This window comes from Zea mays, chromosome 3 (genome assembly GCF_902167145.1).
Source record: "Zea mays cultivar B73 chromosome 3, Zm-B73-REFERENCE-NAM-5.0, whole genome shotgun sequence".
In the NCBI taxonomy this organism is placed as follows: Eukaryota; Viridiplantae; Streptophyta; class Magnoliopsida; order Poales; family Poaceae; genus Zea; species Zea mays.
This window is the reverse complement of record NC_050098.1, coordinates 211,311,585-211,382,458: the sequence shown is the minus strand read 5'-3', so window position 1 is coordinate 211,382,458 and position 70,874 is coordinate 211,311,585. Positions and strand designations below refer to the sequence as shown.

At 45.6% G+C, this 70,874-nt stretch overlaps 4 protein-coding genes and 1 long non-coding RNA gene across 13 annotated transcripts; 2 read left to right on the top strand and 3 right to left on the bottom strand.

The window, feature by feature from the left end:
• The first annotated feature begins 26,857 nt into the window (after positions 1–26,857).
• On the top strand, positions 26,858–36,980 carry LOC103651302 (ABC transporter B family member 5). Of its 2 annotated transcripts, XM_020550507.2 has the most exons (13): positions 26,858–27,508; positions 30,812–30,866; positions 31,399–31,574; positions 31,895–32,116; positions 32,207–32,445; positions 32,683–33,208; positions 33,288–33,561; positions 33,694–34,104; positions 34,186–34,327; positions 34,422–34,650; positions 34,881–35,147; positions 35,224–35,487; positions 36,148–36,980. In XM_020550507.2, the coding sequence occupies exons 1-13, from the start codon at positions 27,206–27,208 to the stop codon at positions 36,787–36,789; spliced, it is 3,750 nt and encodes a 1,249-aa protein (XP_020406096.1). In that variant the 5' UTR covers positions 26,858–27,205; the 3' UTR covers positions 36,790–36,980. The 2 variants fall into 2 exon arrangements, with proteins under 2 accessions (XP_020406096.1, XP_008675143.1); XM_008676921.3 differs by having other exon boundaries at positions 26,859–27,508; positions 33,694–34,327.
• LOC100278956 (uncharacterized) lies at positions 31,600–37,430 on the bottom strand. The gene is made up of 2 exons (NR_157212.1): positions 37,231–37,430; positions 31,600–32,045 (listed from the first exon to the last, which is right to left on the bottom strand). It is a non-coding gene; the product is annotated as an uncharacterized lncRNA (long non-coding RNA).
• Positions 37,431–37,637: 207 nt separating this feature from the next.
• Positions 37,638–61,194, top strand: LOC100274395 (uncharacterized). 8 transcript variants are annotated; one of them, XM_035965761.1, is made up of 6 exons: positions 37,638–38,026; positions 56,397–56,596; positions 57,270–57,742; positions 57,864–57,974; positions 60,601–60,703; positions 60,780–61,194. In XM_035965761.1, exons 1-4 carry the CDS (start codon positions 37,819–37,821, stop codon positions 57,913–57,915), a joined length of 933 nt encoding a protein of 310 aa, XP_035821654.1. In that variant the 5' UTR covers positions 37,638–37,818; the 3' UTR covers positions 57,916–57,974; positions 60,601–60,703; positions 60,780–61,194. The 8 variants fall into 8 exon arrangements, with proteins under 8 accessions (XP_035821654.1, XP_008672533.1, XP_008672534.1 ...); XM_008674311.4 differs by having other exon boundaries at positions 60,597–60,703; XM_035965763.1 differs by adding an exon at positions 45,369–47,918 and having other exon boundaries at positions 37,695–38,026; positions 60,597–61,194.
• On the bottom strand, positions 57,981–60,590 carry LOC103651301 (two-pore potassium channel 2). The gene is made up of 2 exons (XM_008676920.2): positions 59,138–60,590; positions 57,981–58,449 (listed from the first exon to the last, which is right to left on the bottom strand). The coding sequence occupies exons 1-2, from the start codon at positions 60,214–60,216 to the stop codon at positions 58,305–58,307; spliced, it is 1,224 nt and encodes a 407-aa protein (XP_008675142.1). The 5' UTR covers positions 60,217–60,590; the 3' UTR covers positions 57,981–58,304.
• Positions 61,195–62,407: 1,213 nt separating the features above from the next.
• LOC109945205 (osteocalcin 2-like) lies at positions 62,408–70,307 on the bottom strand. Its single transcript, XM_035966597.1, has 3 exons — positions 70,191–70,307; positions 62,699–62,909; positions 62,408–62,610 (listed from the first exon to the last, which is right to left on the bottom strand). The coding sequence occupies exons 1-3, from the start codon at positions 70,305–70,307 to the stop codon at positions 62,408–62,410; spliced, it is 531 nt and encodes a 176-aa protein (XP_035822490.1).
• Between the last annotated feature and the right edge of the window lie 567 nt (positions 70,308–70,874).

Genomic DNA, 70,874 nt, shown 5'->3' with positions numbered 1-70,874 from the left:
CGCTGGCAAGTGAAATTCTTTGATGCCAATGGCTGGGTGGCGGAGGTATCACTCGATCGGGCCCCTTTGTCTTGTTTCCTTTAGAGAGACACACGGAAAAGGACAGCCTTACGGGTTCATTAATAAGTGTTCATCTATTAGACTAGAAATGTACCATTACGATGATGTATATCCACGGAACGGCCGGTAAATTTATTAGAGGCCCTGGACTAAAATTCAAAAGAGATCATACTTTATAGAAAAAATATAATCAAAATTACATTGTAATAGAATTTATATATTCTAAATTGCAAAAGGTTTACTAGATGTGTTTGAAGAGTAGTAAGCTAGCTGCTAACTGAGTTCAGCTTAGATGGTTGCATATTGTTTAGGCTTACTACTGAGCTAAGAAGTTTTTTAGGCCCCTCAGATTTTTGGGTCATGTGCAATCGCACTTGTTACACATGCATGAGGCCTGACTTTGTGTATATCCATAAAAAGGGATCTATGAGTCCTAAATAAATACAATATGGATTCGAGTCTACCTTATAGATCAGAACAACTATCTAATTATAACTTCTCATCCTATATAGTATTTCTTAATAACCTTCTTCAACCTCAACCTTCTTCAGGTTTTGATTATGCTTAAAAAATCTCTAATAATCTTATAGATAAAACTTTAGTAAATCAGTCAGCCGCCTGATATTTTGAAGAATCAAAAATCAATCTGAAGCATTTTTTTTTTCTAAGAACTGTTTCTCGAATAAAATGATATTCTACTTCTATACACTTTGTTCTAGCATAACACAAGATTAGACTTCTTAATTTTTAGTTCTAAACTAGTGGTCTACTTGATATATCTCAATATCCTCTTGACTGTTGTCCAATGGATAGCAGTATGAGCATGTAGAAACTGGTATAGCTTATTTTCTGAGAACACAATATCTGGTCTAGTCAAAGTTAAGAATTGTAAAGCTCCTACTACACTTCTATAACTTGTGATATCATTTGATCCTAGACCTAGAGGAGATCCTTCATAAAGTGATAACTTCTCACTTATTGAAAGTAGCGTGACAACAAGTTTGCAATTTGCTATCCCAACTCGTTTAAGAAGATCAAACCCATACTTTTCTTGAGTAAGTTCGATCCTATTTGAAGTTCTTGTTACTTCTATACCATGAAAATATTGAAGACCTCCTAAATCCTTAAGAGCAAATTCTTTTCGTAAGTCATGTAATAAAATAGTGGTGGCCTTCTCTGATGAACTAGCAACAACAATGCCATCCGCATATACAAACATAAAAATTATTATATTCTCTTTGATATAAAAGAATAAAAATATATTTGTCTTTGATGCATGAAACCAAGAGAGATTAGTTTATTACTTAGCCGATAGTACCAGGATCTAGGGGCTTGTTCTAATTCATATATTGTTTTATCAAGTTTGCAAATATACCTAGGTTTTGTCATATCTTCATAACCAAGAGGTTGCTTCATATAGACCTCTTCTTGTAGATAGATATGACATTGGTTGTGATGACACGTTCAACCCAGTTGTTAAAATGGCTACTATTCATATTGTTAGATATTGAAGCTTGTGTCAACTTGATGTACATAATGCATTAGTTCCAACCTCTAGAGACAATAATATATAAATTAATATGAATAGTTGCTATTTTAATAACCAAACTAAATATGTCATCATAATCAATTTCATATCTTTTTTAAAACATTTCGCCACTAGTTTAACTTTATATCAACGCAGCCTGTCATCTTGCTTCAATTTAGTTTTATAAACCCACTTGCATCATACAACATTACAACCATTCATAACAGGGATTAAATATCATGTCTTATTTTTAACAAGAGCATAAAATCCATTGCAGTTAAAAACTACTTTTAGAATTATATCATATGGTGCCACATTTATAGATCCTAGGTTACATAATACCACATTGAGCCCTTGTGATAGGAGGCTATGCATCATGAACTCTAATTTCCGCACTGGATGGTACAAAATTTGAAGCCATAGAAGATCCACTACGTTTTGGTGTACGTGATTCTTTAATTTGTGGTGTGGCTGGATTTGCAGTAGTCATGCTAAAATTCATAGTAGATGGCATCGCAGAAGATACTGCCCTCGTCACGTGCAAAACAACAAAGGAAGGCGACACACACATGCATCGTTTGCGCCTAGCATAAGTCCCAAAGATGATGCAGAGGCAACCTACACATGGAATGATGGGATTCTTCGGCGTCAATATGAGGTGCAAGAACTAAAGTTGCTACATGCATCAATCTCGATGCTATTAGCACTAGATGTTGTACCAAATCCTTCTTAGGTTCCATTCAATTTCTACTTTGGATAAGTGCTCCTTCGTGAATTGTTGTATCTCTATTTTGCACATGAAGTTCTTTCTAATTTACATGCTCACAAACGACATTAGTAATTTCATGTGAATAATAAGTACACCAAACTACTCTAGAATCTTCTCCATAACCTATACACGAATTTACCATAGTAGGATAAAGGACTTGAATTTTTGAGCGAAAGCGAGCGCCTACATTGCGACTTAATTTGCAAAAGGGAAAATATCTTTGTCAAAGATAACATCACGAGATATATAAACATGTCTAGTATAAATATCAATACACTTGTAGCATTTATGATGATAGATATAACCCAAGAAAACATATGGTTTTGATCTAAATTGAAGTTTTTGAGCATTGTAAGAGTGAATATTGGGTCAACATGCACACCCAAAGGTGCATAATGAGGAGTAATCTAGGTTTTGACTATGTAGTAGACGGTCCAAGGAAGTAGAATTTGGACAACTTTGCTCGAAAGATAATTAATCAAATATTCAATAGCAAGAAAGGTTTCATCTCAGTACTTAAGAGGCATAAATGCATGGGAGAGACCAACTTCAACTATGTGATGATATTTGTGTTCCATGATATTCTTTTTGTTGAGTACCCAGGGACAGGGTACCCTAAATAAGCTCGCAACCTCGTTATCAGTCCAAGTCCCCGTCAAGCAAAACTGCGAGGCAGAGTGGTTAACTAAGTCCCCGCCGAGCAAGACTGCGAAGTAGAGTGGCTGACCAAGTCCCCACCGAGCAAGCTAACGAGGTGGAGTGGCTGACCAAGTCCCTGTCGAGCAAGGATGCGAGACAAAGCGGCCGACCAAGCCCTCACCGAGCAAGCTAGAGAGGCGAAGTGGCCGACTAAGCCCCCGCTGAGCAGGCCTACGAGGCAGAGCGGTCGACCAAGTCCCCACTGAGCAAGTCAGCACGCTAGAGCTACCGACCAAGTACCTGCACCCATGAGGTGGAGATCTGAACCCGGTGGTGCGAACTCGCACCCATCACGATAAGACGCATCATCGCCACGCCATGCCTGAACGCGTGCACACTGCACAAGACGAACCTCGAGGGTCATCCTCAGCACGCTTGTACGCCCCTGCAAATAGTTCAGACATGCCCTAGATTACCCCATAAGGACGGACAACCTTAGTCGGAGGAGATCTCAGCATAGGAGTCTCAACGGTGGCCCACACATCAGAAAAGATAGGACAATACACCATACCGAGCGTATGTATCACGTACAGTGGGAGGTCACGCAGGGTGTGTAGCAGATGGGGCCACATTGTGTATGACCGCACCCTAGGACAGACTTGTAGAACCCACCACACACTGCCACTAGGACGTCATCAACAGACTCTCTATAGAAACCAACATGATGGCTAGCGTCATATCAGGGGTAGGATCACGCACGGGAAAGGAGATCCAGTTCGTTGACCTAGGAAGACTCTCTCTCCGTCGAGGAAAAAATTCCACTGTAAGGCTTCTCTATTGAGATATAAAAGGGAGAAGCCTCCTTCCAACTAGACACAAGCACACCAATTGTAACACGCTCTAGAGCAATACTATAATCAGCACTACTCTAGACTAGGGCACAAGCCTGAACCAATATAAACCCTCTGTCTCAACTGCCATGCTCGAGTCCCAGCAATTCATCATTCGGAGTGAGTCTGCGCTAGCACCCCCACCAAACACAAATCTTATCGTCCCCTGGTTTCCGAAACCATGATAGTTTTGTTGACGTGCATTAGGATATGACACATGATAAAATATGCCAAGCTCAGTAAACAATGAGTTAAGCTTTTGATATTCACCCCTCTAGTCAGATTGTAAGACAAGAATCCTATGATTAAACTATCACTCTATAAGAGTCTACAACCATTAAATTTTCTAAAGAAACTTCTAACTTAAACTTTATGAGATGTATTGAAGTAAACTTACTATAATTATCAACAAAACTTACATAATATGTTTTGACCTATTGATTTGGGTGTTGAGCCTTACACATCAGTATGCACAAGCACCAAAAGAAATTTAGACAAACTACTAGACTTGGGTTATGGCAACTCATGACTCTTAGATTGTTGGCAAACATTACAAACTGACTCACTCATAGAGTCTAGTGAACATAGCAAATTGTTTATTACTAATAACTTGCTTGATGATACTACTAAGACACATGTTTATTGATGACCTTCTAGCACTACAAACTTCTATTATTGAGGTTAGAAGCGGATATAGCCCTCCTATGCATCTCCTTGTAAGCATAACTTTCTTGGTTTTCTAATCCTTAACGAGAAAGAAAGTAAAATGTAGTTTAATAAAGATTGAATTATTAGATGTAAGTCGATGAATAGAGACAAATCCTTTTATTGGATTTGTGAATGTATAGAACATCATTTAGTATGAAAATACAACTAGGAGTAGTTAATGAAGTATGATCAGTGTAACCAATATTCATACCTGATCCAATAACAATGCGGTTTCAATATCCTACTTGATACTTGTTTCTGATAGCAAGTTTTTCTAGCTCTCCAGTGACGTTGTCGGTAGTGACATAATCCATATATCAACTTGGATCACTATAATAAAAACCTGTGGTAGAGGCAACAAGTTTTTTTTATCTAGGACAAACATCAAATTTGTGCTAGCACTCAATAGTTGTATGATTTTTTTGAAACAAACTTGACAGTTGAGTTGCTCCTCTGATCTACCACTATTTTGGTTATAGATGCTAGGGCCAGTTCCCCTGTTGCAACCTCGTCCACTTAGGCATTCACGGATGCCACCTCATTCTTGAGTAGCATCATGTCCTTGACTCTTAGCGTCGATAGATATGCTATCAGAGATAAAGCCAATATAGAAGTTGATAGAACAACTCAATGACTATGATCGACTCCTTTTTGGCACAAATAATAGGGACTAGTGGGAGGCAGTTGTCATCGGGGCCTATGAGAATGTATTCCAATAATTCTTCATCTTCTAGAGGTCAGCCAAGTGTTTTCATCTCATTGTCTATGGATTTCATCTTTCTTAAGTATTAAGAAACAAATAGATTATCTTTTTTTGGTATTTCCTAGGGTCAACCGTATATTAACGGTTCTTGTTGTTGTTTGTGAGGCAAAGACATCTTGGATATCTGTCTAGGCTTTAGTTGTGGTTTTGATCGAAGAAACTTGAATCAAAATGTCTTTTGATAGTGATGAGTGCATAGTGAAATGGAAATAGGCCTAAAACCCATTTCCACACTTGTTTTGGTAATTGACGACCATCACAATCAATCGAGCTAACTAGTTTGCTAAGTTATAAATTCAGGCACTCCAAAAAAATACTTCAAGGAAGATTAATTCCTAAAACGGCATATCCCGGACCGTCCAAGGCTCTAGTACGGACTGTCAAGAATAACGTTGATTATCCCAGGCAGGAACTTTTTGAAATTACCACATGTACTTCGGACCGTCCAAGCCCTCTTGACGAACCGTCCGCGAAACCTCAATGGACTTTGGATAGGAACTATGCCAAATGCACATTCCTACTATGGACCGTCTGAAAGATAAGTGAATATTGTCTGGCACCAAATGCGGATCGTCTGTCCTCATGTGTGGACCGTCCACCCATTGAAGGTCAATCCAACCCGAAGGTGTCGGGTTCAGTAAAATGAATTATAATCTCCACGCAGATAGTCCGAAGGCACGACCGAACCATCCACGTTAAGCTTTATTTGACATCTGACGACACATTTAATGCGGTTATAGTCGTTGATATAGCCGTTGTAACTGACCGTTGCGATTCAGCCATTGATCTTATAGGGGTGGACCATCCGAACTAGGTCCATGGACTATCTGCGTGTGGCAGAAAGGTGGCAACGACCAGGTGATGGTTGAGGGCTATAAATATCACCCCAACCACCTCTTCAATGACATCCAAGCTTCCATAACTCTCAATCATTGCAAAAGAGCAAGACTTCACTTCAATCCACACACTCAAAAGCCTCAAAACTCCTCCAAGTGCCATAATTGTGATTTTTGATCTTTAGTGATTAGAGCCTTGGAGAGACTCTAGAGAGTGTGATCTTTTGTGTTTCTTATTGCTCTTGTTGCTTGGTTTTCTTGATTGTGCTTTCTTCCTCCCTCGTCTAATTCTCATTGACTTGTAAAGCTAGCAAGAGACATTCAAGTGTGTGGTGATCCTTTCGGGGTCTAAGTGGCCCTCGTTATTAAGAAGAAGCACCCAATCGGTCTAAGTGACCGTTTGAGAGAGAGACGAAAGGGTTGTGTTAACGCCTTTTTGGAGGCGCCAATTACTCAAGAGAACCAGCGGCGGTGCTCTCTGCACAGGGGCGGACGGTCCGCGCGCGGGGGCCGGACGGTCCGCGGCCTGGTGCGAGGCGGCGGTGCTTTCTGGTCAGGCGCGGACGGTCCGCGGCACAGGGCCGGACGGTCCGCGACCTGGTGCAGGAGCCCGAGTTCCCTGCCTGACGGCCGGACGGTCCGTGCCCTAGGGCCGGACGGTCCGCGCGTGCGCAGGGGCGGCGGAAGACCGCCGACGGCGCCTGGATTTCGCTCCCGGGAGGGACCCCGTCGGGGAGGAGAGATCCTAGATGGTGTCTAGGCTCGGGCCGGCCGACCTAGACTCCTCTAATCGACGTAGAGTCGAAGAGAGACGAAGAATTGGGGATTAGAAGGCTAAAGCTAAACTAGACTAGAACTACTCCTAGGACAAAATGCGAAATAGAAGTTGTATTGATTCGATTGTTGATGATAAATTGCCCGTAGACCTCTCTTTTTATAGAGGAGGGGGGCTGGACCCTTTACACGACTGGATTCCGAGCTAATTCCGCAAATCTAGCCAACAAACACAGCACAAAACTCGGAACCCTAAACTGCTCTGCGCATGCGCGGACCGTCCGGCCCACAGGCGCGGACTGTCCGGACCGCGGACCATCCGGCCTCAGGGCCGGACCGTCCGCCTGCTCAATTTGGGGTTCAACATATGCCCCCCTGCCTTTTGGTGGAGCTGAGCAAACCAAAAGCAACTAACTCGATGTGATTACATCGGTTCTCTTAGGCATCTTGCCACATACTAGGATGGTACTGTTTGAGGAAACGCCCATTCAAAGCCTTAGGCAAGTCCTTGCCTTGTAATGTTTGTAGTAAATAGGCGTTGCCAGACATCACCTGTTTTACTTTATAAGGACCTTCCCAGCTTGGTGACCATTTCCCGAACTTCCGGTCTTTATTCCTTAGAGGCAGAATGGTCTTCCACACCAGGTCCCCTACTTGAAATGATTTTGCTTTGACCTTCTTGTTGTAGGCTCTGGCTACCATGATCTTGTCCTTTTCTATTGCTCCCAAAGCTATCATCCTCTTGTCGGTCACCTCATCAATATTATCAATCATTGAATCATAATAATCAGTAGCAGTTAGATCATTTTGTCTGGCGAACCTGACAGCATTCAAACTTATTTCCACAGGCAACACTGCTTCCTGCCCATAGACAAGCTCAAAAGGAGATACTTTAGTAGCCCTATGTTTAGATATCCTATGAGCCCATAAAGCTTCAGACAAAATCTTATGCCAATGTTTAGGATTATCATATATCTTCTTTTTTATCAAATTAATCAACGTCCTATTACTAGACTCGGCCTGTCCATTGGCCTGAGCATAATATGGAGATGAATTAAGCAGCTTAATTCTGTATAATTCAGCAAATTCACGTACCTCCTTTGACATGAAAGAAGTACCTTGATCTGTAGTTAAGGTCTGGGGAATGCCGAATCTATGAATAATATGCTCAGTTATAAACTCAATTACCTCCTTGTGTGTCATGTTCTTTAGAGCAACGGCTTCAGTCCATTTGGTGAAGTAGTCAGTGGCAACTAACACAAACCGATGCCCCTTTGATGATGAAGGATGAATTTCTCCAATAAAGTCTAATCCCCATCCTCTGAACGGCCAAGGCTTGATGATAGGATGTAATTCGGCTGCAGGGACTAACTGTAGGTCGCCGAATTTTTGACACACTTGGCAACCCTTGTAGTACTTGAAACAATCAGCTATCATACTAGGCCAATAAAAACCAGACCTTCGCAACAACCACTTCATCTTTGGAGCTGATTGATGAGTACCACAAATTCCTTCATGTACTTCGGCCATGGCTAATATAGCATCATCTGGGCCCAAGCACTTAAGCAGGATATCATTGACTGTTCGGCGGTAAAGTTCATCACTCATCAAAACATACTTGAAAGTTGTTCGCTGAATGTTCTTATCTGTCCTTATATTGGGATTTCGTAGATAATTAAGTATAGGTGTCCTCCAATCACTTGCATCGGCCTCATTGTCGGCCGAATTGATCAAAAGAACATTTCTGGTAACCCCGGACGGTCCGACGTCATCATGCGGACGGTCCGCGACCTGGGAATTTGGCTTTGCACCGGTTATCAGATTTTCAGTTTTGTGAAACTTTCCTCTCTTTATCCGATAACCTGATGCATCTTGTGCCAAATCGTTATCTCTATGATTCTCAACTCTAGAGATATGCCGAATACTGAATTCGTCAAAAGAATGAATTATGCTCCAACATTTCTCAAGGTAACTATTTAGAGTACCATCGAAACATTGATATTCTTCTAACACTTGTTGGACAATCAGCTGAGAATCACCAAATACCTTCACATGTTTTACTCCCATACCATTTAAAAGTTCTAAGCCGAATAGGAGGGCCTCATATTCAGCTTGATTATTAGTGCAATAAGTTTTCAATCGCTAGAGAAGTCAAAGGAGACATTACTTGGTGAAACAAGCACAATGCCAATTCCTTGCCCTTCATTGCAAACCGATCCATCAAAATATAAAGTCCAAGGAGTAATAGTGAGGTATGACATGTCTAGTTCATGAATATCATTAACCCGATGTTCTACAATGAAATCCGCTATGACTTGGCCCTTCATAGATTTCAATGGTTCATAGGCCAAGTCATATTCTACGAGTGCATAAGCCCACTTACCAATTCTACCACTCATAATTGGGTTATGCAACATGTATTTGATCACATCGGCTTGACCAGAAACAGTGCAATGACTAGACAATAAATAACATCTACATTTGGTGCATGCAAAAAACAAGCATAAGCATAACTTTTCAATAAAAGTGTACCTTGTTTCAGCATCCACCAACCTTCGGCTTATATATGTCACCACATGCTCCTTCCCCTCGGTTTCTTGTGTCAGAACAGCCCCAATGACCTTATCCTCAGCTGCAATGTATAATCGGAATGGTACTCCTGCTCGTGGTGCTTTTAATACGGGAGCCGAAGATAAGTATTTTTTGATGAGATCAAATGCTTCTTGTTGTTCTGCCCCCAAGCGAATTTGGCATCATTCTTAAGCCGAAGAATAGGGGTGAACGCATCAATCTTCCCGGCTAGGTTAGAAATAAACCTTCGTAAATAATTCACCTTGCCGAGAAACCTCTGTACCTCGACCTTACAGGTCGGAGGTCCCACATTCCGAATAGACTTGATTCGGTCAGGGTCTATTTCTATACCATGTTCATGTATGACAAATCCTAAAAACTTACCAGCCGACACTCCAAAAGCACATTTACGTGGGTTCATTTTGAAACCATACTGACACATTTTATCAAAGGCTTTGCGCAAATCAGCTATATGAGAACTAAACTCAGCCGATTTGACTACAATATCATCAATGTAAACTTCCACAGTGTTTCCTAACAATTCATGGAAGATCAAATTCATAGCCCTCTGATAAGTAGCACCAGCATTTTTCAGACCAAATGTCATGACAACCCACTCAAATAAACCAATGAAGCCTGGACATATAAAGGCCGTTTTAGACGCATCTTCTTCGGCCATGAAAATTTGATTATACCCAGCATTACCATCAAGGAAGCTAATAATTCTATTTCCTGATGCATTATTGATTAATGTGTCGGCTATGGGCATGGGATATTCGTCTTTAGGAGTTGCTCTATTTAAATTGCGAAAATCAATGCATACTCTAAGTTTACCTGACTCCTTCTTGAAAGGGAAATGTGCCCTTGGCCCATTTCTAAGTATTTTGGTGATTAAGTGTCAACACAAGTGCTTAGATGTGAACCAATGCCCATGAATGAACAAAGTGCAAATCTACAACAAAGGTATGTTTCTAAGTCTTAGTACATTGGTTTTGTGTACTAATATATTTGTCTAAGTGTTAGAAACAGATAGAAGAAGATAAGAGAAGACTTGGCTGTGTACAGCCAAGGGACTGTTTCGGTCTGGGGCACCGGACTGTCCGGTGGTGCACCGGACAGTGTCCGGTGCACCAGGCTGCCTCGGCCGAACAGGCCGCTCTCGGGAATTCGTCGACGACGTACGGCTAAAATTCACCGGACTGTCCGGTGTGCACCGGACTGTCCGGTGAGCCAACGGTCGGCCGGGCCAACGGTCGACCGCGCGATCGGCGCGCGACACGTGGCCGAGCCAACGGTCGGAAGGAAGCACCGGACTGTCCGGTGTGCACCGGACTGTCCGGTGCGCCAGATCGTGTGCACCGGACTGTCCGGTGCGCCAGATCTGAAACGGTCGGCAACGGTCGGCTTCGCTGTTTATGGAAATAAATCGGGCACCGGACAGTGTCCGGTGTGCACCGGACTGTCCGGTGCGCCCGACGACAGAAGGCAAGGATAGCCTTCCAGATGTGTTCTCAACGGCTCCTAGCTGCCTTGGGGCTATAAAAAGGACCCCTAGGCGCATGGAGGAGGACACCAAGCATTCCTACAACACTCCTAAGCACCAAGACATCGATCTCGCGCATTTGTTTCATTGTGATAGCATATAGAGCTCTTGTGGAGTTGTGAACTCTTTGAGTTGTGTTGCGAGCTCTTGTTGCGACTTGTGTGCGTGCTGTTGCTCTGATCTTTTGAAGTCTTGTGTGTGTTGCTCATCCCCTTCCTTACTCCGTGATTCTCTGTGAACATCTTTTGTAAGGGCGAGAGGCTCCAAGTTGTGGAGATTCCTCGCAAACGGGATTGAGAAAAGAAAAGCAAGAACACCGTGGTATTCAAGTTGATCATTGGATCACTTGAGAGGAGTTGAGTGCAACTCTCGTCCGTTGGGACGCCACAACGTGGAGTAGGCAAGTTTTTGTACTTGGCCGAACCACGGGATAACCACCGTGTCATCTCTGTGATTGATTTCTTGTGGTTATTGTGTTTTGACTCCTCTCTAGCCACTTGGCCATACTTGTGCTAACCCTTAACAAGTTTTTGTGGCTTAAGTTTTGAAGTTTTACAGGATCACCTATTCACCCCCCCCTCTAGGTGCTCTCAATTGGTATCGGAGCCGTTCTCTTCAAGAAAGGGACTAGCCGCCCGAAGAGATGGATCCTAAGGGGAAGGAAATCGTGATCAACGATAAGGAAAAGGAGTCCTTCGTCAATGAGCTCAAAGATGACAAGCCTACCGACTCCGGCTCGGGTCATAGACGAAAGGAAGGGAAGAAGAAGAAGACGAGGCGCATCAAGGAGATCGTCTACTACGACGACAGTGATGAGTCTACTTCTTCCCAAAAGAACGACGACCACAACGACTACGAGCAAAGGAAACCGGTTAATTCTAACTTTTCCTTTGACTACTCTCGTATTCCGCAAAGCTCAAATTCACATTTGCTTTCCATTCCACTCGGCAAGCCCCCACACTTTGATGGGGAGGACTACGGATTTTGGAGCCACAAAATGCGTAGTCACCTATTTTCTCTCCATCCTAGTATATGGGAGATTGTAGATAGTGGAATGCACTTTAATAGTTCAGATAGTCCTATATTCATTAATGAGCAAATCCATAAGAATGCACAAGCTACTACTGTTCTTCTAGCTTCATTGTGCAGGGATGAATATAACAAAGTGAGTGGCTTGGATAACGCCAAGCAAATCTGGGATACCCTCAAGATCTCTCATGAGGGAAATGACGCTACCTTGCTCCCCAAAATGGAGTTGGTGGAGGGCGAGCTTGGACGGTTCGCGATGATAAGGGGCGAGGAGCCAACTCAAACATACAACCGGCTCAAGACCCTTATCAACAAAATAAGGAACTACGGAAGCACGCGATGGACGGACCACGACGTCGTCCGACTAATGCTAAGGTCCTTTACCGTTCTTGATCCTCATTTGGTGAATAATATTCGTGAGAATCCCAGGTACACCAAAATGTCGCCCGAAGAAGTCTTAGGAAAATTCGTCAGCGGGCGAATGATGATCAAGGAGGCAAGATACGTGGACGACGCCTTGAATGGACCGATCAACGAACCACAACCTTTTGCTCTCAAAGCATCAAGAAGTAAGGAGGCGCTACCTAGCAAGGTGGCACAAATTGAGGCCGTCGGACTTAATGATGAAGAGATGGCTCTCATCATCAAACGCTTCAAGACGGTGCTAAAGGGTCACAAGGGGCAGCCAAGCAAGACCAAGACGAAGGGAAAGCGCTCATGCTTCAAGTGCTGTAAGATTGGTCATTTTATCGCTAACTGCCCCGATAATGATAGTGATCAGGAAAAGGGAAACAAGAGGGAAAAGAAGAAGCATTACAAGAAGGCAAAGGGCGAGGCGCATCTAGGCAAGGAGTGGGACTCGGATTGCTCCTCTTCCGACTCCGACAATGAAGGACTCGCCGCCACCGCCTTCAACAAATCAACCCTCTTCCCCAACGAGCGTCACACATGCCTTATGGCAAAGGAGAAGAAGGTATGTACTCGCAACTCTACCTATGCTTCTTCAAGTGAGAACGAATCTAGTGATGAGGATGAAGTAGATTATTCATGTTTGTTCAAGGGCTTAGATAGATCTAAGATAGACAAAATTAATGAATTAATTGATGCCTTGAATGAAAAGAATATACTTTTAGAAAAGCAAGAGGATTTGTTGTATGAAGAACATGATAAGTTTGTAGAGGCTCAAAAATCCCTTGCATTAGAAATTAAGAGGAATGAAATGCTTGCCTGTGAAGTGTCAACATGCCATGATTCTATTTCTAACTTAAAGAGCATAAACGATGATTTAAATGCTAAACTAGTAAAAGCACAAAAATCCAACTCTTGTGTTGAACATGTTGAAATTTGCACTAGGTGTAAGGATGTTGATATTAATGCCTGTAGTGGACACTTAGTTTCCATTTCAAAATTGAGTGATGAAGTGGCTAGTCTTAATGCTCAACTTAAGACTAGCAAAAGTGATTTTGAAAAACTAAAATTTGCTAGGGATGCCTACACGGTTGGTAGACACCCCTCAATTAAGGATGGACTTGGCTTCAAGAGGGAAGCCAAGAACTTAACAAGCCATAAGGCTCCCATTCCCGCCAAGGAGAAAGGGAAGGCCCCTATGGCTACTAGTGCTAAAAGGAACCATGCCTTTTTGTATCATGATAAAAGACAAACTAGAAATAGAAGTTATGATGCTTTTGATTCATATGTTTATGATTCTCATGCCATGTTTGCTCCTAGTTCTTCTTATGTGTATGATAGAAATGTTACTAGGAGAAATGTTGTTCCTAAAAGAAATGTTGCAAATGTTCATAGAAAAGTAGTGAATGAACCCTCTACAATTTATTGTGCTTTGAATGCTTCATTAGCAATTTGTAGAAAGGATAGAAAAGTAATTGCTAGGAAGTTAGGGGCAAAATGCAAAGGTGATAAAACTTGCATTTGGGTCCCTAAGGAAATTGTGACTAACCTTGTAGGACCCAACAAGAGTTGGGTACCTAAGTCCCAAGCCTAAATTTGCCTTGCAGGTTTATGCATCCGGGGGTTCAAGCTGGATTATCGACAGCGGATGCACAAACCATATGACGGGGGAGAAGAAGATGTTCACCTCCTACGTCAAGAATAAAGATTCCCAAGATTCAATTATATTCGGTGATGGGAATCAAGGCAAGGTAAAAGGTTTAGGTAAAATTGCAATTTCTAATGAGCACTCCATATCTAATGTGTTTTTAGTTGAGTCTCTTGGATATAATCTGCTATCTGTGAGTCAATTATGCAATATGGGATATAACTGTCTATTTACAAATGTAGATGTGTCTGTCTTTAGAAGAAGTGATGGTTCACTAGCTTTTAAGGGTGTATTAGACGGCAAACTTTATTTAGTAGATTTTGCAAAAGAAGAGGCCGGTCTAGATGCATGCTTAATAGCTAAGACTAGCATGGGCTGGCTGTGGCATCGCCGCTTAGCACATGTGGGGATGAAGAACCTTCACAAGCTTCTAAAGGGAGAACACGTGATAGGTCTAACTAATGTTCAATTCGAAAAAGATAGACCTTGTGCAGCTTGTCAAGCAGGGAAACAGGTGGGAGGCTCTCATCACACCAAAAATGTGATGACGACATCAAGACCCTTGGAGATGCTGCATATGGACCTCTTTGGACCCGTCGCCTATCTGAGCATAGGAGGAAGTAAGTATGGTTTAGTTATTGTTGATGACTTTTCCCGCTTCACTTGGGTGTTCTTTTTGCAGGATAAGTCTGAAACCCAAGGAACCCTCAAGCGCTTCCTCAGGAGAGCTCAAAATGAGTTTGAGCTCAAGGTGAAGAAGATAAGGAGCGACAACGGGTCCGAGTTCAAGAACCTTCAAGTGGAGGAGTTCCTTGAGGAGGAAGGGATCAAGCATGAGTTCTCTGCTCCCTACACACCACAGCAAAATGGTGTGGTAGAGAGGAAGAACAGGACGCTAATCGACATGGCAAGGACTATGCTTGGAGAGTTCAAGACCCCCGAGCGTTTTTGGTCGGAAGCCGTGAACACGGCGTGCCACGCCATCAATAGGGTCTACCTTCACCGCCTCCTCAAGAAGACGTCGTATGAGCTTCTAACCGGTAACAAACCCAATGTATCTTACTTTCGTGTATTTGGGAGCAAGTGCTACATTCTAGTGAAGAAGGGTAGAAATTCTAAGTTTGCTCCCAAAGCTGTAGAAGGGTTTTTGTTAGGTTATGACTCAAATACAAAGGCGTATAGAGTCTTCAACAAATCATCGGGTTTGGTTGAAGTCTCTAGCGACGTTGTATTTGATGAGACTAATGGCTCTCCAAGAGAGCAAGTTGTTGATTGTGATGATGTAGATGAAGAAGATGTTCCGATGGCAGCTATACGGACCATGGCGATTGGAGAAGTACGGCCACAGGAACAAGATGAACGAGATCAACCTTCTTCCTCAACTATGGTGCATCCCCCAACCGAAGATGACGAACAGGTACCTCAAGTGGAGGCGCTTGATCAAGGGGGAGCACAAGATGATCAAGTGATGGAGGAAGAAGCGCAACCGGCACCTCCAACCCAAGTTCGAGCGATGATTCAAAGGGATCATCCCGTCGATCAAATTCTGGGTGACATTAGCAAGGGAGTAACTACTCGATCTCGATTAGTTAATTTTTGTGAGCATTACTCCTTTGTCTCTTCTATTGAGCCTTTCAGGGTAGAGGAGGCCTTGCTAGATCCGGATTGGGTATTGGCCATGCAGGAGGAGCTCAACAACTTCAAGCGCAATGAAGTTTGGACACTGGTGCCTCGTCCGAAGCAAAATGTTGTGGGAACCAAGTGGGTGTTCCGCAACAAACAGGACGAGCACGAGGTGGTGACGAGGAACAAGGCTCGACTTGTGGCAAAAGGTTATGCCCAAGTCGCAGGTTTGGACTTTGAGGAGACTTTCGCTCCTGTGGCTAGGCTAGAGTCCATTCGTATCTTGCTAGCATATGCCGCTCACCATTCTTTCAGGTTGTACCAAATGGATGTGAAGAGCGCTTTCCTCAACGGGCCAATCAAGGAGGAAGTGTACGTGGAGCAACCCCCTGGCTTCGAGGATGAACGGTACCCCGACCATGTGTGTAAGCTCTCTAAGGCGCTCTATGGACTTAAGCAAGCCCCAAGAGCATGGTATGAATGCCTTAGAGACTTTTTAATTGCTAATGCTTTCAAGGTTGGGAAAGCCGATCCAACTCTTTTTACAAAGACATGTGATGGTGATTTGTTTGTGTGCCAAATTTATGTCGATGACATAATATTTGGTTCTACTAACCAAAAGTCTTGTGAAGAGTTTAGCAGGGTGATGACACAGAAATTCGAGATGTCGATGATGGGCGAGTTGAACTACTTCCTTGGGTTCCAAGTGAAGCAACTCAAGGACGGCACCTTCATCTCCCAAACGAAGTACACGCAAGATCTGCTAAAGCGGTTTGGGATGAAGGACGCCAAGCTCGCAAAGACTCCAATGGGGACCGACGGACACACCGACCTCAACAAAGGAGGTAAGTCCGTTGATCAAAAAGCATACCGGTCAATGATAGGTTCTTTGCTTTACTTATGTGCTAGTAGACCGGATATTATGCTTAGCGTATGCATGTGTGCTAGATTTCAATCCGATCCTAAGGAGTGTCACTTAGTGGCGGTGAAGCGAATTCTTAGATATTTGGTTGCTACGCCTTGCTTCGGGCTCTGGTATCCAAAGGGGTCTAACTTTGACTTAGTTGGATACTCAGACTCCGACTATGCTGGATGTAAGGTCGATAGGAAGAGTACATCGGGGACGTGCCAATTCTTAGGAAGGTCCCTGGTGTCATGGAACTCTAAGAAACAAACATCCGTTGCCCTATCCACCGCTGAGGCCGAGTACGTTGCCGCAGGTCAGTGTTGCGCGCAACTACTTTGGATGAGGCAAACCCTCCGGGACTTTGGCTACAATCTGAGCAAAGTCCCACTCCTATGTGACAATGAGAGTGCTATCCGCATGGCGGAGAATCCTGTTGAGCACAGCCGCACAAAGCACATAGACATCCGGCATCACTTTTTGAGAGACCACCAGCAAAAGGGAGATATCGAAGTGTTTCATGTTAGCACCGAGAACCAGCTAGCCGATATCTTCACTAAGCCTCTAGATGAGAAGACCTTTTGCAGGTTGCGTAGTGAGCTAAATGTCATAGATTCGCGGAACCTGGATTGAATTGTAGCATACATGTACTTATGCTTTTGATCATGTTCCTTTTTGCATTTTGTTGCTTATTATGGTGCTCAAGTTGTACAAACACTCCCTGGACCTCACAAGTCCTTTGCAAAGTGATGCACATGTTTAGGGGGAGATGTGTTACAACTTGACCCTTTGAGACTAACCATGTGCTTGAGTTTGATAATTTAGTCTCAAAGGAGGATTGAAAGGGAAAAGGTGGACTTGGACCATGAAAGACTTCCACTGCACTCCGATGAGAGGGTAACTAATTCCAAGTTCATCTCATGAAATCTTATTGCCATTTGCTCTTAATTGAAGACTTTGGTGAGGCAATGGGGTTAAGAGGCCAAGATTAATCCCGTTTTGGTGCTTGATGCCAAAGGGGGAGAAAATAAAGGCCAAAGTAATAAATGGATCAGCTACCACTTGAGAGATTTTGAAAATAGTAGAATAGAGTTTTTGTGAGTTTTTGTTTTGTCAAAAGCTTTTATTGTCTCTTATTGTCTCTATTGTCAAAAGTTGACTTCTTGTGGGGAGAAGTGGTGATTATGGGAAATAGGGGGAGTTTTTGAAATCCTTGATCAATCTCTTTTGGAATGACTCTCTTTATGCCTCAACATGTGTGTTTGACATAGAAATAGAGATTTGAGTTTGATTTGCAAAAACAAACCAAGTGGTGGCAAAGGATGATCCATATATGCCAAAATTGAATCAAAACCAATTTGAGTTTTTATTTGAAGTGATTTTGCACTTGTTCTATCTACTTTATGTTGTGTTGGCATAAATCACCAAAAAGGGGGAGATTGAAAGGGAAATGTGCCCTTGGCCCATTTCTAAGTATTTTGGTGATTAAGTGTCAACACAAGTGCTTAGATGTGAACCAATGCCCATGAATGAACAAAGTGCAAATCTACAACAAAGGTATGTTTCTAAGTCTTAGTACATTGGTTTTGTGTACTAATATATTTGTCTAAGTGTTAGAAACAGATAGAAGAAGATAAGAGAAGACTTGGCTGTGTACAGCCAAGGGACTGTTTCGGTCTGGGGCACCGGACTGTCCGGTGGTGCACCGGACAGTGTCCGGTGGTGCACCGGACAGTGTCCGGTGCACCAGGCTGCCTCGGCCGAACAGGCCGCTCTCGGGAATTCGTCGACGGCGTACGGCTAAAATTCACCGGACTGTCCGGTGTGCACCGGACTGTCCGGTGAGCCAACGGTCGGCCGGGCCAACGGTCGGCCGCGCGATCGGCGCGCGACACGTGGCCGAGCCAACGGTCGGAAGGAAGCACCAGACTGTCCGGTGTGCACCGGACTGTCCGGTGCGCCAGATCTGAAACGGTCGGCAACGGTCGGCTTCGCTGTTTATGGAAATAAATCGGGCACCGGACAGTGTCCGGTGTGCACCGGACTGTCCGGTGCGCCCGACGACAGAAGGCAAGGATAGCCTTCCAGATGTGTTCTCAACGGCTCCTAGCTGCCTTGGGGCTATAAAAAGGACCCCTAGGCGCATGGAGGAGGACACCAAGCATTCCTACAACACTCCTAAGCACCAAGACATCGATCTCGCGCATTTGTTTCATTGTGATAGCATATAGAGCTCTTGTGGAGTTGTGAACTCTTTGAGTTGTGTTGCGAGCTCTTGTTGCGACTTGTGTGCGTGCTGTTGCTCTGATCTTTTGAAGTCTTGTGTGTGTTGCTCATCCCCTTCCTTACTCTGTGATTCTCTGTGAACATCTTTTGTAAGGGCGAGAGGCTCCAAGTTGTGGAGATTCCTCGCAAACGGGATTGAGAAAAGAAAAGCAAGAACACCGTGGTATTCAAGTTGATCATTGGATCACTTGAGAGGAGTTGAGTGCAACTCTCGTCCGTTGGGACGCCACAACGTGGAGTAGGCAAGTTTTTGTACTTGGCCGAACCACGGGATAACCACCGTGTCATCTCTGTGATTGATTTCTTGTGGTTATTGTGTTTTGACTCCTCTCTAGCCACTTGGCCATACTTGTGCTAACCCTTAACAAGTTTTTATGGCTTAAGTTTTGAAGTTTTACAGGATCACCTATTCACCCCCCCTCTAGGTGCTCTCAATTCTTCTCCATCGGCACAATATTGGAGACCCATTCTGCGTATCTGCAAGGTCTGATAAAATCAGCTTCTAGCAGCCGGTGGATTTCGTCCTTGATGCGTGGGAGAGGATCTGGACGAAATGTTCTAGCTCTTTGCTTGAAAGGTCTGAAACCAGATTTAATAGGCAGTCGATGCTCTACGATCTCTCGGCTTAATCCAGGCATTTCAGTATAATTCCAAGCAAAGCAATCTGAATATTCCTTCAATAGACCGATCATCTCATCTCTAGGATCGGTCTCCAGGGTCTTGTTTACAAAAGTCGGCCTTGGAGTTTTACCATCTCCTATGTCAATCTCCTCCAAAGGATCGGCCGATGTAAACCCCTGTCCTAGTTTATCAAGATCTCTGAATTCCTCTATCATGTTCCCCACAGAGGAATTAGAAGATCTTTGTGTGATGGCGGACTTTCCGGTCTCGGGGACCAGATCATCCGTAATACTATCTTTTCGCTGTGGAAGAGGTTCGGTCTTAAAGTCCGAACTCTTTTGTGAAAGACCAGACCATCCGGCCTTGGCGGCCGAACTGTCCATGACCAAAGACTCATGAACTTTGTGTGTATTCATCATTTAACTTTATTTAGGATTTAGCCGATTCTCCATCGGCTCTAGCATTACAGGAATAAAACCTTTTTTATCTATACTTATAAATTGATAATCAGAAAAGTCTACTCCTGTGAGACATGTAGCAGTCTCATAAGTCCAGAGTACAGGGGCATCGACCACAGCGATGCAGGCCGATACATCAGCATGTACTTGTTCTATGTCATCGCCTACCCATTGTATCAGCATTTGATGTAATGTAGAAGGTATACATTGATTGGCGTGAATCCAATCTCTGCCTAGGATTAAACTGTAATTTCCTTCTACATCAGCGACGAAGAATGCAGCAGCAAGGGTCTTAGTCCCGATGGTTAATTCAACGGACGTGACTCCCCTGGCTTTGATCGAACTATCAGTTCCAACACCGCTGAGGGTCATGTTGGTCTTGACAAGTTCGTCATCTTGTTTACCTAATTTTCTGTATAATGAATAAGGCATTAGATTTACAGCCGCCCCTCCATCTACCAATATCTTAGCAATCGGTATCCCATCAATGTGGCTGCGCACGAAGAGCGGCTTTAAATGATTTACCGATTCTTTTGGTTTAGTAAAGGCGGCTTCTTTAGGACCAAAATCAAACTGGGCAACAACAGGTTCATCGTCGCCGATAATAGTACAATCAGCAGAAAATGTAATAATATTTACATCCATACCTGGGCGTTCTGGAGAAGCCTCGTAGTCGACCAGATCTTCTCCCAGCAGGTCGTCCTCTTCCATTGATGTTGTCGTGTCGTTGGAGGCTTCCTGGTGAACGACGGACGGTCCGCGTGCGGGAGCCGGACGGTCCGCGCCTGGTGCAGGTTGTCCAGAGACTTCCTGGTGAACGGCGGACGGTCCGCGCGTAGGGGCCGGACGGTCCGCGCCTGGTGCAGATTGACTTTCTATTTCTGTGGCCGTTTGTTTTTTCTCAACGGCCTTTGGTCTCCATTTCTTTTGCGGTGGCGGGTATAATGGATGTGTGTCATTAAATGTCTTTTCCGCCTCCTTCTCCTGGCTCTCCTTTGCTCTTAGGCGCTGTAATTTTCTCTTTTGGGATCGTGTCAATCCCGCTGGGCACCATCGAGGCATGGAGTATTTTGGATCGACTGTCTTGATGGTAGCCGTATCCTTTTCGGTTGTGTTGGCCGATTCGCCGAAAATCATCGGCCCTTTATTATCTTCTTGTATGACAACATCTGCGGTGCCTATTTTGATGTTGTCCCCTTTTGTTGTTTTTTGAGTTGCCGCAGGCATATGCCCCCCTGCCGGATTGGTCGGCCTTGAAGGTCGAGTAGTCCGGCAATCCTGTTGGGTTTGTGCCTGGTGACCGGATTGAGCAGTGCTCAATCGGTCTTGTACTGGTGGCGTCAACCTGTTGAAAACAGATGTTTGGGGTGCCCCCCAGGCGGGGTACTGCGGCATCCCAAATGGATATGGTGGCATGCCCCACATTTGATTTGGTACATATGGCGGAGGTAAATATGTGTACGGATATGGCATAGGTGGATATGGAGGTGTCCATGCAGGCATGTTAGGTCTCACTTGTATAGTATGACCTTTCATTTCTTCCGATTGGTGGGGTGGTCCAATCGGCCTGACCTGGCGCTGCTCATGCATGGGTGAGCGGGGTCGCTTTGCTGGCCGGTCACTGGGGCCGGCCCTCTTTTTTACGTATTTAGATAATAATTGATCAAAAGTTGGGCCGGCTTTAACCAACCGACCAGCTGCTTTGAATGTATTTGTTTTCCACGTACCTATCTCTGGTCGTCGTGGTTTGAAAGTACGTGGACGTTGTGAATCCTGAGTATGGCCGGACCGTCCGCCGGAGCTCTCCGGACCGTCCGGTGGGGTCCCGGACCGTCCGCGTCTACGTGCCGGACCGTCCGGGATACGCAGCACGGGCTCCTGCACCTGTCTCCCTGTCTGCGCTTGCCCCCAGTACTGGAGGCTGTGATGGTCACCTTTAGGGTCTCCCCTCCATCGGGAGTCTTCTCGGCCACCACTTTCCTGCAAGAAACTTTACGATCCCCATCGGCCTCTTTAGCATTGCCGATGATTATCTCTTTGCTTTTATCGGCTGTGTTTGGCCGAACTAGGACTTTCTTGCCTTCGAAGTCAATCATGTTCATCGGAAAGGGCTCTGTATCCACCTGCATTTCCTGAAATTTCAATCGTCCTTCGTTAATGGCCGATTGAATCTGTCGACGGAATACATTACAATCATTAGTGGCATGAGAAAATGAGTTATGCCACTTGCAATATGCACGACGTTTTAGCTCGTCGGCGGATGGAACAGTGTGATTTATTTTAATATTGCCATTTTTGAGTAATTCGTCAAATATTTTATCACACTTACCAACATTAAACGTAAACTTAACCTCCTCTTGCCGTTTCTTTTGAACCGGCTGCAAGGAGGAACAAGCCGAAGATTTGGCCTGTTTTGGCCAAACCATTTCAGCAGCATATACTTCGGCTGATTCGTCATCTGAGCTACTTTGGTCGCATTCTACTATATGTACATTGTGACGCATTGTTTTAGCAGTTTCTTTGCTCCGGCTTTCGCAAGCCAAAGCCCTCTGGTGTAACTGTGCTAGTGTAAAAAATTGGATGCCTTCTAATCTCTCTTTTAAATAATATCGTAGACCATTAAAGACTAATCCTACTAGCTGTTTTTCTGCTAAATGAATTTGAAAGCATCGGTTTCTTGTATCGCGGAATCTCCAGATGTAATCATTAACTGATTCGTCTTTTGTCTGTCGCAATGACACTAAATCTACCAAATCCAATTCATAATCACCGGAGAAAAAATGATCATGAAATTTTTGTTCTAGATCCCCCCATGATGAAATGGAATTAGGAGGCAAAGTGGCATACCATGCAAACGCGGTTCCTGTTAGTGATAATGAAAATAAACGTACGCGAAATGCCTCTGTGTCGGCCAATTCTCCCAATTGTGCTAAGAACTGGCCTATATGTTCGCGTGTGTTTTTCCCTTGATCACCCGAAAATTTTGCGAATTCGGGTATCCTGGTTCCCTGTGGGTATGGGTGGTGATCAAATCGGCTGTCATAAGGTTTCCGATATGATTGCCCCCCAGGGACCATGCTTACTCCGAGCTTATCTCGGAATGCCCCGGCTATTTCTTCCCTTACTATATCAATGGCAGCCGGTGCAAGACCACCGGCTCTCTGGTCAAACATAGGTGGGGTTGGCTGGACATTAGCATGCTGTCTTTCTCCCCATTGGTTTGAGTTACGTGGTGCATTTTCATTTGCCCTATATGGGTCATAGGTTTGATCGTTTCTTTCCGGCCTCCTGGGTGGGGCCGGAAAGCTTTCCTGGGCTCTGGATCTTGAATTAATGGGTTGATGCATTGTATAGTGCGATGGGAAGTGCTGTTGGGACGGGTGAGGATTCCGGTAACAATCCTCCTCAAAAAGGTCATGTGCGGACTGTCCGGACATTGACCCGGACCGTCCGTGATTATGTGCGGACCGTCCGTTGTTGTACGCGGACGGTCCGACTGGGTAGTTTAGGTTCTGTGCCGTGTGTGGTGGCTCGGGCGCATATCTAGGTAACTCATTAAAAATAGGCCCGACTATTGCTGGCCCGGACGGTCCGCTCTCACGTGCGGACGGTCCGGGCATGTGCAGATCGGTTGGTTTGCTACCGATTTGCGGTTGATTAGGGTATGTGTCCATCGGCATCCCATAAAGGGGTTGTGACTGGTCGTGACAACCTGTAGCCGATGTGTTACACGCGTTATCTCCTAACTCAACCTCGTGCGAAGGAAAATTTGCGGTACTAGATTTATCAAATGCACGTACTAGTCTCTTAAGATCGCTTTGCATACCCCCTATGATGTTCTGCATTTGTTCACGCTGATCTTCTACATAATTTCTAAGAGATTGCAAATCGTTGGTATTACTTACATTGGGGATATCTGGCGTGGGTTGGAGCGAAGCCGGATCCGTCGCCCGATGTCGGACGACCTTGTTGTTCCTGTCCACTTTGAAGTTGGCTAAGAACTTTGCTTTCGCCTCCTGGATCATCCGCTCCTTATGCTCCTCGAACTGGAGCTGCTCGTCAGCCGGCAAGGTTTCCCAAGTCGGCTCTATGATGTTGCTTGGAGAAATATCAGAGCTATCCCTTGAACCGGCCATTGAGGGCCGATTTGATGAGCTTAGATATGTCTTCCCCAACAGAGTCGACAAAAAGTATATTGACGCCTTTTTGGAGGCGCCAATTACTCAAGAGAACCAGCGGCGGTGCTCTCTGCACAGGGGCGGACGGTCCGCGCGCGGGGGCCGGACGGTCCGCGGCCTGGTGCGAGGCGGCGGTGCTTTCTGGTCAGGCGCGGACGGTCCGCGGCACAGGGCCGGACGGTCCGCGACCTGGTGCAGGAGCCCGAGTTCCCTGCCTGACGGCCGGACGGTCCGCGCCCTAGGGCCGGACGGTCCGCGCGTGCGCAGGGGCGGCGGAAGACCGCCGACGGTGCCTAGATTTCGCTCCCGGGAGGGACCCCGTCGGGGAGGAGAGATCCTAGGTGGTGTCTAGGCTCGGGCCGGCCGACCTAGACTCCTCTAATCGACGTAGAGTCGAAGAGAGACGAAGAATTGGGGATTGGAAGGCTAAAGCTAAACTAGACTAGAACTACTCCTAGGACAAAATGCGAAATAGAAGTTGTATTGATTCGATTGTTGATGATAAATCGGCCGTAGACCTCTCTTTTTATAGAGGAGGGGGGTTGGACCCTTTACACGACTGGATTCCGAGCTAATTCCGCAAATCTAGCCAACAAACATAGCACAAAACTCGGAACCCTAAACTGCTCTGCGCATGCGCGGACCGTCCGGCCCACAGGCGCGGACTGTCCGGACCGCGGACCGTCCGGCCTTAGGGCCGGACCGTCCGCCTGCTCAATTTGGGGTTCAACAGGTTGAAAGAGATTCGTCCTACGCGGACTTCTCAACGAGGAGTAGGTTCTTCGGAACCGAACCTTGGGAAACAAATCCCTCATGTTCATCACGTTAATCTTTGTTTTGCGATTTGCTTCTTCCCTTTCTCCTCTCTAGTTTTCTTGCTTGTGATCGATTTGAGTTGGCTCCCAAAGCTATCCGCAATTGATTGAGCAACTCTTAGCAAGAAGAACTACTCTTCCACATTCCGATTTCATTTATACATGTTTTAATGCTAACCTCGGGTGAAGTTTTGAGTTCAAGTTTATAAATTTCATGTTTCTCTTATTCACCCCCTCTAGGCGACTTTCACATAATTCACGATCTGTTGATCTCTGGCTTTGTTCTCAATCTTCATACTTTGGAAGTTTGGATTGCCCACCTTGATCTCTTTTATGTCATTGCCCATATGAGAGAGTTTGGCTGATGGTTCCTTGGTGTCACCGGTTAGGAAGCCAAACATCTTTGTGTTGCGGATATCAACTTTAACATATTACATATGTATGCCATAACATATGGTTAGACTTCGATAGCTTCTTAGAGACGGGTAGGCTGAGGAGAGAATTCATGGAGGTAGATGAAGTCTGACGGTGAACTCACCATGGCTCTGATTACCATATAAAAGTACCGAGACACTTAGAGTGTGTTTGGTTGAGGAGTAGAAAAGAATGGAGCGGCTCAATTCTCATTTTCTAGATGTTTGGTTTCCAACAATAGAAGAACAGAATGGCTCATAGGATCTACATATAAAAATTTACCATAAATAGTTGGAATGTTCCTGCTCCACCAAAACGACTGGATGCGAGCGCTCATGTTCAACTCATATGACTCTCCAACCAAACAAAAAATTGAGCGACTCCACTCTATTATACTGTTCAACCAAACAAAAAAATGGAGCGGCTCTGTTCTGCTTGCCAAACGCAGAAAAGAACGGATCCTTTGTAAAAAAACTGGAACAGAGCCGGTCCATTCTAGTTAACTCTCCAACCAAACGCACCCTTAGAAAAATCACTGGTAGCCCAAACTTTGATCTACTTATGTTGTGTATTTATTTGTTGAATGAGCGAGGAACAACCGCTCGCGTGCGTTGGCGTACACATATTGTATGTTTGGTTGTCCACACCATCTCATCTTAGATCACCACATGCGTTGATTTTACTTGGGATTATGTTTGGTTGCTTGTATGTAGAGTCACAACCTGCATGAGTGGGCAAAATAAGTCATTTTGATGCTATTAACCTGCATCCGCTTATACGCTCAAAATTATCGTATCTGGCTGATCAGGACGACGTCAACCTGGACGCGCAGCTAGCCATCCAATCAGACTGATATAGAAGCCGATTGTTTTAGATAAATACAGTACAAATTTAAACTAGATTCTAGTCTATCTTAGAACCAAAACATCTATTGGTTACAACTTTTATCCAATGCAATATCTCTTAACTTATCTCCGACGATGCTGTTGTCGGCAATGTAGTAGCTAGCACTACGGCATCATCAGGCACTACCACCCAGCCTGTATAGTAGTAGCACGAAATCATGGAGGCTAACAATGGCAATCGGTGTCATCTTGCACAAAAATGATGATGCAAATCGGTATAAGCATGACGCGCTACAAGTGAAATAATGGCGGACGGGAGAATTCAACCGCATCCATACGTCGTGGCTCTCCGCCGGATCCTCGCCGACGACAGATACATATGCATGTTACCACCACCAACCGCCGGATCCACGGAGTCGATGAATCGATGACGAATGCATACTTTACCTTACCTACCAACCTTAGCTTCCTAGGAATTGAACTCGATCTCGTGTGACCTTGTGGGCGCTAGCCAGGCTTATATTAGCTCTTGCGTTGCGATGGCGATGGCGATGGAGCGAGCAGATCGAGCTTGCACACCCATATCCGAGCCCTTGCCGGCCTAGACGGCTAGACCAACCATCAATCGCGACCGCGCGTGTTGCCCATGCTGGATAAACATCGGAATCATCAGAGTAGGACTCGACATGACCACCGCACAAGCTAAGGTGTGTATGGTCGACCAAACGAGTGAACCAAAGGACCTCATATGAGCCGGCTTCGATATTTGACAACAAAAGGCCTGCCATATATATAGAGAGTATAGGTACAAAGAGCTGCCACAGGCGAGAGAGCAAGCAAGCACCAGTAGTGCAAACAAACAGCTAGGATCCAGCCATAGAGAGAGAAGGGATTCATGGCTGGGGGAGCGAGACACGGTAGCGAGGACGATGCCGAGACGACGACGACGAACGAGGGACGCCGCAGCAGCGACCACGCAGCCGGGGCCACGACCAACTATTCGGAGCACAAGCAGCTGGTGCCGTTCCTTGACATGCTCAAGTATGCCGACCGCACGGACGCCGCGCTTATGGCGGTCGGCACGGTGGCCGCGGTGGCCAACGGCATGACGGAGCCGCTCATGACCGTCGTCTTCGCGGCCGTCATCGAGTGCTTCGGCGCCGGAGACGACGCCACCATCCTCCACCGGGTCAGCAAGGTACGTTAATCAGTTTGTGCTTGCTCCTGCGTAAGTGCGTATAGTGTGCCCACTGCCCACATGGCCACACACACACTAGTACTATACGTACATACGTCTGTTCCATGCACGCGCGCGGCGGACCAGCTAGTGACTAGCGGCGCGGCCGCGGTGGTTACCGACGACCTACCCGCGACGGCTCACGGCGGCGTTTCGGATTGATGCTGTTTGTTTCGGGCTTATAGATTAAATCTATACTACTATATTAAGACTGTAAGGGGTAGTCTGTCTTCCCTTGTTCTGTCTTTTGTTAATCTGGACAGTCCGTCTTACGGCTGCTACCCGGACCGTCCATCCTATGGCCCCTACCCGCCCGCGTGCGTCGCCCCAGATCCCCCTTAGTCATCTCCCCCTCCGCGCGAGCCACAGCCGGCTCCTCATCGCTTGCTCTCGCTATTGCTTCGTGGGTGAGCGAGGGGCTGTCGTGCGTGTAGGTGAAGGCTTGCGGGCACTCGCGCTTGAAGAACTCCGAAACTTGGAGGTGCGTCAACCACCAAAAATTAATATTAGTGTTACAGTAATATTTTGTCATATAAATTTTGTATATCATAATAATATTTATCGGTTCATATCTATGTTTCATACCGTTTTTTCACTCTCGTGACATTTTTTTAGTGTAAGAAAAGGTAACGCTAAGTAATTTTTTTCTAAAGTTGTTATAAGTAGTAAGTCTTTTATCAAAAATAATCTTAAATAAGTATCTTTTGAGCAGATTATAGAATTATGATAATCCAATGTCTAGATTATATAATCCAATCTAATAATTTTCTATATTTATTTCTTATCTAGATTATTTAAGCTGAATTATATAATTTAAGTAGACTATAATCTAAAACAAACAGGAGTACTACCAGACAACGAAATCTATTCTGAACTCTGTAATAAACAACGACGTTTCGACAACTACGTACCAAGCACTGATGCACTACGGTCTACGGGGGCAGCAGGGGCACGCGTGACGGCGTGATTGTGGATGAAATACTGAGCTCGATCCAGTGCGATCTCTCTTTCTCTTTCTCTTTCTCCTTTAGCCTTTGTATATACAATCCAGACATGCTAATAATTCTTCCGGTGAAGTAAGCCTTACGCTGACGGCTCGTTTCCGTTTGGGAATGCCTTTTCTACCATCTTTGAGCGGACATCCTCGATAGCGCTCCTTCCACTGAGCTGATAAGTACCACGACATATTCTGAAGACGAAAGCAGCGGGGCGAGTGATAAACATACTCTACTCCCTCCATTCTAAAGTATAAAGCATATATTCTGTCCTTTCTAGATAATGTATATTTATGTCTAAATATATAAAAAAACTATGCATATAAAAAACTAAAATGCTTTATGATTTGAAACAAATGTAGTATAACAAAACGAATTCATCTTTAGCTTCGATTTCCAGACAAGAAATCTCGTATAGCGCGGTATAGGTCGTGGCGGGTGTCACTGGAATTTAGTGCAATTGTCGTTTTTTTCCGTTCCAAAATAGAACCAAAAAGGTTGCCCGAAGCCCCAAACATGATGATTTTGGTTCAACGCAATTCGAGATGCAGACGAAAAGAAACAACGAGATGTGCATAGGAAGAAAATAGATTTTTAAAGAAATTATATGTAGATTAAAATATAGGTTGATATAAGGTTTGTTCTGGCGTCTCCAGCAGCTTGCCACTGCACACCCATGGAGCTCGAGGTTTAACTATTATTTTCTAATCTCGTATTTCTATAAAAATTATTTGTCAACAGCCGATTCTGTAGGTTTAATTATAGATGTCATTGCCCATGGTCATTACAGATGCCAATAGTTGATTCTATAGGGTTATTTATAGATGTCATTGTCCATGGTCATTATAAAATAAAATGTAGCTTTTAATTTTTATAGAAAGGATAAAACATAAAAAAAATAAATATGAAGTATCTCGGCGTGTTTCCAAATGAATATTAAATAGTTTTTTTTCCCTTGGTACAACGCATAAATATATTTGCTAGTTATTACAAATATCACATTGTTTAGAGCAGGAATTTAAGTGCTTTTTAGTTCACATATTTGTAACGTGAAAGGTAACTGATAACGTTAAATCATGTTTGTTTAAGTCTAACGTAATCAGATACCACACTAAAACTGATACTGTCATATTCAAACTTTTTACCGTTGGTAATCGAGTGTGAATCATTATTGTTGCCATTTATATCACAGTTCGTGAACCAAACAACACCTTAGGTGCTCCGGCTGTAGTTTGAAGCGACGCATGCATATATGTAGCCTCTACTGTAGTTTGTAGCCATGTATGCATATATATAACTCATAGTTGTAGGGGCCTCATATGGGAATAGTCCCAATGGGACATCTGATCTGATCATCTATATGCATCGATCACAGATCATAGATTCATAACACGTATATATGCAAGATCATCGGACACATATAGGTGGTGTTTGGCTCGCCCAAATGTAACGTAAATAGATTACATGGGGTAACGGATAATAATACTTTTGTTTGGTTAAGCTCTTTCTAGTAATACTAGGTACTATTATCCAATCTAATTATAACTAATAACTATTACCGCCGGTAAGAGATCCCATTATCATTTTCTTAACAACGTCTGAACCAAACAGCACTATAACTGCTGCATAACACGTATAGGTGCGCGCATGACAGATCATACCTCTATCATGCGCACACGTCATCCTCACTGATTTTTTCCCAAAAATGACCCATAATTTTATCAAAATCCGTTTCCCCTGACTCTAGTGTACTATGGGGGTGTTTGTTTAGGATTATAATCTGACCAGATTATATAATCCAACACATTTTGAACTAACACTTAGTTCAAAATTTATTGGATTATATAATCTAGCCAGATTATAATCCCAAACAAACACCCCCTATGTATACATATACTCGGAGGGCTCGCAAACAGCTCGGGCTTCTTACTGGAGCCCTCTCAAACCACATTAGAAAAACAGCGACCAAGAGCAAGTCCACACTCTAATGACTCGCTCTATTATAACTGATTATTACTACACTCACTATGTCGTTTTAGTTCTTGATTTTTATGTCTATGTTCAAATAAGTAATGATGAATCTAGACACATATAAAATATATTCATCAAGTCTTTGATGAACTCACTATTTAACTAAAACGAATTTTATTTTGATATAGAGGAAGTACTAAACAATGTACTGTAGTGTATGTGACCATTTCCTAAAGTATCAAACAAGTCCACACTATTTGAGTGTAATACATAACAAGGTGTTTTCTCCATTTTCCAGGTTATCATGTACTACATCTACCTGGGAATTGGAACTGCAGTTTCTTCCTTTCTCCGTAAGTAAATAAATAAATATATACTACTCCGTTCGTTTATGTTTGTCGCCGATTAGTTTAAAAATAAACTAGCGGACGATAAATATTCGAGAACGAAGGTAATACATATCTGGACTTGGACTACATGAAAGTAACTAGAATGGATAAATGATGTCCAGTAGCTAAATAATAGGAATTGAAAACTGTCAGATGCCACCAATGGAATGCTTGGCTGTTCCCACTGTCACAACTTGAGGCATTTGCTAAGTGGATGGGTTGATCCATCACCACCTCATTTGTCACAGGTTAATAATTAGTATATGCACGAGGAATAGATTGATTTTACCAAAATCCATTGGATGAACTTACGATGCACAATCTTATGAAGCATGAGGTGATTCCACAGCCCAAACACACACAAAAAAATGTGGCTAATTCAACTTACAACTTCAACAAGGTAGAGAACGGACTTTGTAGCAGCTAAAAATGAGAACTATGTTTTAGTTGAATAGCAGAATCCCAAAAGATTAGCTGAAACATTTACCTGCTCCAGAGGTGTCATGCTGGACGGTGGCTGGAGAAAGGCAGTCAACACGGTTGCGGTCATTATACCTTGAAGCTGTGCTGAGGCAAGACATTGCATTCTTTGACGTGGAGATGACAACTGCAGAAGCAGCCTCAAGAATGTCTGCGGACACTGTACTCATCCAAGACGCCCTCGGTGAGAAGGTAACAGTTCATTATTGTTTTGACAAAAGAAACAAAAGTATGCCTAGTTTCCATTAAAGGGTCTTTCATGTCTACAACATAAAAACTCGACCTGCAGGGATAAGACAACCCTCGAGTATTGTATTAAGAAAAATACTTTCTCACACCTCCCCCGAACCTCTACCCTTCCCATACATAGCGGCATCGAAGCCCATGTGAGAACGACCGCAACCGATGCCGGGCCTTAGGCCTGTGCTTTAGCGTGGGACAGACGACCACCTAACCAACTTAAGAAAAAAGCCTTATGTACAACACTAAAAAACTTGACTTCTCATGTTAAGGTAGGGAAGTACATACAGCTTTTGACAACCTTCGTCGGTGGCTTTATCATCGGATTCATTAGAGGCTGGATGCTGGCCCTTGTTATGCTCGCGTGCATACCTCCAAGCATTTTATCCTTTGCAACAGTCTCCCGGTTGCGAGCTCAAATATCTCGAAAGAGGCAAGAATCATATGAAGATGCAGGGAATATTGTCGAGCAAACCATTGGAGCAATAAGAACAGTGGGTGATTCTAACATTTTCTAAATACAAATTAATGCTGACAATAGTTTTTTTTTGCAACTATTCAATATCAATAACATCTCAAAACAGGTTGTATCTTTCAATGGAGAGAAGAAAGCAATTGCAATGTACAACAATCACATAAAAAAGGCATACAAGGCTACAATCATGGAAGGGATCATCACTGGTCTTGGAGTAGGCTCCATATTTTTTGTTGTCTTCAGCAGTTACTCTCTAGCTTTCTGGTATGGTGCCAAGTTAATCATCAGCAAAGGATATACTGGAGGGCAGGTCATCAATATCGTATTTGCAATCTTAGTTGGCTCAATGTGAGTTTTGTAACTGTGAACTACATATGAAATAAATGGTAGTAGAAAAGTACTCTTAGACTCTTTGATTGAAACTGAATCGGTATTCGATAATTTTTTTCTCGAACACGCAGGAGAGCTGCATAAAATTATATTAAGAGAGGAAAGGTCCAAAATGGACCGAAATACAATTATTCGATAAAAATTAACCTAACCATTTTTAGATTTTGACATTAAGGTTTGATTATTTGGGAACAGGGCTATAGGTACTGCATCACCATCTATTTCTGCAATTGCAGAAGGGCAGTCTGCAGCACAAAGATTGTTTGAGATTATCAACAGAAAACCAAATATTGACATTAACGACACTTCCGGAATAGTATTAGAAGATATCGAGGGAGATGTTGAGCTCAAGGATGTGTTCTTTAGGTACCCTGCAAGGCCTGAGCAGTTGATACTTGATGGCCTGTGCCTGCAAGTACCTAGTGGTACTACAATGGCTATAGTTGGGGAGAGCGGAAGTGGTAAATCCACAGTGATTAGTATGGTGGAGAGATTTTATGACCCACAGGCTGGTGAAGTGTTGGTAGATGGAGTCAACATCAAAAGTCTGCAACTCCAATGGTTAAGAGGAAAGATAAGTCTTGTCAGCCAAGAACCATTGCTTTTTATGACCTCCATCAAGGATAACATAACCTATGGTAAAGCGGATGCTACAATTGAAGAGATCAAGAGAGCAGCTGAGCTTGCAAATGCAGCAACCTTCATTGAAAAGCTGCCTGACGTACTTTCAGAAACACTACTTATTTATGTATCTTACTTAAGTTTCTGCCAACTAATATCTTGTCTTCCACCTCATACAGGCATATGAGACAACGGTAGGTCAGCATGGTTCTCAGCTTTCTGGGGGGCAAAAGCAAAGGATTGCCATCGCAAGAGCAATCCTCAAAAATCCCAAAATTCTTCTTTTGGACGAAGCCACAAGTGCTTTAGATGTAGAGTCTGAAAGGGTAGTTCAAGAAGCACTAAATAGGATAATGGTAGGGAGAACTACACTCATTGTTGCTCACCGCTTGAGCACCATCAGGAGCGCAGACTGCATAGCAGTAGTTCATCAAGGGAAAGTAGTTGAACGAGGTAAGTGACTCTTCGACACCAATTACACCTTTTTAATTCTTAGAAGCAATCAATCAGTGTGAAAAAAGTCAAAAACAGAGGTAGTTCAATTCAGTTTTTTGGAACAAATTAACCAATTGACATGTCACACAGGTGTCCATGACAAGCTAATTAAGGACCCTGATGGAGCTTATTCTCAGCTTATTAGGTTACAACAGGCACATGCTACAGAAAGGCATGAGGTTCCAGATACTGACGTGTCAGGTTCAATCTATAAAAGTAGAAGTTTACCTTTGGAACAATCAACAGGCAGAGATTCTCCCAGGAACAAAGGACATCATTCCTTCACAAAAACCACTGGGCTGTCTAAAGAATTGAACAGGCAAGATTTTACAGACAGACAGGAAGACCAGGAACATGGTAATAGCAAGGCTCCTAAGAAAGCACCAATTGGACGACTATTCAAACTTAATAAGCCAGAAGCACCAGTTCTCCTATTAGCTGCTATAGTTGCCTTTGTGCATGGTCTTCTGTTCCCCTCGTTCAGTATAATGATGTCTGGTGGTATAAGAACTTTCTACTATCCACCACACCAACTTCGAAAAGATTCTCGGTTTTGGGCACTGACGTGCCTTCTGTTTGCAGTCATTGCCCTGATTTCAATCCAACTGGAATACTTTCTGTTTGGGGTTGCTGGTGGGAAACTTATACAACGTGTCCGCTCTTTGTCTTTCCAGAGCATAGTACATCAAGAAGTTGCTTGGTTTGATGAGCCTTCAAATTCTAGGTTTTGCTACTTAAACATTTTTATCCCAAATTTCTTACATTTTTCTACAACTGTTTGGACATTATTTTAGTATTTTTACTGTTTCATTTTGAAGTGGGGCCCTTGGCGCGAGACTCTATATTGATGCTTTGAACATCCGACGCCTTGTCGGAGATAACTTGGCCATACTAGTGCAGTGTATAGTAACAATAGCGGCTGGTTTTTCCATAGCATTTGCTTCTGACTGGAAACTCACGCTGATCGTCATATGTGTGATTCCCGTAATGGGCTCACAAAATTATATTCAAGTGAAATTCTTGAAAGGGTTCAGTGAAGATGCTAAGGTGAAAATATTGAATTTCCTGCAGTGAATGTAATCGTATTTATGTTTAAAAAAGCAAAACATACCTGATACTTTTCAAAACAGATGAATATGTGCAATCTTTTTAGACAATATGCAGTTTTTCATATAATATTAATAACTGTAGATATATTTTGAAGTTTACAATCAACAAAAAAATTAGTAAGATTTAATGTCTTATCAAAGGTTTCACCTAACAACTAAATGCAACAGGTGATGTATGAAGATGCAAGTCAAGTCGTAACCGAGGCAATTGGTAGTATTCAAACAGTAGCATCTTTCTGTGCAGAGAAGAGGGTAATTACATCATACATCCAAAAATGCCAAGCTTCAATGAAACATGGCATTAGAAGTGGAATGGTTGGAGGCCTTGGTTTCAGTTTATCAAACTTAATTATGTATCTCACATATGCTCTTTGTTTCTATGTTGGTGCACTGTTCGTACACGAAGGAAAAACAACTTTTAAAGACGTTTTTAGGGTAAGAGATACGCATTTGGGATCATTTAAACAATGACATTTTGTTCAGCAACTGACTAAATTTAGGCAACTGGCAGGTCTATTTTGCTCTGATTTTCACAGCTTTTGGAGTTTCCCAAACAAGTGCAACGGCAACAGATTCAACAAAAGCCCAGGAATCCACAATTTCAATACTAACTATTATAGACAGGAGATCTAAAATCAACTCGACTAGTGATGAAGGCGTGATTATAGAAAAAGTTGATGGCAACATAGATTTCAGGCATGTAAGCTTCAAATACCCATCCCGCCCAGACGTCCAAGTGCTCAGCAACTTTACTTTGGCCATTCCAGCAAGAAAGGTACTGCTTGCTTGATGCTTGTCATCGTTAATTCATAAGTTGTTTGACTGGAGGTGGAGGGGGTAGTTAGTTATTCATTGATCATTGGGAGAAACAGGGGATGGGAACTTGGGTGGTTGATCTTGCTAGGTTAGTACCAAGTTAGACCATGCTAGACACTTCACAAAAGCGTTATGGCAATTCTTGGGCAGCTTAAATAATAGAAAATTATCAGATATTGGCTACAAATACAGTAACTGTTTGCTACTTTTCTCAGGTAATCAGTGCTCATTGCTCAATTCATCTTACCTTAACATAAGTTTCAGAAAAGTTGTGTACAGGTGGTACGAAATTCATTCAGCCTTCTGCAAAATTTTAAGTTCAAACTCCATTTTCAGAAGGAGTAGAAAAGGCAGACAATATGAGATGAAAGTAACAAAAAAAAGATTTACTATGAATTAAGGGTTTTTCCCATGCTATTTTTATCTCTTTAGAAAGCTCAATTGCCCGCAATACCTGCTTTATACTCTAATTGAAAGTAAGAGCTCATGTCATTTGTGTTCAAAAAGGCTGGATAGGGTCAATCAAAATGAGCCTGAAAAAGAATCAAAATTAGTTCTTGTTTTCACATTTTCCTTTATGTTTTGTACTGATGAACTTAAAACTAAATTTCATATGCAGACTGTTGCACTTGTTGGAGAGAGTGGTAGTGGTAAGTCAACAATAATTTCTTTGCTCGAGAGATTCTACGATCCAGATTCTGGTACAATCTCACTGGATGGAACAGAACTTAAAAAACTAAAGCTGAGTTGGTTAAGAGACCAAACGGGCTTAGTGAGCCAAGAACCTGTACTTTTCAACAACACAATTCGCACAAACATAGCATATGGAAAACAAGGAGAAGTAAGAGAGGATGAGATCGTTGCTGCGGCCAAGGCAGCAAATGCTCATGAGTTCATATCTAGCTTGCCTCAGGGATATAGCACTATTGTCGGCGAGAGGGGAACACAGCTCTCTGGAGGACAAAAACAACGGGTTGCTATTGCAAGGGCCATCTTGAAGGACCCAAAAATACTTCTACTCGACGAGGCAACAAGTGCTCTGGATGCTGAAGGAGAGCACATTGTTCAAGATGCACTGGACCAAGTGATGGTTAGCAGGACCACCATTGTTGTGGCGCACCGACTGTCCACAATTAAAGGGGCAGATATGATCGTAGTCATGAAAGATGGTGAAGTTGCTGAGAAGGGGAAGCATGAATACCTTGTGGGAAAGGGTGGAGTTTATGCATCGCTGGTAGAACTACACTCCAAGTCAGCATAAGGATATATGGGAACTTCGATGGATTATTTGGTATTACAAGGAGAGCATTTGCAGTAGGAGGTAGTCATGCAACGAAAACAAATCCATGTGAAACTTGTCAATTCATACTTCTGGTTTGTTATTATAGGGCAGTGAGTCTTATCCTAAACTCCATGCCGACAAAGATAGCATTGGCATCACCGTATTTCATATGCTGCAGTGCACTTGATTATCAATAAATTAATGGTAAAAAGGAGAACAAATCAACCTAATCACTGAGCTGTTATTATTTAGTCGACGAGCAGAAGCATTTCTGCGATTCCAGAGCACAAGACTACATGACAAATACACTACAACTTTGCACGCATTGGAAAGGGCGAGTTCGGATCAAATGCAGCTACCCGTCAGCGAATTGGTTCAAACCAAAAAGTTCAGGCGTATCCAGAACTTAAACCGGCGTACCTTTCGTGCGCCGAGGTCCCCTTTGGTCGTCATGATCCAACCGACGCTAGCCTAGACTTGACGTTACGACGGTAACGGTGCCCACTGGCGCGGCCACCATATCTGGCTGCTCGCTTCCTTTCCGCTCCCCACCAGCGAAGACACGCCGCCGCCGTTCCATAGCTACGCCGCCGCGCCGCGTGCTTTTCCCATTCTACCGTCCGAAAACAAAATCAACGCATGATATTAGTTGCCTTTCCCATCGGGCCTCGAGCCGACACAGACACGATACGAAGTGGGCTGGGCTGGTACCGGGCCAAAACTGTGCCAAGCCTCAGGCCGCTCGGTCGGCCCGTAGCCCCGTAGCGTTTGGACAATATCAGCAGTTGCGGTGATTTGGACCCCGGAGGATTTGGCACGACCACGTGCCATACGCCTTCAACAGAACGTTACATACATGTATTTTCCGCTTCCAGATTCGCACTCGCACCCGTTGCGGCCTGCGTGCACTGCATCCGGCGCGGCCCGGTCCACCGCGGCGGGAGGAGTAGAGTAGGCCTCTGCCGACGAGGGTGCGCTGCTTGCTGGGAGCCTGGGAGTGTGCAGGAGATGGCCTTCGCCGTCACGCTCACGCCGCTTCGGGCAACTGCTGTCCTTGCCGGATGGAGGCGGCGCCCAGGGGTGACTCCTCCGCGGTTCGCCGTAGTCCTGGCGACGTCTACCGGAGTCGGCGGCGAACGGACCCCGCCGACGTTCAGGCGCCTAAGGGAGGAGCTCCTCCAGCTCCACGCCGAAGCCGACCTCACCCAATCCAAAGGTAACATATCTACACTGGAATTCTTAATGTTGTGTTCATGGGACCAGAGCATACTCCTGTTTCACCGTCCTGATTTCCTGGCACCTCTCATTTCATCGAGTGTCAAGTATCAGTGTTATTAAAACTACCCTAAATGTCAAAACGTTAATTAAAGGTTGAAACAGATCATTAACTATCTTTGGGCTCAATCTGCTAGTTACTTTTGGTCCAATCCGGACCAGTCTTCACACGCTTGCCCTACTCCCCCCGCCCTGAAGCCTGATGGCTAGTAGCGCCACCCAAGGTTTTAAAGTCGGCAAGTACTCTAGTCGCATGAGCAACGATAAGGTGACTAATCATGATTAGTCGTCGATTTGCTCGATTAGTCGAGCTTCTAGTCGTCCTATAGTCGTTCACCTATAAAAGTACCATGTGTGTATATATATATTTGTAGCATGACTGCAGGACAGCAGTACACTATAGCTGTAGCAAGACAACAGTACAACATTATACTATATTGCAGATCTACTGACAATATCACAATATAACTGTACAAGCATGTTTTCACTAAAAGGTAAAAATCACTTGCCTTGGATTATACAATAGTGCACTAATTTCAACTCCAGGAATTATTAGAATGCCAAACAATGAAGCGAAGCGCAACTCAAGAGGAGGCCAAGGTAGACACAATACTGCTCAATAAGTGAACACTGAACAACCAAAATTACAGAGCAATTACCGTTTGAAGAGGTGCTCATCTCGGTCTCTGAATTTTGAATAGAGGAGTTGTCGCCTACTCGCCTGGTCGGGGCTGAACAGACAACAGAGGAGAACGGGCGTGTGTTGTAGGGGGGGGGGGCTCTGCAGACTGCAGCCGCCGAGTGATAGAGGGCCGGAGGGGGCGCTCCTACTGCTCGAGCAGAGGGTCGTCAGAGCACAGCAGGCGTCAGCGATGGGCAAGGGGCGGCGACACCGGAGAAGGGGTGGCGGCGCTGGAGAAGGGCGCACGCGCGAGTGTGCGTAATGTGCAGTGGCGGAGCCAGGAACTCTATTAGTGTAGGGCCGGATATAACACTACAAATTATTTATATCAACTAAATTTTTGAAATCACACAAATATATAGCTGGTGGCACATATGAATTCCATTTGAACACAATAATTGCAATTAACATAAAATTAACTTAAATAAGTGGTTACCTAATTAAGAAAATGATATATGTTCGTCTCAATGATCAATTCATTAATTATTTGGGTTGCTTTTATCAACAATAGGAAGTCTTTCTGGAATTAAATGATATTATGTTGTTGCATACACAGTCAAAGAAAACGAACTATAAAGTATAAACTTGTAAGAACTAAGTGTACCACTCATTTGAACATGTTGACATGTGAAGCATCTCTATATGACTGTATTAGAACCTGCCCTTTGGCTTTGCTAATGACTGAAAAGAAAATGTTACTGATATTTGGTTTTGGTAACATGTAACAACCGAATAAAGTGGACAACAATGATTTAAATGATCTAAGAACAAGCTAAGCACAGTACATTCTCCACTGAAAACTCATTTGTATACCAATTTCACTATCCTGCACAGAATAGAACATTTGCATGCCGAAGATTGATTTCTCCTCCACTAGTCCACATATGTCGCATCCATGGTTTAAATGTGGTGCTGCTGGCGTGGCTACACATGAACTTGTAGGTGACATTCGTAGCGGCGGTGGCTATGGAAACATACCGTTGCCCAGCGAGGGAGTCAAGGAGGGAGTCAGCGATGCGGTTGGAGAAAACCACGCCTGCTCGCCGTGGCGCCATCGCATTACCACCCGCCACCGTGCCGCTGCCTGCCTCGCTGTCGCCGCGTCACCGGTCGTCGCCCCGCCGCCTGCCTAAGCCTAACCCTTGTTGGAACACGAACCCATACCCCTAACCAGGGATGGGGAGTAGTATTAATAGGCTTAGTAACTGGGCCAGGCCCATTACAGTGAGGGGTGAGACGGTAATTACATGGGGAACACCCCAAACCCTAGAATCCTAGACGGGTAGTCTAACAACCCTGGTGACTAGCACGGTGTCTAACACCCCCCCGCAGTCACAACTCTATCCTGTACAGATGTTGAGACTGGAACGAAAGTCTAAGAATACACTCGACGGTAGTCCCTTGGTGAAGATGTCGGCGAACTGCAGCGTGGTGGGGACGCTGAGAACCCGAACGTCACCGGCAGCGACACGCTCGCGGACGAAGTGGAGGTCGATCTCTACGTGCTTCGTGCGCTGATGCTGCACGGGGTTGGTGGAGAGGTAGACCGCACTGACGTTGTCGCAGTAGACGAGTGTGGCGCGCTGGAGAGGACTGTGGAGCTCGTGGAGGAGCTGGCGCAGCCAGGAGGCCTCTGCCACACCGTTGGCCACAGCACGGTACTCGGCCTCAGCGCTGGAGCGAGAGACGACGGGCTGCCTCTTGGCGGCCCAAGAGACGAGGTTGGCGCCCAGGAACACGGCGTAGCCGGAGGTGGACCGGCGCGTGTCGGGACAGCCAGCCCAGTCAGCGTCGGTGTAGACCACGAGCTCCGACGTCGGGGATGGGCGGAGTAGGAGGCCGTAGTCGAGGGAGCCGCGGAGGTAGCGCAGAATCCGCTTGAGCGCAGTGAGATGGGGCTCCCGCAGAGTGTGCATATGCAGGCACACCTGCTGGACGGCGTAAGCGATGTCGGGCCTGGAGAACGTGAGGTACTGGAGCGCGCCGGTGAGGCTCCGGTATGACGTCGCGTCGGCGACCGGAGGCCCGTCGTCCTCAGAGAGCTTCGCCTGAGTGTCGACAGGCGTGGAGCAGGGCTTGCAGTCAGACATGCCAGCCCGCTCCAGGATGTCGATGGCGTACTGGCGCTGGTGGAGGAAGAGACCCTGAGGCCGACGTTCGGCGGTGATGCCGAGGAAGTGGTGTAGGGGCCCCAGGTCCTTCATCGCGAACTCCCGCTGAAGGGCGACAATAGTGCGATGAAGAAGGTCGGCGGTGGATGCCGTGAGCACAATGTCGTCGACGTAGAGCAGGAGGTAGATGGTGTCGTCGCCGCGCCGGTAGATGAACATGGACGTGTCCGACTTGGCCTCGACGAAGCCGATGGAGGCCAGGTAGGAGGCGAAGCGACTGTACCAAGCCCGTGGCGCCTGTTTGAGGCCGTACAGGGACCTATTCAGCCGGCAAACCAGATCCGGACGGTCAGCGTCGACGAAGCCGGTGGGCTGGCTGCTGAAAGGGAATTAGGCTTACACCTAGTTCCTAAATAATTTTGGTTGTTGAATTGCCCAACACAAATAATTGGACTAACTAGTTTGCTCTAGTGTATAAGTTATACAGGTGCTAAAGGTTCACACTTAGCCAATAAAAAGACCAAGAGTTGGGTTCAACAAAAGAGCAAAGAGCCAACCGAAGGCACCTCTGGTCTGGCACACCGGACTGTCACACACCGGACTGTCCGGTGTGCCACCGGACAGTGTCCGGTGCACCACCGGACATGTCCGGTGCACCAGAGGACTCCAACTCGAACTCGCCACCTTCGAGAATTTCCAGAGGCACTCGCGCTATAATTCACCGGACTGTCCAGTGTACACCGGACAGTGTCCGGTACGCCAAGGAAGAGCGGCCTCAGGAACTCGCCAGCTTCGGGAATCTCCAACGGCTAGTCCGCTATAATTCACCGGACATGTCCGGTGTGCACCGGACTGTCCGGTGCAACTCCGGAGCAACGGCTATCACCGCGCCAACGGCTACCTGCGGCGCATTAAATGCGCGCGCAGCGCGCGCAGAAGTCAGGCGTGCCCATACTGGCACACCGGACAGTAAACAGTACTTGTCCGGTGTGCACCGGACATCCAGGCAGGCCCACAAGTCAGAAGCTCCAACGGTCGGAATCCAACGGAACTGGTGACGTGGCTGGGGCACCCGACATGTCCGGTGTGCACCGGACTGTCCGGTGCGCCATCAAACAGACAGCCTCCACCAACGGTCAAGTTTGGTGGTTGGGGCTATAAATACCCCAACCACCCCACCATTCATTGCATCCAAGTTTTCCACTTCTCAACCACTTACAAGAGCTAGGCATTCAATTCTAGACACACCAAAGAGATCAAATCCTCTCCAATTCCACATAAGGCTTTAAGTGATTAGCGAGAGAGATTTGCCGTGTTCTTTTGAGCTCTTGCGCTTGGATTGCTTCTTTTTCTTTCTCACTTGTTCTTGTGATCATCACTCAATTGTAATCAAGGCAAGAGGCACCAATTGTGTGGTGGCCCTTGCGGGGAAGTTTTGTTTCCCGGCTTTGATTTGAGAAGAGAAGCTCATTCGGTCGGAGGGACCGTTTGAGAGAGGGAAGGGTTGAAAGAGACCCGGCCTTTGTGGCCTCCTCAACGGGGAGTAGGTTTGCGAGAACCGAACCTCGGTAAAACAAATCCGTGTGTCACACTCTTCATTTGCTTGTGATTTGTTTTGCGCCCTCTCTCGCGGACTCGTTTATATTTCTAACGCTAACCCGGCTTGTAGTTGTGTTTATATTTGTAAAATTTCAGTTTCGCCCTATTCACCCCCCCTCTAGGCGACTATCAAGTGGTATCAAAGCCCGGTGCTTCATTAGAGCCTAACCGCTCGAAGTGATGTCGGGAGATCACACCAAGAAGGAGATGGAAACCGGCGACAAGCCCACTACAAGCCAAGGGAGCACTTCATCGGAAGAGTCCCGCACGAAGAGGAAGGAGAAGAAGAAGGACTCCTCCAAACGGAAGGAGAAAAGATCTTCCTCTTCTCACCACAAAGAGAAGAAGGAAAAATCTTCTTCCCACAAGTCACATCGGAAAGGCGACAAGCACAAGAGGATGAGGAAGGTGGTCTACTACGAAACCGACACTTCATCAACGTCGACCTCCGACTCCGATGCGCCCTCCGTAACTTCTAAACGACACGAGCGTAAGAAGTTTAGTAAGATCCCCTTACACTATCCTCGTACATCTAGACATACTCCATTACTTTCCGTTCCATTAGGCAAACCGCCAACCTTTAATGGCGAAGATTATGCTATGTGGAGTGATTTAATGAAATTTCACATAACCTCACTCCACAAAAGTATATGGAATGTTGTTGAGTTTGGAGCACAGGTACCATCCATAGGGGATGAGGATTATGATGAGGACGAGGTGGCCCAAATCGAGCACTTCAACTCCCAAGCCACAACCATACTCTTGGCCTCTCTAAATAGAGAGGAATACAACAAGGTGCAAGGATTGAAGAATGCAAAGGAAATTTGGGACCTCCTCAAGACCGCGCACGAGGGTGATGAACTAACAAAGATCACCAAGCGGGAAACGATCGAGGGGGAGCTCGGTCGCTTTCGACTTCGCCAAGGGGAAGAGCCACAAGACATGTACAACCGGCTCAAGACTTTGGTGAACCAAGTGCGCAACCTCGGGAGCAAGAAGTGGGATGACCACGAGGTGGTTAAGGTTATTCTTAGATCACTCATATTCCTTAACCCCACTCAAGTTCAATTAATTCGTGGTAATCCTAGATATACTCAAATGACCCCCGAGGAAGTTATCGGGAATTTTGTGAGCTTTGAATGTATGATCAAGGGCTCCAAGAAGATCAACGAGCTTGATGAACCCTCCACGTCCGAAGCACAACCGGTGGCATTTAAGGCGACGGAGGAGAAGAAGGAGGAGTCTACACCGAGTAGACAACCAATTGACGCCTCCAAACTCGACAATGAGGAAATGGCTTTAATCATCAAAAGCTTTCGCCAAATCCTCAAGCAACGGAAGGGGGAAGGATTACAAATCCCGTTCCAAGAAAGTTTGCTACAAGTGTGGTAAGCCCGGTCATTTCATTGCAAAATGTCCTATATCTAGTGACAGTGACAGGGGCGACGACAAGAAGGGAAAGAGGAGAGAAAAGAAGAGGTACTACAAGAAGAAGGGCGGCGATGCCCATGTTTGCCGGGAGTGGGACTCGGACGAGAGCTCCACCGACTCCTCCTCCGACGAAGACGCCGCCAACATCGCCGTCACCAAGGGACTCCTCTTCCCCAACGTCGGCCACAAGTGCCTCATGGCAAAGGACGGCAAAAGGAAGAAGGTTAAATCTAAATCCTCCACTAAATATGAATCCTCTAGTGATGATGATGCTAGTGATGAGGAGAATAATTTGCGTACCCTTTTTGCCGACCTAAACATGCAACAAAAGGAGAAATTAAATGAATTAATTAGTGCCATCCATGAGAAGGATGATCTCTTGGACTCCCAAGAGGACTTCCTAATCAAGGAAAATAAAAAGCATGTTAAGGTTAAAAATGCTTATGCTCTACAAGTTGAAAAATGTGAAAAATTGTCTAGTGAGCTAAGCACTTGCCATGAGACTATTGACAACCTTAGAAATGAAAATGCTAGATTAATTGCTAAGGTTGATTCTCATGTTTGTGATGTCTCAATTCCCAATCTTAGAAATGATAATGATGATTTGCTTGCTAAGATTAAGGAATTGAATGATTCTTTTGCTAGCCTTAGAGTAGAAAATGAAAATTTAATTGTTAAGGCTAAAGATTTTGATGTTTGCAATACTACTATTTCCGACCTTAGAACTAAGAATGATATGTTGCATGCTAAGGTTGTTGAATTAAAATCTTGCAAACCCTCTACATCTACCGTTGAGCACACTTCTATTTGTACTAGATGTAGAGATGTTGATATTAATGCTATTCATGATCACATGACTTTAATTAAACAACAAAATGATCATATAGCAATATTAAATGCTAAAATTGCCGAGCATAACTTAGAAAATGAAAAGTTTAAATTTGCTAGAAGTATGCTCTATAATGGGAGACGCCCTGGCATTAAGGATGGCATTGGCTTCCAAAGGGGAGACAATGTCAAACTTAGTGCTCCCCCTAAGAACTTGTCTAACTTTGTTAAGGGCAAGGCTCCCATGCCTCAGGATAACGAGGGTTACATTTTGTACCCTGCCGGTTATCCCGAGAGCAAAATTAAGAAAATTCATTCTAGGAAGTCTCACTCTGGCCCTAACCATGCTTTTATGTATAAGGGTGAGACATCTAGCTCTAGGCAACCAACCCGTGCTAAGTTGCCTAGAAAGAAAATTCCAAGTGCATCAAATGATCATGACATTTCATTTAAGACTTTTGATGCATCGTATGTTTTAACTAACAAATCCGGCAAGGTAGTTGCCAAGTTTGTTGGGGGCAAACACAAGGGCTCCAAGACTTGTGTTTGGGTACCCAAAGTTCTTGTTTCTAATGCCAAAGGACCCAAAACCGTTTGGGTACCTAAAATCAAGAACTAAAATCGTTTTGTAGGTTTATGCATCCGGGGGCTCAAGTTGGATACTCGACAGCGGGTGCACAAACCACATGACAGGGGAGAAGAAGATGTTCTCCTCATATGAGAAAAACCAAGATCCCCAACGAGCTATCACATTCGGGGATGGAAATCAAGGTTTGGTCAAAGGATTGGGTAAAATTGCTATATCACCTGACCATACTATTTCCAATGTTTTTCTTGTAGATTCTTTAGATTACAATTTGCTTTCCGTATCCCAATTATGTCAAATGGGCTACAATTGTCTATTTACTGATGTAGGTGTTACTGTCTTTAGAAGAAGTGATGATTCAATAGCATTCAAGGGAGTGTTAGAGGGTCAGCTATACTTGGTAGATTTTGATAGAGCTGAACTCGACACTTGCTTGGTTGCTAAGACTAACTTGAGTTGGCTCTGGCACCGCCGACTAGCCCATGTTGGAATGAAGAATCTTCACAAGCTTCTAAAGGGAGAGCACATTTTAGGACTAACAAATGTACATTTTGAGAAAAAAGGATTTGTAGCGCATGCCAAGCCGGGAAACAAGTTGGGACTCATCATCCACACAAGAACATCATGACTAGTGACAGGCCACTGGAGCTCCTACACATGGACCTATTCGGCCCGATCGCTTACATAAGCATCGGCGGAAGTAAATACTGTCTAGTTATTGTGGATGATTATTCTCGCTTCACTTGGGTATTCTTTTTACAGAAAAAATCTCAAACCCAAGAGACCTTAAAGGGATTCTTGAGACGGGCTCAAAATGAGTTCGACTTAAGGATCAAGAAAATTCGAAGCGACAATGGGACGGAGTTCAAAAACTCACAAATAGAAGACTTTCTTGAGGAGGAGGGCATCAAGCATGAGTTCTCTTCTCCCTACACACCTCAACAAAATGGTGTAGTGGAGAGGAAGAATCGAACTCTATTGGACATGGCAAGGACCATGCTTGATGAGTACAAGACTTCGGATCGGTTTTGGGCCGAGGCGGTCAACACCGCCTGCTACGCCATCAACCGGTTATATCTTCACCGAATCCTCAAGAAGACATCCTATGAACTCCTAACCGGTAAAAAGCCAAATATTTCATATTTTAGAGTTTTTGGTAGCAAATGTTTTATTCTTGTTAAAAGAGGTAGAAAATCTAAATTTGCTCCTAAAACTGTAGAAGGCTTGTTACTAGGATATGACTCAAACACAAGGGCATATAGAGTCTTTAACAAGTCCTCAGGACTTGTTGAAGTTTCTTGTGACGTTGTGTTTGATGAGACTAATGGCTCTCAAGTAGAGCAAGTTGATCTTGATGAGACAGGTGAAGAACAGACTCCGTGCATAGCGCTAAGGAACATGTCCATTGGGGATGTGTGTCCTAAGGAATCCAAAGAGCCTCCACATGCACAAGATCAACTGTCCTCCTCCACGCAAGCATCTCCACCAACTCAAAATGAGGATGAGGCTCAAGTTGATGAAGGGCAAGATCAAGAAGATGAGCCACCTCATGATGATGGCAATAATCAAGGGGGAGATGCAAATGATCAAGAAAAGGAGGATGAGCAAGAACCAAGGCCGTCACACCCAAGAGTCCACCAAGCAATACAACGAGATCACCCCGTCGACACCATCCTCGGCGACATTCATAAGGGGGTAACTACTAGATCTCGTGTTGCACATTTTTGTGAACATTACTCGTTTGTTTCCTCTATTGAGCCACACAGGGTAGAGGAAGCACTACAAGATTCGGATTGGGTGGTGGCGATGCAAGAGGAGCTCAACAACTTCACTAGAAATGAGGTATGACATTTAGTTCCACGTCCTAATCAAAATGTTGTAGGAACCAAATGGGTTTTCCGCAACAAGCAAGATGAGCATGGTGTGGTGACAAGGAACAAAGCACGACTTGTGGCCAAGGGATACTCCCAAGTCGAAGGTTTGGATTTCGGTGAAACCTATGCACCCGTAGCTAGGCTTGAGTCAATTCGCATATTATTGGCCTATGCTACTTACCATGGCTTTAAGCTTTATCAAATGGACGTGAAAAGTGCTTTCCTCAATGGACCAATCAAGGAAGAGGTCTATGTTGAGCAACCTCCCGGCTTTGAAGATAGTGAGTACCCTAACCATGTCTATAAGCTCTCTAAGGCGCTTTATGGGCTCAAGCAAGCCCCAAGAGCATGGTATGAATGCCTTAGAGATTTCCTTATTGCTAATGGCTTCAAAGTCGAAAAGGCCGATCCTACGCTCTTTACCAAAACACTTGAGAATGATTTGTTTGTATGTCAAATCTATGTTGATGATATTATATTTGGGTCTACTAACGAATCTACTTGTGAAGAGTTTAGTAGGATCATGACACAAAAGTTCGAGATGTCTATGATGGGGGAGTTGAAGTACTTTCTAGGATTTCAAGTGAAACAACTCCAAGAGGGCACCTTCCTAAGCCAAACCAAGTACACTCAAGATATTCTAAGCAAGTTTGGAATGAAGGATGCCAAACTCATCAAGACACCCATGGGAACCAACGGGCATCTCGACCTCGACACGGGAGGTAAGTCCGTGGATCAACAGGTATACCGGTCGATGATTGGATCATTGCTTTATTTATGTGCATCTCGACCGGACATTATGCTTTCCGTATGCATGTGTGCAAGATTCCAAGCCGACCCTAAGGAAGCTCACCTTACGGCCGTAAAACGAATCTTGAGATATTTGGCTTATACTCCTAAGTTTGGGCTTTGGTATCCTAGGGGATCCACATTTGATTTGATTGGATATTCGGATGCCGATTGGGCGGGGTGTAAAATTAATAGGAAGAGCACATCGGGGACTTGCCAGTTTTTGGGGAGATCCTTTGTGTCTTGGGCTTCAAAGAAGCAAAATTCGGTCGCTCTTTCCACCGCCGAAGCCGAGTACATTGCCGCAGGTCATTGTTGCGCGCAACTACTTTGGATGAGGCAAACCCTGCGGGACTACGGTTACAAATTAACCAAAGACCCTTTGCTATGTGATAATGAGAGTGCAATCAAAATGGCCGACAATCCCGTCGAGCATAGCCGCACTAAGCACATAGTCATTCGGTATCATTTTCTTAGGGATCACCAACAAAAGGGGGATATCAAGATTTCATACATTAATACTAAATATCAATTAGCCGATATCTTTACCAAGCCACTCTCCATCTTTGGGGGAGAGAGCAAAAGGACTTCATCTTTGGTATAATCTTAACTCATTTGTTTATAACCAAAGGGGAAGAAATTACTTCGAGGGCTCTAATGGTTCCGTTTTTGGCGATTCATGCCAAAGGGGGAGAGATTATGAGCCCAAAGCAAAAGGACCGCACTCCCACCAATTTCAAAACCTTAGTCTTTTCAAAGAATATTTTTCAATTGGTATCCCATTATGTTCAAAAGGGGAAGAAAGTAGTATTTCAAAAATGATATATCAAAACCCTCTTGAACACTAAGAGGAGGATCTCATTTAGGGGAGTTTTGTTTAGTCAAAGGAAAAGCATTTAAAACAGGGGGAGAAAATTTCAAATCTTGAAAATGCTTTGCAAAATCTTACTCATTTACCCTTGACTATTTGCAAAAGAACTTTGAAAAGGATTTACAAAAGAATTTGCAAAAACAAAACATGTGGTGCAAGCGTGGTCCAAAATGTCAAAAATGAAAGAAACAATCCATGCATATCTTGTAAGTATTTATATTGGCTCAATTCCAAGCAACCTTTGCACTTACATTATGCAAACTAGTTCAAATATGCACTTCTATATTTGCTTTGGTTTGTGTTGGCATCAATCACCAAAAAGGGGGAGATTGAAAGGGAATTAGGCTTACACCTAGTTCCTAAATAATTTTGGTTGTTGAATTGCCCAACACAAATAATTGGACTAACTAGTTTGCTCTAGTGTATAAGTTATACAGGTGCTAAAGGTTCACACTTAGCCAATAAAAAGACCAAGAGTTGGGTTCAACAAAAGAGCAAAGGGCCAACCGAAGGCACCTCTGGTCTGGCACACCGGACTGTCCGGTGTGCCACCGGACAGTGTCCGGTGCACCACCGGACATGTCCGGTGCACCAGAGGACTCCAACTCGAACTCGCCACCTTCGAGAATTTCCAGAGGCACTCGCGCTATAATTCACCGGACTGTCCGGTGTACACCGGACAGTGTCCGGTGCGCCAAGGAAGAGCGGCCTCAGGAACTCGCCAGCTTCGGGAATCTCCAACGGCTAGTCCGCTATAATTCACCGGACATGTCCGGTGTGCACCGGACTGTCCGGTGCAACTCCGGAGCAACGGCTATCACCGCGCCAACGGCTACCTGCGGCGCATTAAATGCGCGCGCAGCGCGCGCAGAAGTCAGGCGTGCCCATACTGGCACACCGGACAGTAAACAGTACTTGTCCGGTGTGCACCGGACATCCAGGCAGGCCCACAAGTCAGAAGCTCCAACGGTCGGAATCCAACGGAACTGGTGACGTGGCTGGGGCACCGGACATGTCCGGTGTGCACCGGACATGTCCGGTGTGCACCGGACTGTCCGGTGCGCCATCAAACAGACAGCCTCCACCAACGGTCAAGTTTGGTGGTTGGGGCTATAAATACTCCAACCACCCCACCATTCATTGCATCCAAGTTTTCCACTTCTCAACCACTTACAAGAGCTAGGCATTCAATTCTAGACACACCAAAGAGATCAAATCCTCTCCAATTCCACATAAGGCTTTAAGTGATTAGCGAGAGAGATTTGCCGTATTCTTTTGAGCTCTTGCGCTTGGATTGCTTCTTTTTCTTTCTCACTTGTTCTTGTGATCATCACTCAATTGTAATCAAGGCAAGAGGCACCAATTGTGTGGTGGCCCTTGCGGGGAAGTTTTGTTTCCCGGCTTTGATTTGAGAAGAGAAGCTCATTCGGTCGGAGGGACCGTTTGAGAGAGGGAAGGGTTGAAAGAGACCCAGCCTTTGTGGCCTCCTCAACGGGGAGTAGGTTTGCGAGAACCGAACCTCGGTAAAACAAATCCGTGTGTCACACTCTTCATTTGCTTGCGATTTGTTTTGCGCCCTCTCTCGCGGACTCGTTTATATTTCTAACGCTAACCCGGCTTGTAGTTGTGTTTATATTTGTAAAATTTCAGTTTCGCCCTATTCACCCCCCCCCCCCCCTCTAGGCGACTATCAGCTGCAGTAGACAGTCTCCGTCAGAGTGCCATGGAGGAAGGCATTCTTGACATTGAGCTGATGGATCGCCCAGTCGCGGGAGAGGGCGAGGGAAAGGACGGCGCAAACAGTGGCGAACTTGACGACAAGGCTGAAGGTCTCGTCGTAGTCCACTCCGAGGCGCTGGGTGAAGCCCCGAAGGACCCAACGGGCCTTGTAGCGGTCGAGGGAGCCGTCCGAGGTCAGCTTGTGGCGAAATAGCCACTTGCCAGTGACCACGTTGGTGCCTGGTGGACGCGGCACCAGGTCCTAGGTGTGGTTGGCCAGGAGGGCCGCGTACTCCTCCTCCATAGCACGACGCCAATGTGGGTCGGCGAGGGCAGTGCGAACGGAGGAGGGCACCGGGGAAGCGTCGGGTGGAGTGCTAGACGTAGCAGCTGCCAGGATTAGCCGGTCGACGGGGCGGAGAACGCCAGCAGCGCGCCGAGTCACCATCGGGTGGACGTGCCCGGGGTCGCGGTGGATGGCGACCGGGTGGTAAACGGACGACTCGGAGCGAACCGCCGGAACGTCGGGAGCGGCTGGTGGGGCCGGCTCGCGGCGGTGATAGACGACGGCGGGGTCGGCGAACCGGGCCGCGTTCGTCGACGGGCCCGAGTCGGGGGGCGCTGAGGTAGTGGCGTGGCCGCGGCGATGGTAGACGAGTGCGGGGTTGGCGAAGCGAGCCGGAGTCGACGGGGCCGCGCGTGGCGCAGGCGGTGTCGACGGGGCCGCGCGTGGCGCAGGCGGTGTCGACGGGGCCGCGCGTGGCGCAGGCGGGGTCGACGGGGCCGCGCGTGGCGCAGGCAGAATCGACGGGGCCGCGCGTGGCGCAGGCGGGGTCGACGGGGCCGTGCGAGGCGCGGAAGAGGTCGTAGTGGCCGCACGAGGAGCAGGTAACGGCGCAAGACGGGGAGCCGGAGGTGGGGAAGGAATCGGATCGGACTCGAGGAGGGAGTCAAGATCGGTGGGTGGGGTGGAGCCAGCAAGGGGAAACACATCTTCGTCGAAGATGACATGACGAGAGATGATGATGCGGTGGGAGGTGAGGTCCAGACACCGGTACCCCTTGTGGTCAGGGGAGTAGCCAAGGAATAGACAGCGGGTGGAGCGAGGAGAAAGCTTATGTGGAGCGGTAGCGGAAGTGTTAGGGTAGCAGGCACAGCCGAACACGCGAAGGTGGTCATAGGAAGGGGCTGTGCCGTATAGGGCGAAGTGGGGGGTAGGGTGGCGCACCGCCTTCGAGGGAAGACGGTTGAGGAGGTGGGTGGCAGTGTGCAGGGCCTCTGCCCAGTAGCTGGCAGGGAGAGACGCCTGGAAGAGGAGGCAGCGGAGCATATTAGTGGTGGTGCGGATCATGCGTTCGACGCGGCCGTTCTGTGCAGAGGTGTATGGGCACGAGAGACGCAACTGGATGCCATGAGTGAGGAAGAAAGAGCGAGAGGCGTTGTTATCGAACTCGCGTCCATTGTCACACTGCAGGGCGCGGACCGGGCGACGAAACTGAGTGGATACCTAGGTGAAGAAGTGTGTGAGGGTGGTGAATGTGTCCGACTTCAACCGAAGCGGGAAGGTCCAGAGAAAATGGGAAAAATCATCCAAAATCACCAAATAGTATTTATAACCAGAAAGACTGAGTACAGGGGAGGTCCAAAGATCACAGTGAACCAGGTCAAAAGCCTGCTCAGCCCGAGAAGAAGAAGTAGTAAATGGGAGACGAGTATGTCGGCCTAACTGACAAGCATGACAGAGACCCTCAAAATGTCCCCTACTACATGAAGGATCTAGACTACTGGTAATCTTGGTCATGACGTCTGGTCCAGGATGGCCGAGACGACGATGCCATGTGGTGGAGGAGGTGGTGGAGACCAGGACAGGGGGTGGAGACACGCCGGCGGTGGAGGGCTGGAGCGTGTAGAGCGGCCCCGAGCTGTCACAGCGGGCGAGAAGGGTCCTGGTGGCCAGATCCTTCACAGAAAAACCAGGGGGGTCAAACTCAATGGAACAAGAGTTGTTAGTGGTGAATCGACGAACGGAAAGAAGATTGTGAGTGATGTGGGGAGCTATGAGAACATCGTTGAGGTAAAACGGCCCAGGGAGAACCGAGGCACCTACTGAGGTGACTGGCAGAGTGGAACCGTTTCCAACGACGATCGAGGATGGGTGAGAGGGGAGGGGGGGATGAGAGCGAGAGAGCGTGCCTGTCGTGGGAGTGGTGTGGTACGAGGCACCGGAGTCGATCACCCAGTCGGAGGGGGGTGGGGTCATTGCCATGGTGCTGAAGGCAACAGCGAGGGAGGCGTTGTCCCAACCACCGGCCGTCGGGGACCAAGGCGTCGAGGTGTGGGTCCCCGGGGGCAGGAGTGCGGGCGGGGCCTGGGGCACGACGGGGACACCGTAAGGAGGCGCGCCGTAGGGAGGTGCAGTCAGGAGGGCCGGCGCCGGAGGACGGGAGGCACGCGGTGCCTGGCCCGGCCACATGGCGATGGTCCCGGTCCAGGGGTTGTAGAATGACGGCCACGCGTGGCCGCCACCCCGGCCGGAGGGACCACCACGGGAGGAGCCGCCACTCCCACGGCCGCCCTTGCGGGAGCGACGACCCCCGTCGGTCGTGGAAGTCGGACGAGGGGCCGCCGGGAAGGCGGGTGGAGGGCGGGTGGGGGCCCCGGTCGACGGAGGACGGGTGGCCTGGCCCCCTGAAGGTGGCAGACCGCTGGTAGGAGTGCTGTAGAGGGCCGAGGCAGGAGTGGGTGCCTCATTCGCCATGGTGAGCTCCTCAAGGAGAAGCTCGTTCCGCACGGCGTGGAAGGTGGGGAAGGGCACGCTCCGCTTGATGAGAGCCTTCAGGTGGCCGTAGCGAGGGCTGAGGCCACGCAGGAGGTTCAGCACCAGGGTACGATCGGCAACAGGCTCGCCGAGATCGCGGAGAGAGTCAGCCAGGCCCTTCATCTGGCGGCAGTATTCGCCCACGGAGAGGTCCCCCTGAGAGAACAGGTGGAACTGGGCGTCGAGGTGGAGCGCCCGCGCATCCCGATTCCCGAGGAACTGATCCTCGAGAGCGAGCCACGCCTGGCGCGCAGTGTCCGCCTGGTCGCGGATGATGTCCTGGAGCTCAACGGTGATGGTGCCGTGGAGCCACGAGAGGACAACGCTGTCCATGAGGCACCAGGAGCGAGGCGGCGGAGCGTCGTGGTCGATGAGGACGTGGTCGTCGAGGACGAACCTCCGCAGCGTGAGAAGGACCTGTCCTCGCCAACGGGGGTAGTGGGGAGACGCCGGATCCAACACCACGGACACGAGAGCCCGGATGTTGTGCAGACCAGCGGCTTGAGCGTGGAGAGCAGCGATGAGGTCGGCGTCGAGGTCAGAGGCGAGGGGGTCCTCCGGGGGTTCCACAGAGGCGACCGGCGGGCGGCCGAGGAGGCGCTGCGTGGTGGCCATCTGGGTGGTCAGAGCGGCACCCAGGGCACGCTCACGCTCCAGGGCGAGGGAGGCGGCGCGCTCACGCTCACGCTCCCGCGAGGCCATCACAGCCGCCTGGATCGTAGCGAGGGTGTCGCCGAGAGTGGAGTCGGTGCCGGGGGGTGCCGCGAGGGCAGGGAACCCTGGTGGAGAGCCTCGACGGTGGGCCGGGGAAGAGACGTCACGGAGGGGCCGGAGGCCGACGATGTAGGGAGCCTCGACATCTGCCACGGAGCGGCCGGGGCCCATGGGGTGGGTCTGGCCGGCAGCAGGGAGGCCCAGGGAGGCGACGCCGGCGGCCAGGGAGGCGGTGGCCGCGCCCAGGCCCGCGGTCAGGGGCGGGTGCGCCAGGCCGGTGGTGTGCGCGTCCGGGGGGAGGTCCGCCATGGGCAGAGGGCGCGGCGGCGGGCAGCAGAGGGCTGCTGGCGGCGATGGCGAAGGGGGAGGAGGGCGCGCAGGCTGGGGCGCGACCGGCAGGGGAGGAGAGGCGGCTGGACGCCGGCCGAGGGAGAAGGGGAAGAAGCGAGCCGGGGCGGATCCGGCGGCGCTGGCGCGGAAGGAGACAAGCCGCGCGCGGCACCGGCGGTTGGAGGAGACGGCGCAGGTGCGCGGTCCGGTGGGAGCAAAGGGAGAAGGCGCGGAGTTGCGTCGGGGCGCGGGCCTGAGGCGGCCGGGCGCGCGGGAAGGAGGGCCGCCGGCGGCTGGCTCTGGCAGGGCGCGCGCGGATACGGCGGGTGGTGCACGCCGGAGATGGGGGGGCGCGGCCGGGAAGAGGTGGGAAGCAGAGAGGACCGGCGGCGGGGCAGGGAGGGAGGGGGAGGAGAGGCCGGCGGCTGGGGGGCTAGGCGGCGGCGCAGGGGAGCTCCGGCGGCTGGGCAGGGAGGCCGGCGGCGGCTGCAGGACTGGGAGAAGCCCCTGGCGGCTGTAGCTGACAGGACCTAAACCTAAACCTAATTTGATACCATGTTGGAACACGAACCCATACCCCTAACCAGGGATGGGGAGTAGTATTAATAGGCTTAGTAACTGGGTCAGGCCCATTACAGTGAGGGGTGAGACGGTAATTACATGGGGAACACCCCAAACCCTAGAATCCTAGACGGGTAGTCTAACAACCCTGGTGACTAGCACGGTGTATTCTTGGCATGTCGATTCATGGGTTTGTGCCTGCAATTTCTGTTGATATGCCGGTGTCGGTTCATGGGCCTATAGATGTTGTTTAGCCTAAGTGTAGGGCTCGGGCCCTAGTGGCCATAGGCCTAGATCCGCCTTTGGTAATGTGTGTGTGTATTCTTGGCATGTCGATTCATGGGTTTGTGCCTGCAGTTTCCGTTGATATGCCGGTGTCGGTTCATGGGCCTATAGATGTTGTTTAGCCTAAGTGTAGGGCTCGGGCCCTAGTGGCCATAGGCCTAGATCCGCCTTTGGTAATGTGTGTACCTTATTGGTATAGGTAGGGCAAAACAGTGTTTGTGGTGTACAGATGGTGGGCCGGCCTATATAACAGAGACCAGATTACTAGCCCAAAACAGGCATAACTAGTCGATCATAACCCCTAGTCGGACGACTAATCGCGATTAGTCGGTGACTAGGACGACTAATCGCTTCCTAGTCGCTCTAGTCGAGTCGAAGACCCTAATCGAGCTCGCATTAGGGATAAGGCTGACTAATCGCGATTAGTCGGACGACTTTAAAACCTTGCCGCCACCTGAAGGTGTTGTTGCTGACGTCCGCTGCACCCTGTGCGCCCTCTCTCTCTCCCTCCGCGCCGAGTGTGCCCTCCTTCCTCGACGTGTACAGACGCTTCTCCGCGCCGTGAGCCCGCGTCGTCCGTGTTGCTCCTCTCCTTTCGCGCTGCCCTCTCCCTCCGTGCCGCCCTCTCTCCACGCTTCTGTTTGCTAGCAGCCGGTTGCGTCACCCAACAGTCGACTCCTCCCATCATATCTGCCTCTGTTTTCGTAAGCTACTGACGTTTTGGTATTTAACTTCATGTTATTGTCTGAAATTATAATATATTGGTATTTTTACTATGTTGTTTAAAACTACATTTAAACTTCGTTTATCGTTTAAATGTTTAAAAGTCAAAACTTCACCCATGAGCGTTTCAACGTTTATCGTTTTAATAACCTTGCCAAGTATGACCCCCATTGTCCCAAAAGGTGCAGTTTGATTTATCTCCAGAAACCTGTTTTTTCTACCTAGCCCTTTTAGATTGACGTGATGTAGTGATGTGTAAATTGTAACCATACGACATTGGAACGAGACTTGACAATTCACATGCAGATATGAGTCCAATGTGCAGGCTTGAGCATTTGCTCAGCTGCACACCATCCTTGTAACAATTTCTTTTCTTTTCCTTTTTCACAGCAAATAGCGAGAGGGTAAGACTTGTGCGGTTGACTGAGGCGGCTGAGAATCTTAAGAAGCGAGCTGCAACCAGTGTCCGAATGGGCAAAGAGAGCGAGGCTGTGGATTTACTTGTGCAGAAGAAGAAATTGACCAAAGCCCTAGAGAACATTAAAGAGCGCATTGAGGTGCTTGACATGCTTTCGGCAAAGATTAGTGAGGTGAATGGCATGGTTTTTTATCTTGTAAAATGTGACTAATTTATTTTTCTAGAATGTTGTGTATTCGTTAGCTTCATTCCAGTTACTAAATTACTGAACAAGCCATTGTTTGCATTTGTGTAAGATAATTTGTTGCTCCCTTTTGAACTTTTGCTGCAGCACAGAATTGGTATTTTGGTCAGCTCTTGCTGTCCATCTATAGTACTGTAGAGGTATGTGAATAGGCCATCCTTCTAGTGGCATACATCAGCCATGTAGTAGTAGTTGGGTGCTGAGCTAAGTCATGTAGTAGTGTACCATAGAGGCGCTAGATTTGTATATATACTAGCCGATTACTAGGCGATGCAATAGAGCAAGGCAGTTCATTTGCTGCACATTCAGACTTGTGCTATGTGTGTGCTCTGTTCTCAAGTGTTCTTCTTCTACCTCTAACCGTGAGTTGTGAGAGTGAGTTTGTGAGCTGATTGCTCACCTCTGCAGGTGCCTGGGTTGCCAACAATTTGTATGTTACACTCACTGTTCATGCAGTGATTCTTCTGATCACAATCTGAAATTGACAAGTATTTGCTTCAACTATGGATAAGTGCAGTACTCGGGAACTTATTGTTGTGAATTTCTGTTCTTAAATCTTATGGTATATGCAACCCTGAATGACCAATTTTGTTGGATTCAGGTAATTTCGATGAAGCAAAACATGTTAATTGAGTATGCCTTGCGTCCAGAGACATCTAATGGTGAAGACTCTGATGACAAGATAAGGGTTTTCTCCAGTACAGTCAATGTTGGAACCAATGGAGCTGGGAGTAGCGATTCACACCCAAAATCAGTTGAAAAGGAATCTTTTGAGTTGAGAAATGAGGCACATGCAATTGCAAGCATGGCTGACGACGCTGAGCAAAGTGCACTTCAGATGTCTGATAGCTTCTCATTTTTGAACAATAGTGACCCAGCAAACTACATAAAGAATCATTCAGCATACGATGACCTTATAGAGCATATTAATTTGCAGATGAAATCATTGGAATATGAAATTGAACAGTTCATCAATTCCCAATCAGTTGAAGAGGTGGGCAGTGAGAAGCAGAGAAGTGACAAGTGGCAAAGGTTATCTGACATACAGATGCTTATAAAGGAAACTAGAGAAAAGTGAGTCTTTGATGCAAAGTCAGATAAATTCATATCGTGCAAACTTTTCCATTCTAATGACAGTCATTTCATCATTACACAAGATATCCTTGATCTTCATTACAGTAACTAACAATTTCAGGATTGCGAGGATTTTGGGTATGATAGTAGAAGAGACTGAATCTGGGACTTAAGATGATAGCAAACTACAAAACAGTGAATTAGTGTCATCCATCCACCATCTTTTTCGTGGGTAAGTTTGCCTCTTCATTGCTTAAGGAAACCTCAGGAATCCAATACATGTATGAATGCATTGAATAGTATCTGTTGGTTGATTGTGTTTCTTTCTGTATACCTAGACATCTTACAATTTGTTATTTCTCCATTTTTTAAGACATTCTGGAGATGAATGCAGTCTTTAGTTGAACCACAGCACACAACTTTCAGATTTGAGTTAAACCGCAACAGATAATGTATTTGAACACTCATGACATGCATGGGTATTAAATACTTCACAAAGCATACGAGGGTCTAAGAGGATATCATCGTGGTATGGGATATTTCTAAGTTACAAATACCAGATTCATAATTTTCCAATTATATCTGCCAGAGGGATCCTTTCACATTTTCCAAACTCTATCTGATCGAACTGGTCAGAGATCATTTTGATGTCTTTCTCATCAATTTTCCCCATCTCTTTGAGCTTGTAGATCACAAAATCTGATTTGCTGTTGCAAAGGAGCAAGCAGATTATTAACGAATGGCCATCGACTACTATATACATTGAATATGACTGACTTTCAAATTAATATAATAAGAAATATACAATATGGGGGCAAAGAAAGTAAATTTAATTTATGGCAGTGAGGAGTTGATGTTCATGTCACGTTCATCACAGTCTTGTAACCTTGACCTGTCTTTCTATTTGTAGAATGTTGGTGTCTCTACTGCAGACATTTTTTAGAAACTAGTACTTTGGGCCTAGTTTCATCAGAAACTCCAAAAGAAAAGTTAGGTTGTACATGTCGCAATGAGGGCATATAGTTTTTTTATCAAGATCCTTTTGTTTACTACTGCATTCAGGATTTTAAACCTATATTTTCAGCGCATAAACTACCTTTACAGTAATTTACTTTTAATTCAAAAAATGATAAATTCAGTGCCTTGTTGTTAAAAGAAATAACATTTTTTGTCTCTTTGTCCTGTAAGGAATTAATAAAGTACATAACTTCAAAAAGACCATGATGTAATCATTGAATTAAATATAGGCATCATGTTATAAGTAAGTTTGTCTGAAAAGTCGCTTCCCTTTCAGGTATTTATTATTTTTTAGAACTTCCTGGTATTAATTGTTAAAAGGCAACTGCAAATCATAAATTTTCATGAAATAATCTTTCATGGAAAACTGTACCATACCTTACAGCAGGATGGTTTTCTAGGTCTCCAACAAGTGGCTCGTTGTCCATTTTCTTCTTGAGGATCCATTTTGTAGTCCGCCGGTTCCTTTTGTCCATCCTTAAGTCTGTTAGGAACAAGAAGGCCTTTGCAACTGCTAAAGTGCTTACCAACAGGCACACAGTGGCAGTGAGTCTTCCTGCTGTTGTTGAGAAGCTTTTGTCTCCATATCCAACCGTTGTAACAGAAATGACTGATAAATAGAAACTATCGATCCAGTTTAGACCCTCAACTTCATGTACTATGATTGTGCAAATTGAGATAGTGCCTGCTACAACCGATAATGCAAGTATTACTTTCATCCTCCCTCTTGACCTTTTCTTCCTAGCATCAATCATGTAGGTGTCAAACACCTTGTTAAGCTTGTTATCGTCCATTGTGCTAAGTAGAACTGTTCTCTGCTTGTCCAGTACATTTGTCAACAGCCCATTTAGCATTAGGTCGATGAAACGAACACCAACTAGTAGGAACAAGCATGTGAACACCTTTGTGAAGGTAGTACAGGGGACTATGTCACCGTACCCTATTGTGCACAAACTAATGATGGTGAAGTAAAGGGCATCCACTAGCTTGAATGTGGATTTCCCCTTGAAGCCTTCAACATTTGTCATGTATACAAGCACCCCTATTGAGATGTATAAGATGACGCTGACAATAGCCCGCCTTGCAATTGATGGCGTATATTGTGCAGCAGCAGCAGCATGGCTTTGGCCACCAAGCTCATCCACACAGTGTGCTTCTTTGCTTGATGTGAATATAGAAGGTGAAGAGTGCACCCGCTGCATATTTGGTGAGGGTACCGTACTGGTAGTTTCATCAGTGGGCGGCAGATGATTGAGAGTACTGAAGTTAGCTTTGAGATAGCTGCTTGGGGAAAAGGAAGTTGCACACCTGCTTGGAACATCACAGGAGCTTCTTCTGTCTTTCTTGGAAATGTACTTTTGGTCACGCTGGACCAAAGGTAACAGAGGCTCGTCCATGGAAGGCATATTGGAGCTTGGATCGCTTAGTTGCAGCTTGTAGTTCTCAGGCTGGATCATCGCTTTATATCCATGGTGGTTCTGCCGAGACCTTGAGGATGGAAGCGTTCAAGCAGGGATGTACACTTCCCTGGCATTTCTGGGATGAATGGGCTGGGTTACATCATATCTTGAAACATATCTTTCTTATTTATTGCGACATTTATATCACGTAGTTTCTAGTATCTTGCATGGTAGCTGATGCAGTAGGCAACTGATGAAAGAGAGAGAACGGTTGACATATTCTTTCTGCTGATGTCTGAAACAGAACCCTAGTTTTATCTTCGCAATCCCTGTGTTTGTGGTGGGATATGGCGTGCACCAGAGACTGTCGACTGAATCACCCTATTTGTTCACTGCCTGTGCATAACTATGTGTTCCTGAATTACACTTCGATGCAGGTAGGTACCCAAGTTGACAATGGCTTACCAGTAGTTGGATCTTGCAAGTTGGTCCCAGTGCCATATTCCGCAGGACTACTCCGCCTAACAACTAGAGGGAATGCGGGGTAACCTTCTTCTCTGGATGGAAGCATTTCGATTTGTTGCTGTGCTGAGATCGCATTGTCGGCTATGGATATACAGTACAGGTCGCACTTACTGAAAGCTTCTGAAGCCGAAAAATCTTGACCGGATGAGCTTGGTTGCCGACCATATCCAGGTCATCCCTCTGCGTGCATTTGCATAGAGAAGGCTGCAGGCCTGCAGCCTAGATATTTCACGAGCACTTCATAATTTTCAATGCCATCCAATGCTTCAAGCTTTCTGACATGAGTGTGCAGATGATGAAAAACTCCAAGATGGGTCTCTGTACCTACTATACAACAAGAAGAATCCATGTACTAAATGAGAATGCGAGATTGTTAATTTGTTATTATATGCTCCTTGATAATTTTTTTCTGGTTCTATTTTGTTTCCTGAACCTTGCATACCGCATGTATTATGTTACTAGAAATAGAACGTCTATCAGCACAGCAGACAGCAGCTCCCTTTCACTGGATTTGATGTCGCCTAAGACTGTCTACAGCAGATCCTGTATATGGACTGCACTGTTTTGCTCGTCTAAGTCTGTCTCCAACAGATTATGGACTGCACTGTTTACAGAATTGCAGTGTTCACAGAATTAAGTTTGAAATAGGAGATAGAATAGGTAAGCTGCTAAGTCTGTCTCCAACAGATTATCGACTGCACTGTTCACAGAATTGCACTGTTCACAGAATTAAGTTTGAAATAAGAGATAGAATAGGTAAGCTGCTGGAGACAGCTTAAACATATGATAAGGGAAGCACATCAGTATTGTCAATCTTCAAACAGGGATTACAATGTGCACACCGAAATTACCATTCGGTTCATATGTCATGTCTGTTTATGCATTCTGTGAGCCGCTAAAGAAACCAGCAACTCCTGGTTGGTTTAAAGAGATTTCCTTATATACAAAGCCGGTTCAAAACCAGCGCCATCGTTCATCCACGTCAGCCAAAAAAATCACATCCACACGATAGTGCATCGACGGACAGGTCTACTTCTCAGTGTGCTTCCGTCGCTACATGCGCCTAGAAACTTCCAGACGTCCAGTAAAGCGTACTCTCTCCCTCCCCCGTCGTTCCTCCCTGGCTCACCCGCGTCCTCACAGCGAGGTCTTCCACCGGCGCCCAGGCCGCCAGGCGCGACCGCCCAGGCCGCCAGCGCCAGGCCCGACCGCTGGCCGCTGCTGCCTGCTGGCTTGGCTGCCGCACGCGGCACGCCCGCCGCCGGCCCGTAAAACCTCGGCAGGAAAGTTGGTGGCTCAAGCGCCCACACGCCTCGTTAGGATCTGCAGGGAGAACATGTGCATCATACCAGCGTCAGCGACTCAGCGTGCCGGTCTGTGCCTGTGCCTGTGGACTGCTGCAGGAAAGCTGGGGTACGGTGCCTTTCCTCATTTTTTCCTAGAACTTTGCCCCTTCCAGATTTTCCTGTGTTATGGGCCTGCATCATTAACCGTACAGCTATAATGACTCGTTCTGATACAACTTGACGAGAAATCATGGCATAAGCAATAAGCATAGCAGACAATCGATCTTGCGATATGCACAATTGTACTTCAGCAGTATCAACTAAAATCACGATAAGCCACAATGTGAACAGTTTTTCTTGGTGCAGTACTAGCCCCTCTTCAATCTCCAGTAAGCAAATCTCTATACTAAAACAATGTTCGTGTCTAGATAGTGGTATCACTGCCTTTCAGTTTTACTGGTTTGTTCAGGGCCGTTACAGTTATTTGATCCAGAACTGCCATCAGCCCCTTGAGATTCATTGTGCTCGTTACTGGTGGATGTGCTAGTTTCAGTCTTGGGATCCACCTGCTCACCACCATTGGTAGACGTTTCTGAAGAACCATTCACTCCACTGGAAGAATCTCCTCGGGAGTTCTCTGCTTCAGTTGAGACACTGTTGTTCTCAGATTTCTCTTCTTTGGAATATGACGCTTCAGTGGTTGTACCTGTTTCCTTGCCCTTATCATCACCAGATAGAGTCACCGTATTTTTTTCCTGCAGAGGATCTATCAGATGAGTTATCCCTGTCATCACCAGATCCAATAACAGATGATGTTGTTGCACTTCCATGTTCCAATCTAGTTTCAATATGGATAGCCTCACTGATGCCATGCTCAGATGAATCTGAGGTAGTGGATGTTGCATCGCCTTGGTTTTCACTGGCATCAAGCCTGCTTATCTGTGTTTCATAGTACAAATGGATCCATCCCCTCGCTCGGTTATTCGGATTTTATAATTTCTTGACAAAAGGCTTACTTCTTTCCAACTTCCACCTCCATTTACAAACGAGAGGAGACTCATGTTCGTCTTCCTGATATCCTACATACCTACTCCTCTTTTTCTTCTTCTTACTTTTACATATCTTGGTCCATTTAATCATACGGTATTATTTACTTTTTGTACGGCCCTCCACCTTGCCAAAAGAAGGATCTTTTGATTTTATCCAAGGTATATCTACACATTTGTCTTGAGAAGCAAATAGACGAACATATGATACACAGGAGCATTATTTAAAGGCACAAATTAAACTGTGGTGCAATCGAGGAACCTCAGATCTAACGAGCGAGGACGATATTCAAGCGGCAATCCGACCTGAATTTCAAATTACTATCAATCTTCATGCTATATATTATCCGTCTGATTGGTTGATCGCATCATCTCGTCTACGTCACTGCATATATTTGGACTACATAAAGTAAATAATACCGTATGATTAAATCTTCATGAACGGTATGTGCAAGATTATTGTATTTCTAGAATTTGTATCGACTCATGAATTTTTGGGCTACATATTTCTTCAATGTTTAAATTATAACTTGTTTCTTGTGTCATATTAAATATCAATTATATTTTTTGTTTGGTTTAAATTTTTTTTATGTTAGTCTTAATTTAGTAGCCCCCTCTTAGATTAATCCTGGATCTGCCACTGCCTCCATCACAGCCGCCCTCCCCTTCGCCCCTTGCTTTCTCCTCAACGCCCTCCCGTTCGCCCCTTGCACCCCCACACGCAGCAAGATGAGGCTGCGCGGCAGGGGCGACGACATCGAAGACGACGAGGATGAGTATGAGGACATCACGCCCCCTCGAAGAACGCCAGAGCCTGAGACCGACCCCGTCCACTCTCCCTTATAACGCATCAGTATAATGTCATCATGACCGGCGCTATCACTGTCAAGAAAATCTAGCTATATATTAGACCTACATATTAAAGTAAAACCATCTTGCCTGGCGATAAAGCATACAGGCCCTAACTGCCAGTGAAGGGAGTATAGATGCACTTTAGGCTTAGCTGATGGTCAACTAGAATAGTGGCCGAAAAACCTAAAAATGGTTGATGCATATAAACTACTACGTCCAAATTGCACATTGTTGGTTATGACCGTCGTCGTAGCAGACCCACTGGTTAAGCACATTGTAAAGTAAAAAAAGGTTGTGCCTCCTCTTCAGTCTCCTCCAAAAAGGTGAACTTCCAAATGATTAACTTTCTGTCCACAAGTTAATCACAGAACGCATGTCCATACTCTATTACCAGATGATCGGTCACATTAACAAAACTTTACATTCCATTTCACAGGGTTAAACAAGGATCACTGCACATCAACAATTCTACCAGCTAAAAGGATTTATCAATCCGACTATAGCCCTTCAGCCATAATACTGCCCGTTGTATAACTTTTGTGCAAATGCTTCCATTAATCTCGAAATATGTCCTACATATATTAGCATATGTTAGTGTTTTGTAACTTGAGATAGTGCATGAATATATAGTTAGAGAATGTTTGTTTAGGATTATAATCTATCCATATTATATAACCTAACTTATTTTCAATTAACAATTAGTTTCAATTAAGTTAGATTATATATATATATATATATATATATATATATATATATATATATATATATATATATATTCAATGATATCAAAATTCAAACTGATACTAAAGTTATATAAATTCAGTGTGTTTATAAAAGGGAAACAATCAATGTTATGTTACACCAAATCTTCATATATATTATTCCTTCTTTATATGTACATTCTAATAAGACCATAAAAAATCGTGCGCAGGGCGCGCGTTATACACTAGTTCTGTTTAATAACGGGTCTTGTGAGCGTACCCGGGCGTGCGCACCTCGGGCCCTGGGCCGCCTCACGTGTCCGCCCACGGCCCACCTCATCCAAGTAGTTCTGGGCTCCCACTCCAAGTCGGTCTAGTACGCACCAGCGAGCTGCTGGCCTGCTGCTACCCAATCAACAACTAGGCCAAGCAAGGATTCAGGTTCCCAATCTTGGAGGACCCTTGTTTTTCCTCTGGAAAGTGGAAACGGACCTGATCCAGAGAGTATGTTGGCAATGGCTTTTAAGCGACTTGCATAGCTAGAGGTCTTCTCCCTAGTTCAGACAGAGACCTCAAAGATTGGCAAACCCTGGAAGGTGCAAACTCGAGAGGTTTACAAATTTCCAATAATTTTTTTGTCTGTTTACTAGTACTTAAAGAATTGTCATTTCCATGGCCAGGCCTCGGCCTTTTCCAGTTTCGACCGCCCTCTCACCATTAAGGTTTGGCATTTATTTCAATGAGAAAGGATGTGTGGTCTTGGATTTGAATTGGTTCTAGTATGGACCGTATTGAATTTGAATTGTATAACCATACATTTTTTTTCAACAAAAACTGGAAAACCCTCTGCTTTACTACTTTGGGGTGTTTGGTTCCCATAACTAAATTCTAGTGATGTTTGAATATCAATTATGATAGTTACAAAATTAATAGTACAAATGAAGACTGTACGGAGAGATGGATTTATTAAACATAATTAACTTATAATTAGACTTTTTAGCAAATGAATTTAAAACAAAGTTTTTTAAGCAAAAGAAGCAAGATTAGTCTTTCTTAGTACTCTCTCTTTTTCTTTTTAGTTGTCGCTGGATAGTTCAATTTTGCACTATCCAACGACAACTAAAACGAAACGGACTTTCTGCCGTCAAGATCGACGGATGGCACCCCTTGATCTCGCGGGCGCACAAATATCATGCTTCCTGTGGTTGCGCGCTCTTCGCTCATCTACTACTTGATTACTCATTTACTTGTAGCAGCGGCTTGTGACGTGCGCTCGTTTCCGGGCCAGCTTTTATTAAGAAGGGTTCAATTCGTCTACTTCCATTAGACCATTACCAACGACCACGATAGTGCCAGGCGCCGCGCGTAGTTGCACGAACGACCCAGCGCAGACAGCTACGCGACCTTCTAGATAAGACGACGGTGTCAGATCAACGACTGTGCCCTCACCTCAGTCCCTCTCCCTCAGGCAAGAAACGACGACCCTGGCCTCGAGAGATGCCCTAAACCAGCCAAACTATGAAAAATGATTCGTACAAGTGACTGTCACCGCATACTGTACGGTATCTGTTTGGTTCCCACGCGATGCCACAGGGGAATCGAATCATATATGTGCGTGCGTGGTATTCGTAGCCCTGATGTTGGATGGAGGACGCAATATTGCCGGACAGGAAGGCACGCACGGCGGAAATCCTATTGCTTATCAATTGATGGTCGTTTTAGCTGTATGAATCGGACAATTTGTGATTTGAATGTTACGTGTATGTGTGTTTTTTATGATTTGTTTTTGGATATTTTAAAATGCTACGCGTAAATAATTAACTTGAATCCTGAAGAACCGGTGAGGTAACTAGATGCGGTAAATAAGAGCCATTACAAATTCTCGACCTGCGAGAACACTGCGATTTGATTCCATGACCCAATTCAACCTTCAGAGACTGTAAAAACACTCCAAAAAAACAGATCAACCATAGATCGATTGACAGCTCCTACCAAATCCCAAAGAAGAATAAGAGCTCAATCGGAACAAAAAGACTTGTTTGAATCCAAACTTTCAGAAGAAACTCTAAATAACCCACTTAAGGTCTAGTAAAAAATTTGGATCTAAGTTCGAAGAAAACACCGAGCGACAATGCTGGACTACAATTTTTTTAGAATGCTCTCAAATTTTGCACGCAACAATATACAAGGAAGAAAAGGTGAACCGTGAAGTTTGAGTAGAAAATGATCAAAACTCTTCCAGCAGTGCCGGGCTTGAGAGCGGTAGTGCAGCGCGAACAAAACTTCACAGAATCTTTTCAAATTTTGTAGACAGTTTGCGCAGAGAGAAATTTATCTATTGGTGAAGAATCAACTCCAGCAACACAGAAAGCAAAGTGCGGATCGAAAATCCCATTTTCGATGGGGTTTTGATGGAGTTTTCTATTTCGAGTTCAAACTGAGTTCTTCCTAAACCATGACCAAAAACTGCAAGAACTGAGTGTATGCACTAGTTTTAGAAGTGCAACTCACCATCAATCAACTTCCAAACCAAATCCTTTCACAAGAATCCAAGTGTTTCACACAATCACAAAAGAGGGAAAGGGAAGAACAAGAGACCAAAAACTCCAAATTTTTGCAAGAGTAAAAACTGAGATGGATAGATGATCAAACGTTGTGGGTCGTACCGACGACCCTTACTCAGATTAAACTTGCAGGTCACAAACACAGTCGACAGTTACAAAATCACCGTGCATCCCTCGGCTCAACTGGTGACTACTTATAGAGGAAAACTAGGAGTTCTAAAAAGAGTGCTCTAAACAAAATGGCAGCCAAGAGATGCTGAAATAACCAGCCCTCCCCTCTATTTATAGAGGGTTATTTCTATTTCCTAAACTACCCCTATTTACATAGAGTCTATCCACTTCGCTATGGGCAAAATAGACCAAAACCTAGGTTTCCGATCCGACGACCACACGCTCCACACAAAGTTGCTTCATCTTAACGCATCCTTCGATGTGACACCACGTACTGTCATTGGTTCCCTCTTGAACCGCAGCCACCGAGTTTTGAGGCCCAACTCAGTAAAACCCGTCATCCGTAGCGCAGCATGGTTTTGAGGCTCAACCACCAAACTGTCATGAGTATCGCACCGCGTGCGCGTCCCACATGTCCTTGACACGTTTGCCGCCAGTCCTCGACCGTGCCGGCAAGACGTTCTGCTCTGCCACGACCTCGCGCGAGTTCGTGTCCTAGGTGTCAGCCACCATGGACGGTCACTCGGCTGCTCCGGTCCATCAACCTAGACCCAGCACTCGTCCTTCACGTCCCTATGCTCCACACCTGCACGCCACTAGCCGACCGACATGGTTGCACATACATAATCTCATGCATCGGCTAGTTCATGACTCAACTTGAGACGCTACCCATTGACAATCACTCATCATCAACCCGAACGTCAAGGGACATGTAAACCTTGTGTTTACAATCTCCCCCTTGATGAGTGCATTGTCAACACCACCTCATGAATTTATATAAGTAGAAAGAAGAAGAGAAAATCACTCGAACAACCAAAAGCCAGAAAGGTCATCCAAAGCAAGCAAAACTTGGTCCCCAAATAAATGGGCAACGGCTCAACACGACCAAGAAGAAAACAACTAGTCCTCAAGAAGAGGCAAAAGTAGGGCTTAACACCACTAGCCTGCAGACAAAACCAGATCAGAACACAAAATCAGCATAAAAGCTGAAATCAAAGCTAGTTCCTCCAGAAAAAGGCAAATGGTTCAACACAATTAGCAAAAGCTCCAAATGGCTCAAATCTCTTCGCCGTCAAAGCATTCTCCCAAAGCAAGAATTTCCCCCTTTGATGATGGGAACAACAGAAGCCTGAAATGCACAAAATATCTCCCCTTGTTAGGAGGCCGAAAATCTTGAAGTCTCTCCCCCTTGTTGACAAGTGGAGTCATCAAACACAAATGAGGGTAGAAACATAAACTCCCCTTGATAAGAGAACTCCACGTAAGAAAATGCATAAATGCAAAAGAGAGGAGAAAATGGAGAATATGCAGGAGTTTCATGAGTATACTAGTAAAAGTGTAAAAATGCTCTAAGTGATGTTGTGCTATGTGTGCAGCAATAAATGCACATGCTATCAAATGTTCAGACTGGTCATATGCACAAGATATGTGAAGTGTAAGCATTTTTATTCAGTTTTAAACAGTTCAAAAGAGAAGTTCACCACTAAAGACAACACTAGGCATATAGTAAGCAGGAAACCAATCAAGTGCAAGTCAAGGTAAACTAGGTGAACCACCCCAAACAGTGGTCACTCATCAGGCTAGAAACATATCTAGAATCGATACCAGTTGAAATTTTCAAGATTTATCGTGTTTTGCAGAGGATTACAATTTCATTGAAAAACATGTGAGTGCGAGAGATTGTAAGCATTGTTATTGTCTAACTTTTGAACCGGGTGTAGTCTATGCAGAAAAACAATCAGAAGCTAAATACATCGGTTTCGATCATCCACTACCTTGCTCACGTTCATCCAAAAGTGCAAATGGAAGCAGTCTTGATACAGAAAGGTGGCGACAAATGAAAACCCATCTCGATCTTTATAAATTTTTCACTTATCTTGATTTTGATTTTAAGCACATAATTTGTGATTCAAGATAGTGAATGACTCATAGCATGAGATATAGCCACCTAGCATAATAGTGACATCACAAAGGATTTCGAACACATCATACACATGCTAGGTGTCAATCTCAAATGGTGAACATGTTTTGGATTCAGCAAGTAATAGTCAAGTTCATAATTATGAAAACAAGCTTAGCTCAACAAAATTGTATCAACATGAGCAAAAAGAGCCTAAGATTGCCATAGCATCATCATGTACAAATAGAACATAGTACTAAGAGCATGATCACATTCTAGCAGTTATACAAGAAATAAAAAAACTAAACTCTACATGAGAAGGTAGAAGAAATAAAGAAAACCCAAAAGGGGCCCTAAGTCAAAAAGGGAAGCAAACACCCAATTCCCCTCGCAAATGTGCAAAAGTAGACTGATCAAGGGGTTTGGTGAAAATGTCAGTCAGCTGTCGATGGGTATCAATGTGGCACAAATTCTTATCGCCTTTCTCAGAATGGTCATGAAGAGTGTGAAAGCTAACATCAATGTGCTTGATCTTCGAATGCAGCACAGGATTATTGGCAACACATATGGCACTCGTGCCATCGCAAAGCAAAGGCACATGATGAAAATCCAAGCTGAAATCTCGTAAAGTAGCCATCATCCATAACAACTGTGAGCAACAACTAGCAACGCGACATAGCCTTTGTGGTAGACCAAACAACGCTAAACTGTTTGCGCGAAGACCAGGAAACTAACGAGGTCCCCAAAAACTGGCAAGTCCCAGAAGTAGACTTGCGCTCCAAGCAACATTCCGCAAAATCAGCATCAGAATAACCACACAAAGACATAACAAAAGAAGAAGAGAACCATAAACCAAACTCAGGAGTGAAGCACATCTACCTCATAATCCATTTCACAACCTATCTGTGAGAAGTGCGTGGGATGCTTGGAAACGAGCGCAAAGACACACTACTAAGTGTATATCTAGCCTCGTCGTAGTTAAGTACATGGAGGGAGCCAATCATGCTCATGTACTCCTTCTGGTCCATGGGCTCGCTGTCCTCATCAGCATCAAGTTTTGTCGTGGTTGACATGGGCGTCAAAAGAGGCTTGGCCTCACCCATGTCGAACTTCTTTAGGACATCTTTTGTATACTTGCCTTGATGCACAAAGGTCCCGTCTTGGGTTTGCTTGATTTACAGCCCAAGGAAGAAGTTCAACTCACCCATCATGCTCATCTCAAATTCCCTGCTCATAAGATCTGAAAACTTGGAAACAAGAGCATGAGAAGAGCCACCAAAAATAATATCATCCACATATATCTGCACTAATTGGGTATAGCTGCCATGCTTGAGAAGAAAGGAGTTTTGTCCACAGAACCCATTTTAATACCCTTTAAAGCAAGAAAAATTTCAAATGCTCATAGCAGGCTCTAGGGGCTTATTTCAAACCATACAAAGATTTTTGGAGTTTAAAACATGGTTTGAAAACTTAGAACTCTCAAAACTAGGGGGCTGCCTCACATAGACCACTTCCTCTATATACCCATTCAAAAAGGCACTTTTAACATCCATTTGAAAAATCTGAAAACCTTTTGAAGCAGCAAAGGCTAAAAGGATCCTAATGGCCTCTAAACGAGCAACAGGGGAAAAGATCTCATAATCGAGGACGAGGAGGCGGGTCTTCGCTGC

Excerpts from the sequence above, each read along its gene's own strand:
- LOC103651302 (XM_008676921.3), top strand. The coding sequence starts at position 27,206 with ATGGCTGGGGGAGCGAGACACGGTAGCGAGGACGATGCCGAGACGACG. Across the intron at positions 27,509-30,811 it reads TCCTCCACCGGGTCAGCAAG|GTTATCATGTACTACATCTA; the intron begins GTACGTTAATCA and ends TCCATTTTCCAG. Across the intron at positions 32,117-32,206 it reads CCATTGGAGCAATAAGAACA|GTTGTATCTTTCAATGGAGA; the intron begins GTGGGTGATTCT and ends ATCTCAAAACAG.
- LOC100274395 (XM_035965763.1), top strand. The coding sequence starts at position 47,399 with ATGGACGTGAAAAGTGCTTTCCTCAATGGACCAATCAAGGAAGAGGTC. Across the intron at positions 47,919-56,396 it reads TCTCGACCTCGACACGGGAG|CAAATAGCGAGAGGGTAAGA; the intron begins GTAAGTCCGTGG and ends CCTTTTTCACAG. Across the intron at positions 56,597-57,269 it reads TTTCGGCAAAGATTAGTGAG|GTAATTTCGATGAAGCAAAA; the intron begins GTGAATGGCATG and ends TGTTGGATTCAG.
- LOC103651301 (XM_008676920.2), bottom strand. The coding sequence starts at position 60,216 with ATGATCCAGCCTGAGAACTACAAGCTGCAACTAAGCGATCCAAGCTCC. Across the intron at positions 58,450-59,137 it reads GAAAACCATCCTGCTGTAAG|CAAATCAGATTTTGTGATCT; the intron begins GTATGGTACAGT and ends CCTTTGCAACAG.
- LOC109945205 (XM_035966597.1), bottom strand. The coding sequence starts at position 70,307 with ATGGGTGAGGCCAAGCCTCTTTTGACGCCCATGTCAACCACGACAAAA. Across the intron at positions 62,910-70,190 it reads GCATGATTGGCTCCCTCCAT|ATAAGCAGGCTTGATGCCAG; the intron begins GTACTTAACTAC and ends TATGAAACACAG. Across the intron at positions 62,611-62,698 it reads ATACGGTGACTCTATCTGGT|CAGAGAACTCCCGAGGAGAT; the intron begins GATGATAAGGGC and ends TCTCAACTGAAG.